Here is a 54,118-nt window from a genome sequence, read left to right as displayed (position 1 = left end):
TTGACTGTCTGTCTGCTGGACTGGTAGAATGTGCTTCAGGTGTCCCATGTGCAGCAGGTGTCCCATGTACAGCACTGGACTGGACTGTCTGCTGGACTGACGGACTGTCTGCTGGACTGACTGACTGTCTGCTGGACTGACTGACTGACTGCCTGCTGGACTGGTAGAATGTGCTTCAGGTGTCCCATGTACAGCACTGGACTGACTCACTGTCTGTCTGCTTGACTGACTGTCTGTCTGCTTGATTGACTGACTGTCTGCTGGACTGACTGACTGTCTGCTGGACTGACTGACTGACTGTCTGCTGGACTGACTGACTGACTGTCTGCTGGACTGACTGACTGAATGTCTGCTGGACTGACTGACTGAATGTCTGCTGGACTGACTGACTGACTGACTGTCTGCTGGACTGACTGACTGACTGACTGTCTGCTGGACTGACTGACTGACTGTCTGCTGGACTGACTGACTGACTGACTGTCTGTCTGCTGGACTGACTGTCTGTCTGCTGGACTGGACTGACTGTCTGTCTGTCTGCTGGACTGGACTGACTGTCTGTCTGTCTGCTGGACTGGACTGACTGTCTGTCTGTCTGTCTGCTGGACTGACTGTCTGTCTGTCTGCTGGACTGGACTGTCTGTCTGTCTGCTGGACTGGACTGTCTGTCTGTCTGCTGGACTGGACTGTCTGTCTGTCTGCTGGACTGACTGGACTGACTGTCTGTCTGCTGGACTGACGGACTGACTGACTGTCTGCTGGACTGACGGACTGTCTGTCTGTCTGCTGGACTGACTCTGTCTGCTGGACTGGACTGACTCTGTCTGCTGGACTGGGCTGACTGACTAACTGTCTGCTGCACTGGATTGACTGTCTGTCTGCTCGACTGGTAGAATGTGCTTCAGGTGTCCCATGTGCAGCAGGTGTCCCATGTACAGCAATGGACTGGACTGACTGTCTGTCTGCTGGACTGACTGTCTGTCTGCTGGACTGACTGTCTGTCTGCTGGACTGACTGACTGACTGTCTGCTGGACTGGACTGACTGTCTGTCTGCTGGACTGGACTGACTGTCTGTCTGCTGGACTGGACTGACTGTCTGTCTGCTGGACTGTCTCTGTCTGCTGGACTGGACTGTCTGCTGGACTGGACTGACTGACTGTCTGCTGGACTGGACTGACTCTGTCTGCTGGACTGACAGACGGTCCAGCCCAGTAGCAGACAGTCCAGCCCAGTAGCAGACAGTCCAGCCCAGTAGCAGACAGGTAGAATGTGCATCAGTCAGACAGTCCAGTCCAGCAGCAGACAGTCCAGTCCAGCAGCAGACAGTCCAGTCCAGTAGCAGACAGTCCAGCAGCAGTAGCAGACAGTCCAGCAGACAGACTTTCGCAAGGCACTGTATATATTGTTTATACATCCATCCATCCAGACATGATGTAAACTAGCTGTCTCTCAGTCTCTCTCTCCCCATGGCCTGTGCTCTCTCTACTCCCTCACCAAACAGCCATATTGTTTCCATATATAAATCCATCCATCCAGATACAGACATGATGTAAGCTAGCTGAGCTGAACTGCGTGTTGCCCTGGCCTCTGAGCTTATTATTTTTTAGTCAAGTAAGCTCCGATTTTTGCTTTTTAAGGTTTGTAGATTAAATTGTGTCTCACAGGATCTGAATGAATGCGACAGGAGATCATCCCTTTTTTCATTGACATTGTGGTGTAATCCTCGCTCTCACCATTCACAATCTTCCAGACTGTTTCAAACCCCTCCGACCCTGACTCCAATGCTGGCACACCGTCCAACCAGAACCTCTGTAAGACAAGAAGACCCAATCAGACTCCAGAACATTGGGATACTAACCCAATGAGAGGACAGATCCAGCTAATTATACTCCAGAATTCTGAGATACCAACCAACCAGAACCTCTGTAGGACATCATCAGCCAATCTCTAAAGTACTCTGGACAATGGAATATCCAACCTGAGGCTGCACAATTCAGCTTTGGCCCTGATGGACTCAAAGCAAGCTGAGGACAGCCATACCATAAGAAAAGCCATTGGCTGGAAAGCCATGATGACTTCTTCACATCAATGTCGGGGATTGATCATAGACTGCTGATATAGCTGGACGGAGTGATACTGTACTGTCACAACGTGGCCCTTTTGGGTGTATATCGTGGCTACCCCCCTCTCTCACTCTCTCTCCCACAGCAGGTTTTACAACGGTCATAAATTCTTGGGAGAAACTCTCTTCGCTGCCATGGAGTATTGAGGGATAGAGCCTATGGAGAACAAATACATTCTTCTTGCCAAAACTCCTAATCCCCCAAATTTGAGAATTAAACAATATTTATAGTTTTGAGAATGTGGGAATGGTCCATGGACACTTAAGGGACAGTCATGTCAAGTTTGTTTCATTTGGTGATCTCATGAGGGACAGGAAACACACGTTACTGTGTCTTTGGTTGCATAAACTTCTCAATTATGGGGTTTGCATCTGATGGTTGTATAAAATATATGAGTGAATATGAAACAATTTGTGAGAAGATGTAATGTGATGTTGGCCTTCTAAATGAGATACTTGTTTAGATTTAAAGTTTTAACTAGTCAGTGGCCCCGCCCCCTTGAGCTCAGACATCACATCATGCGTCATGGCCCCTTCATGAGTATAAAATCACTCATGACAAAACGTACATTTTATGCCAAAGAGACCCAAAGTAAGCCGGACGTCTCGAATGGACGTCTACAAACTAGAGTAAAAAACGCAGGAATGGGAAATGGCTATTACTACTCCAAACCAAAACATGACAGATGACGCTGGTGTGTAGAGTAGTTTGAACCAGAGACCAGAAAACATGGAAGCTGTCGCTACATGTTGAAATGGTTGGCAACTCTACCAAAGGACAAGACCAGAGAACGTGGAGATCATTCCCACGTTGAAATGGCAAAGAAATCTACAAACTAAAGAACAATTATTCAGGCTGCAGCTGATTAAATACTTTAGTCTGGTAAACACATCCGATCTAAGAACACTTCCGAAACAACCTACAACTCCGACAGAATTTGATCTCTGGTGGACAAACTGACTCTCCAGCAGACGGCCTGGCAATCGCAGAGAGGGACAACCAAGACATATACTTGTAAATATGTCAATTGCAATTTATTTTTGAATGTTCATGTTCAAAGTATTAGCACTTTCTAAGAGTGTAGTTATCAGCTCTGAGTCTCCCACTCTTGAGCTGTCCCCGCCCCTTTCCTTTGTCTACCAAGCCATCATTGGCTTAGCCCACTAGGGGCTTTTCTATCATGTATGACTTATTGTGTTTGTGTTTATGTAATTCTGTGATTGATTACGTTAGTTAGTCAATCATGAATCAGCGATATACAAATTGGCTTAATTATTGATCTATGTTAGGGTTCGTGCAGATATCCAAGGGTTTGCTACGTTCCGTAATGAGACTGATGAGGTAATAATACATTAATAAGTGACTGTATTCAATAAGATATGACAATATTGGAAGAGTTAATTTGGGAAATAAATACTCAAAAAAAAAATCCCCGTGGTGCCCCTACTTCCTAGTTAATTAAAGTTAATCGCGCAATTCAATTACAGAGAATTTATTTGATAACATTATTCACATTTAATGATAGTCAACGCTATGACAGTACTATAAAGGTATCAGTTGAGCGTGACTGAACGTCAACATGAGCATGACTTTGGAGAAACACTTAAGAGGAACGGGCAGGCAGAGTTGCAAAGAAAAAGCCATATCTCAGACTGGCCAATAAAAAGAAAACATTAAGATGGGCAAAAGAACGCAGACACTGGACAGAGGAACTCTGCCTAGAAGGCCAGCATCCCGGAGTCGCCTCTTCACTGTTGACGTTGAGAGACTGGTGTTTTGCAGATACTATTTAATGAAGCTGCCAGTTGAGGACTTGTGAGGCGTCTGTTTCTCAAACTAGACACTCAAATGTATTTGTCCTCTTGCTCAGTTGTGCACCGGGGCCTCCCACTCCTCTTTCTATTCTGGTTAGAGCCAGTTTTCTCTGTTCTGTGAAGGGAGTAGTGCACAGCGTTGTGCGAGATCTTCAGTTTCTTGACAATTTCTTGCATGGAAGTAGTCCAATCATCTTTAAGCTTTAATTTCTCAGAAGAAGAATAGACTGAAAAGTTTCAGAAGATAGGTCTTTGTTTCTGGCCATTTTGAGCCAAGTTTTAAGTTCCTCGGCGTACACATCACAGACAAACTGAATTGGTCCACTCACACAGACAGCATTGTGAAGAAGGCGCAGCAGCGCCTCTTCAACCTCAGGAGGCTGAAGAAATTCGGCTTGTCACCAAAAGCACTCACAAACTTCTACAGATGCACAATCGAGAGCATCCTGTCGGGCTGTATCACCGCCTGGTACGGCAACTGCACCGCCCTCAACCGTAAGGCTCTCCAGAGGGTAGTGAGGTCTGCACAACGCATCACCGGGGGCAAACTACCTGCCCTCCAGGACACCTACACCACACCACCCGATGTCACAGGAAGGCCATAAAGATCATCAAGGACATCAACCACCCGAGCCACTGCCTGTTCACCCCGCTATCATCCAGAAGGCGAGGTCAGTACAGGTGCATCAAAGCTGGGACCGAGAGACTGAAAAACAGCTTCTATCTCAAGGCCATCAGACTGTTAAACAGCCACCACTAACATTGAGTGGCTGCTGCCAACACACTGACACTGACTCAACTGCAGCCACTTTAATAATGGGAAATGATGTAAATATATCACTAGCCACTTTAAACAATGCTACCTTATATAATGTTACTTACCCTACATTATTCATCTCATATGCATACGTATATACTGTACTCTATATCATCGACTGTATCCTTATGTAATACATGTATCACTAGCCACTTTAACTATGCCACTTTGTTTACATACTCATCTCATATGTATATACTGTACTCGATACCATCTACTGTATCTTGCCTATGCTGCTCTGTACCATCACTCATTCATATATCCTTATGTACATATTCTTTATCCCCTTACACTGTGTACAAGACAGTAGTTTGGAATTGTTAGTTAGATTACTTGTTATTACTGCATTGTCGGAATTAGAAGCACAAGCATTTTGCTACACTCGCATTAACATCTGCTAACCATGTGTATGTGACAAATAAAATTTGATTTGATTTGATTTGAACCCACAAATGCTGATGCTCCAGATACTCAACTAGTCTAAAGAAATCCAGTTTTATTATTTCTTTAATCAGAACCACAGTTTTCAGCTGTGCTAACATAATTGCAAAAGGGTTTTCTAATGATCAATTATCCTTTTAAAATGATAAACTTGGATTAGCTAACACAACGTGCCATTGGAACACAGGAGTGTTGATGGTTGCTGATAATGGGCCTCTGTACGCCTATGTAGATATTCCATTAAAAATCAGCCTTTTCCAGCTACAATAATCATTTACAACATTAACAATGTCTACACTGTATTTCTGATCAACTTGATGTTATTTTAATGGACAAAAAACATGCTTTTCTTTCAAAAACAAGGACATTTCTAGGTGACCCCAAACTTTTGAACAGTAGTGTATGTAGCTTGTGATACAGTGAATTATAAATGAAATAATCTGTCTGTAAACAATTGTTGGAAAAATGTCTTGTGTCATGCACAAAATAGATGTCCTTAACCGACTTGCCAAAACTATAGTTTGTTAACAAGAAATTTGTGGAGTGGTTGAAAAACAAGTTTTAATGACGCCAACCTAAGTGTATGTACATATAATTCCAGTGGGTCAGAAGTTTACATACACTTAGTTGACTGTGCCTTTGAACAGCTTGGAAAATTCCAGAAAATTATCATGACTTTAAAAGCTTCTGTCACACCCTGACCTTAGATCCTTTTTATGTCTCTTTTTTTGGTTTGGTCAGGGCGTGAGTTGGGGTGGGCATTCTAGGTTTTCTATTTCTGTGTGTTTGGCTGGGTGTGGTTCTCAATCAGGGACAACGATAGACAGCTGTCTCTGATTGAGAATCATACTTAGGCAGCATTTTTCCCACCTGTGTTTTTGTGGGTAGTTGTTTTCTGTTTTTGTGTTTCTGCACCAGACAGAACTGTTTCGGTTTCGTTCCTTCTCTTTGTTCTTAGTTATTTCAGTGTTCAGTTTAATAAAAATCATGAACACGTACCACGCTGCGCTTTGGTCCACTTCTTCAAACAGTCGTTACAGAACTACCCACCACCAAAGGACCAAGCAGCGGTGGCCAAGAGGAGCAGGGATCCTGGGCCCGGGAGAAGAGGGAATGGATGACATCGTGGACATGGGAGGAGGTGATGGCAGGGGACAAGACACTGCCATGGAAACAGGCTGAAGTAGCTGAGGGAGGAACAACTTCGCTACCAGGGGTCACGGCAACGAAGCAGACACGAGAGGCAGCCCCAAAAATGTTTTGGGGGGGGGGGGGCACACGGGGAGTGTGGCAGAGTCAGGATTCAGACCTGAGCCAACTCCCCGTGCTTACCGTAAGGAGCCGAGGATGGAACCAGGGCCAGTCGGGGTGAAATTGGAGGTGAGCGAAGGGAGTGAAGCAGAGACAGTGAAGGAGTTAATGGGAAGATTGGAGGAGAGAGTAATGAGAGAGTTGCTGTGTTGGTGCATGAGGCACGACATCCGCCCAACGGAGCGTGTCCTCGATTTGATGTCACCTGAGTCAGCTCTCCATACTCGTCCTGAGGTGCGTGCTAGCCGTCTGGTGAAGACTGTGCCAGCCCCACGCACCAGGCCTCCTGTGCGCCTCCCCAGCCCTGCACGTCTTGTGCCAGCTTGGCGCTCCAGACCTCCAGTGCGCCTCCACAGCCCGGTGAGTCCTGCGCCGGCTCTAGGCACGGTTTCCCCAGTTCACCAGGAGGACCCAGTGCGGCCTGCTCCAGCTCTCCGCACGTGCCGGGCTACAGTGGGCATTCAGCCTGGAAGAGTGGTGCCAAGGCTACGCACCAGATCTCCAGGATAGACCCCACAGCCCGGTCTATCCTGTGCCTCCTCCACAGACCAGGCCTCCAGTAGGTCTCCCCAGCCTGGGTCATCCCGTGCCTCCTCCACGGACGAGGCCGCCTGGTGAGTCCTGTGCCTGCTCCCAGAGACAGGTCTCCTGTGTGTCTCCCCAGCCCGGTGAGTCATGTGTCTCCCTCCTGTCCGGAGCTGCCGGAGTCTCCCTCCTGTCCGGAACTGCCGGAGTTTCTATCCTGTCCGGTGTCTCCCTCCGGTCCACTTCTTCAAACAGTCGTTACAGCTTCTGATAGGCTAATTGACATCATTTGAGACAATTGGAGGTGTACCTGTGGATGTATTTCAAGGCCTACTTTCAAGCTCAGTGCCTCTTTGCTTGACATCATGGGAAAATAAAAAGAAATCAGCCAAGACCTCAGAAAAAATGGTAGACCTCCACAAGTCTGGTTCATCCTCAGAAGCAATTTCCCAACACCTGAAGGTACCACGTTCATCTGTACAAACAATAGTACGCAAGAATAAACACCATGGGACCACACAGCCATCATATTGCTCAGGAAGGAGACGCGTTCTGTCTCCTAGAGATGAACGTACTTTGGTGCGAAAAGTGAAGATCAATCCCAGAACAACCGCAAAGGACCTTGTGAAGATGCTGGAGGGAACAGGTACAAAAGTATCTATATCCACAGTAAAACAAGTCCTATATCGACATAACCTGAAAGGCAGCTGAGCAAGGAAGAAGCCACTGCTCCAAAACCGCCATTAAAAAAGTCAGACTACGCTATGCAACTGCACATGGGGACAAAGATTGTACTTTTTGGAGAAATGTCCTCTGGTCTGATGAAACAAAAATAGAACTGTTTGGCCATAATGACCACTGTCATGTTTGGAGGGAAAGGGGAGGCTTGCAAGCCGAAGAACACCATCGCAACCGTGAAGCACAGGGGTGGCAGCATCATGTTGTGGGGGTGCTTTGCTGCAGGAGGGACTGGTGCACTTCACAAAATAGATTGCATCATGAGGGAGGAAAATTATGTGGATATATTGAAGCAACATCTCAAGACATCAGTCAGGAAGTTAAAGCTTGATCGCAAATGGGTCTTCCAAATGGACAATGACCCCAAGCATACTTCCAAAGTTGTGGAAAAAATGGCTAAGGACAACAAAGTCAAGGTATTGGAGTGGCCATCACAAAGCCCTGGCCTCAATCCTATAGAAAATGTGTTGGCAGAACTGAAAAACCGTGTGCGAGCAAGTAGGCCTACAAACCTGACTCAGTTACACCAGCTCTGTCAGGAGGAATGGGCCAAGATTCTCCCAACCTATTGTGGGAAGCTTGTGGAAGGATACCTGAAACGTTTGACCCAAGTTAAACAATTTAAAGGCAATGCTACCAAATAATAATTGAGTGCATGTAAACTTCTGACCCACTGGGAATGTGATAAAAGAATTAAAAGCTGAAATAAATAATTCTCTCTACTATTATTGACATTTCACATTCTTAAAATAAAGTGGTGATCCTAACTGACCTAAAACAGAGAATTTTTACTCTGATTAAATGTCAGGAATTGTGAAAAACAGAGTTTAAATGTATTTGACTAAGGTGTATCTAAACTTCCGACTTCAACTGTAGCTATGTACTGGAGATGTATGCACTGTATGTAATGATGTTTGTGTGTAATATCTATATACACAGTGGGGCAAAAAAGTATTTAGGCAGCCACCAATTGTGCAAGTTCTCCCACTTAAAAAGATGAGAGAGGCCTGTAATTTTCATCATAGGTACACTTCAACTATGACAGACAAAATGAGAAAAAAAATCCAGAAAATCACATTGTAGGATGTTTTATGAATTTATTTGCAAATTATGGTGGAAAATAAGTATTTGGTCAATAACAAAAGTTTATCTCAATATTTTGTTATATACCCTTTGTTGGCAATGACAGAGGTCAAATGTTTTCTGTAAGTCTTCACAAGGTTTTCACACACTGTTGCTGGTATTTTGGCCCATTCCTCCATGCAGATCTCCTCTAGAGCAGTGATATTTTGGGGCTGTTGCTGGGCAACACAGACTTTCAACTCCCTCCAAAGATTTTCTATGGGGTTGAGATCTGGAGACTGGCTAGGCCACTCCAGGACCTTGAAATGCTTCTTACAAAGCCACTCCTTCGTTGCCCTTGTGGTGTGTTTGGGATCATTGTCATGCTGAAAGACCCAGCCACGTTTCATCTTCAATGCCCTTGCTGATGGTAGGCTTTGTTACTTTGGTCCCAGCTCTCTGCAGGTCATTCACTAGGTCCCCCCGTGTGGTTCTGTGATTTTTGCTCACCGTTCTTGTGATCATTTTGAGTCCACGTGGTGAGATCTAGCGTGGAGCCCCAGATCGAGGGAGATTATCAGTGGTCTTGTATGTCTTCCATTTCCTAATGATTGCTCCCACAGTTGATTTCTTCAAACCAAGCTGCTTACCTATAGCAGATTCAGTCTTCCCAGCCTGGTGCAGGTCTACAATTTTGTTTCTGGTGTCCTTTGATAGCTCTTTGGTCTTGGCCATAGTGGAGTTTGGAGTGCAAGTGTTTGAGGTTGTGGACAGGTGTCTTTTATACTGATAACAAGTTCAAACAGGTGCCAATAATACAGGTAACGAGTGGAGGACAGAGGAGCCTCTTAAAGAAGTTATAGGTCTGTGAGAGCCAGAAATCTTGCTTGTTTGTAGGTGACCAAATACTTATTTTCCACCATAATTTGCAAATAAATTAATTGAAAATCCTACAAATGTGATTTTCTGGATTTTTTTTCTCTCATTTTGTCTGTCATAGTCTAAGTGTACCTATGATGAAAATTACAGGCCTCTCTCATCTTTTTAAGTGGAAGAACTTGCACAATTGGTGGCTGACTAAATACTTTTTTGCCCCACTGTGTGTGTATATATATATATATCCCCATATATACAGTGGGGAGAACAAGTATTTGACAACACTGCCGATTTTGCAGGTTTTCCTACTTACAAAGCATGTAGAGGTCTGTCATTTTTATCATAGGTACACGTGCTTTGTAAGTAGGAAACACTACCGATTTTGCAGGTTATCAAATACTTGTTCTCCCGACTGAATAAGGCCTCATATCATACGAGTGGATTACACTTGCATACAATTATTTTTGTAGCTTTGTGAGTTGTACATTATCTGAAATAAAAAGTGTTGTTCAACTCAAGACTAATGAGATCTTACATTTGTCCTTATTCAGGGAGTTGGATGACAGATCGTTCTCATTCTAAATCAATTGCAAACAATCATGTGAGTTAACGCAATCATTTTTTTAATTACAACAAAATTGGCAAATCACAAACCTCCAGAATGTTTGTGTTGTATGTGGTAACATTGTAGTTTTAATGTATTAGCCACCTTACTACTATTACACAGCCCTATATGTGGATCATTAGCTTATATAGCGTAGGCGTATTACAGAAAATCATCCTCTGTTGTCGTCATCTCACTATTATCAATGGAACACATTTCACTTCCTGTTTCATTGTTAAATCATCAACAAAAGCACCACATTTATAACCACTAATCAGTAGATTGACGTTAACACTGGTTTGTACAACCTTTTTAGGATTTGTATCATTGCATGACTATAGTAAGACTTCACACGAAGATGGATCCATTAGCTTCAATGTTTGCAGATCTGTAGGATAGTGGAAGCAATATGGTGGAAGCAATATGGTGGAAGCTCTACAACAATACTGCTTCTACGTATATAGATGCTTCAGATCTGACAACCTTGAAGTGGTTAAGGGCCAAGGGGAAGGGGTAGGGAGCAAATTAGGACCAGGTATGCATCAGCCACAGCCTCCATCTTCCTCTTCCTCCCCCTCCAATTCAGGGCTGCCGATCTGCACCTGCCTAGCCAGGAACACTCCATCTTCCCAGCGGGGTGGTGGTGATGATGATGATGATGATCCCCTCTGCATGTCTCTCTCCAATAGAAGAGGCTCCTCGCTCTCTGACGTGGTCTTCTCTGAAGAGTTAGACGCTGTGGCGCCCAACCCTTGGATCTGTGGCTGAAACCTTAGCTTGGCTGGGTCAGGAAAACAGGGAAATCAAACCCAACTAAAAGTGTTGAGTAATTTAAAAAATCCCAAGTTCTAAACACCCAAATGGATTTTTTAGATGTAATGGGCATTGATCACTTTAAAAACATTTAGGCCTAAAGCCTTCATAAGGGGTTTTACTGTGACCTAGCTTGGTTAGGTCAAGTCAATATAACAGCACACATGGAATCAGATTAATTCAACACAATTTAAATACTTTTTTCAGTTTAGTAGATGACTGTTTGTTGATGTAATGTTGTCAAACACGATCATTTCCGAAGCCATTTCAGATCAGAAAGAGCGGCGGAGATCCAGAACAGAGGCTTTACCCATAACCACTCTGAGGGGAGGGGAGGGTCAAGTGATGTCATAATGCTTCTTTCAACCTGGAAGCATTCCATCGGAAAAATAAGTGCTGTAATGTTTTTCCTGAGTAGTCTCAAAATGTGGTTCTGGGTGCTGAGATTGTTTAATTAATTGTGTTGCCCTCTCTGGGTTCTGAGTTCTCTTCACCCAAACACTTTAACATGTCTGGAATAACAAACCAACTCAGATCTAGAAGGAAGCCTGAGCAGTTTTTGATTTGCATTATCTCAGTTTGATTATCAAATGCTAAGCTGACAATTATACTGTACTAGTCCAGTTTTGGGTACCGGTATGCCCCTGTTCTGGAGGACATAAGCACATGGATTTTAAGCACACACATTAATCCCAAGCAGTGGATATTCAGTCAGCAGATCCAATGGTTAAGGTCAAGCAGAGTGATCGGAATTGGTTAAGGAAGGGTTAATGTTAAGGTAAGGTTAATGTTAAGGTATGGTTAGGGTTAGGCATAGCCAGGGTCAGAAAACTGCCACCTGAAACCATTCCAAATCTGCCAGCTGTATATACAGTACCAGTCAAAAGTTTGGACACACCTCATTACAGGGTTTTTCTTAATTAAAAAAAAAACTATTTTCTTAATTGTAGAATAATAGGGAAGACATCGAAACGATGAAATAAGACATATGGAATCATGTAGTAACCAAAGAAAGTGTTAAACAAATCAAAAATGCATTCCAGGTGACTACCTCATGAAGCTGGTTGAGAGAATGCCAAGAGTGTGCAAAGCTGTCATCAAAGCAAAGGGTGACTAGGTTGAAGAATCTCAAATTTAAAATATATTTTGATTTGTTTTACACTTTTTTGGTTACTACACGATTCCATATGTGTTATTTCATAGTTTTGATATCTTCACTATTATTCTACAATGTAGAAAATAGTAAAACAAAAAATAAAGAAAAACCCTTGAATGAGTCAGTGTGTCCAAACCTTTGACTGGTATTGTACACTGCCACTACCCACTGATATCTAAGACTTCCACACACAGATCAGAAGCCTAGATAGATTTCTAATGGGACTGATTCATTCACATCTTTCACCTTTCTGGAGGTTTTCATTTCTCTCTTTCAGATTGCTGATTTCCACACTCATCGCTGACATCTGGTATGGAGGGAAATGGTTGATTTTTAAGCTGAACTGAAGGTTGAATCTACAGATCTACTCCTTTCATTTGACCAGACTTTCTACACTCAGAAAAAAAGGTTTCAAAATGGTTCTCCCAAATAGGAGAACCCTATTTGATTCCGTGTAGAACCATTTTCGGAACCAAAAGGGGTTCTTCAAAGGGTTCTCCTATGGGTATACCCGAATAACCTTTTTAAATTATAGATAGCACCTCCTAAGAGTGTACGGCAAAGGAACGACGCCGTGCGCTTAGTTACATTTTTGTTGGGGGGGGGGGGGGTGTCTGACGAGAAATGTGTCCCAATTTGAGGCATGTTTTGTAAGACTACAAACATTACTCTGTAGCGCCACCCCTTGGAAGCAAGTCAACTCCTTGTCCAGGCCTCTTCTACTCTGAGGGGGGAGTTAGTTAGTCCGTCAGATGTGGTCGGAGTCCCAAATGACACCCTATTCCCTATATGGTGCAACTATGGGGCTCTGGTCAAAAGTAGTGCACTATAGAGGGAAAAGGGGGCCATTGTGGAAGCACATGTGGTCAGTATCTGTGCCTCTGGCCAGGTCAGCCAGTCTCTTCAGCCACAAATGGGATTATTCCCCCCAGTATAACAAGTAACGTCAGATTACTATTGTGCTGCATTTCACAGAGGAGTGATTATGGAGTTCTTTCTCTCTCTCTCTCTCTTTCTCTCTCTCTCTCTCTTTCTCTCTCCACCTCTCTCTCTCTCTCCATCTCTCTCTCTCTCTCTCTCTTTCTCTCTCCACCTCTCTCTCTCTCTTTCTCTCTCCACCTCTCTCTCTCTTTCTCTCTCCACCTCTCTCTCTCTCTCCATCTCTCTCTCTCTCTTTCTCTCTCCACCTCTCTCTCTCTCTCTTTCTCTCTCCACCTCTCTCTCTCTCCACCTCTCTCTCTCTTTCTCTCTCCACCTCTCTCTCTCTCTCCATCTCTCCATCTCTCTCTCTCTCTCCACCTCTCTCTCTCTCTCTTTCTCTCTCCACCTCTCTCTCTCTCCACCTCTCTCTCTCTCTCCACCTCTCTCTCTCTCTCTTCCCCTCTCTCTCTCTCTCCTCACACCCTCCCTCTCTTCCCTCATTCTCCCCTCCCCACCTCTCCTCCCCTCCTCTTTTTCCCTCCTCCCCCTTTCCCTCCTCCCCCCTCCCATCCTCTTTTTTCCTCCTCCCCCCCTCCCCTCCTCTTTTCCCTCCTCCCCCCTCCCCTCTTTTTCCCTCCTCCCCCCCTCCCCCCTCCCCTCCTCTTTTCCCCCCTCCCCTCCTCTTTTTCCCTCCTCCCCCTCCCCCCTCCCCTCCTCTTTTCCCCCCTCCCCTCCTCTTCTTCCCTCCTCCCCCCTCCCCCCTCCCCTCCTCTTTTCCCCCCTCCCCTCCTCTTTTTACCTCCTCCCCCCCTCCCCCCTCCCCTCCTCTTTTCCCCCCTCCCCTCCTCTTTTTCCCTCCTCTCCCCATCCCCTCTTTTTCCCTCCTCTCCCCTGCATTTCTGTTTGATTAAAGACAGAAGCCAGGGTTAAATAAGTCTGCGTGTGTGTGTGTGTGTGTGTGTTTATGCGTTGAGAAGAAATCTGCTGGATGAGTTGCAAGCTAGGGACACATCACAGGATGTCATTTCATTTCAGTGTGTAAGCGGCTACATGCAATATCATGCTGCCATTTTAATGATATTAGTTTCTGCATGTTGGGTCCAGATGCTAATTTATCACTCAGTTAGTATAGTAAACACCCGGGGGTGGCATTATTAAGGCTTTATAGGGTCATTCATTAAGTTTTCATAAACACTACATAAATGCCGTCATACTACATCTTTGAAGGATTTCTTACCGCGTGGGTCTTGCTGTGGAGTTCCTCCCTAAGGCGAGTCACCTCCTCCTCCACCTCCCTCTCTGGGTCGTCCTCCTCTTCTTGCTCCTCAGACACAGGCCCCAGTCCTGCAAACTGCTGCTGCTCCCTCATCAGCTCCTTCTCTCTCTTCCTCTGGCTGTGTAGTGTGTCAAGGCAGTTCTGATTGAGAGAAAGAGGAGTAGATTGAAGCAAGACACTCGTATACCTGCTAGACACACCTGCTACATATACCTGCTAGACACACCTGCTACATATCCCTGCTAGACACACCTGCTACATATACTTGTTACATATACCTGCTAGACACACCTGCTACATATACCTGCTAGATATACCTGCTACATATACCTGCTAGACACACCTGCTACATATACTTGTTACATATACCTGCTAGACACACCTGCTACATATACCTGCTAGACACACCTGCTACATATACCTGCTAGATATACCTGCTACATATACCTGCTAGATATACCTGCTACATATACTTGTTACATATACCTGATACCTGCTACATATACCTGCTAGACACACCTGCTACATATACCTGCTAGATATACCTGCTACATATACCTGCTAGACACACCTGCTACATATACCTGCTAGACACACCTGCTACATATACCTGCTAGATATACCTGCTACATATACCTGCTAGATATACCTGCTACATATACCAATTACATATACTTGCTACATATACTTGTTACATATACCTGATAATATTACATATACCTGCTAGATATACCTACTACATACAGTTGAAGTCGGAAGTTTACATACACCGTAGCCAAATGCATTTAAACTCAATTTTTCACAATTCCTGACATTTTATCCAAGTAAAAATGCCATGTCTTAGGTCAGTTAGGATCACCACTTTATTTGAAGAATGTGAAATGTCAGAATAATAGTAGAGAATTATTTATTTCAGCTTGTATTTCTTTCATCACATTCCCAGTAGGTCAGAAGTTTACATACTAATTGAGTGTATTTGGTAGAAACACTTTAAATTATTTAACTTGGGTCAAACGTTTTAGGTATCCTTCCACAAGCTTCCCAAAATAAGTTGGGTGAATTTTGGCCCATTCCTCCTGACAGAGCTGGTGTAACTGAGTCAGGTTTGTAGGCCTCCTTGCTCGCACACGCTTTTTCAGTTCTGCTCACAAATGTTCTATAAGATTGAGGTCAGGGCTTTGTGATGGCCACTCCAATACCTTGTGAAATTTCTCAGAACAAGAATAGACTGACGAGTTTCAGAAGAAAATTATTTGTTTCTGTTTTGTTTCTGTCCATTAAAAATCATCTGTTTCCTGCTGCAATAGTCATTTACAACATTAATAATGTCTACACTGTATTTCTGATCAATTTTATGTTATTTTAATGGACACCAGGATTAACTAAGTTTGTTGGTAGCTTGGGCCAAGAAACATGAGGAATGGACATTAGCCTGTGGAAATCTGTCCTTTGGTCTGGAGTCCAAATTGGAGATTTTTGGTTTCAACCGCCGTGTCTTTGTGAGACGTGGTGTGGGTGAACTGATGATCTCCGCATGTGTATTTCCCACCATGAAGCATGGAGGAGGAGGTGTTATGATATGGGGGTGCTTTGCTGGTGACATTGTCTGTGATTAATTTAGAATTCAAGGCACACTTTAACCAGCATGGCTACCATAGGATTCTGTAGCGATATGCCATCCCATCTGGTTTGGGCTTAGTGGGACTATCATTTGTTTTTCAACAGAACAATGGCCCAATAAGCCTCCAGGGTGGTGCAGTGGTCTAAGTCACTGCATCGCAGTGCCAACAGAGATTCTGGCTCAGGCTCTGTCGCAGCCGGCCACGACCGGGAGGTCCATGGGGCGACGCACAATTGGCCCAGCGTCGTCCGGGTTAGGGAGGGTTTGGCCGGCAGGGATATCCTTGTCTCGTTGCGCACAAGCGACTCCTGTGGCCGGCCGGGCGCAGTGCGCGCTGACCAGGTCGCCAGGTGTACTGTGTTTCCTCCGACATGTTGGTGCGGCTGGCTTCCGGGTTGGATGTGCGTTGTGTCAAGAAGCAGTGCGGCTAGGTTGGGTTGTGTTTCGGAGGACGCATGGCTCTCAATCTTCGCCTCTCCAGATGCACTGCGCCATTTAGTGTTTAACACTTTTTTGGTTACTACATGATTCCATATGTGTTATTTCATAGTTTTGATGTCTTCACTATTATTCTACAATGTAGAAAATAGTAAAAATAAAGAAATAGGTAGGTATTCTAAAACTTTTGACTGGTAGTGTACAGTCGTGGCCAAAAGTTTTGAGAATGACACAAATATTAATTTTCACTAAGTCTGCTGCCTCAGTTTGTATGATGGCAATTTGCATATACTCCAGAATGGTATGAAGAGTGATCAGATGAATTGCAAAGTCCCTATTTGCCATGCAAATGAACTGAATCCCCCAAAAACATTTCCACTGCATTTCAGCCCTGCCACAAAAGGACCAGCTGACATCATGTCAGTGATTCTCTCGTTAACACAGGTGTGAGTGTTGACAAGAACAAGCCTGGAGATCACTCTGTCATGCTGATTTGAGTTCGAATAACAGACTGGAAGCTTCAAAAGAGGGTGGTGCTTGGAATCATTGTTCTTCCTCTGTCATCCAAGGTTACCTGCAAGGAAACACGTGCCGTCATCATTGCTTTGCACAAGACAGGCTTCACAGGCAAGGAGATTGCTGCCAGTAAGATTGCACCTAAATCAATAATTTATCGGCTCATCAAGAACTTCAAGGAGAGCGGTTCAATTGTTGTGAAGAAGGCTTCAGGGCGCCCAAGAAAGTCCAGCAAGCGCCAGGACTGTCTCCTAAAGTTGATTCAGCTGCGGGATCGGGGCACCACCAGTACAGAGCTTGCTCAGGAATGGCAGCAGGCAGGTGTGAGTGCATCTGTACGCACAGTGAGGTGAAGACTTTTGGAGGATGGCCTGGTGTCAAGAAGGGCAGCAAAGAAGCCACTTCTGTCCAGGAAAAACATCAGGGACAGACTGATATTCTGCAAAAGGTACAGGGATTGGACTGTTGAGGACTGGGGTCAAGTCATTTTCTCTGATGAATCCCCTTTCCGATTGTTTGTGGCATCCGTAAAGCTTGTCTGGAGAAGACAAGGTGAGAGCTACCATCAGTCCTGAGTCATGCCAACAGTAAAGCATCCTGAGACCATTCATGTGTGGGGTTGCTTCTCAGCCAAGGGAGTGGGCTCACTCACAATTTTTGCCTAAGAACACAGCCATGAATAAAGAATGGTACCAACACATCCTCCGAGAGCAACTTCTCCCAACCACCCAGGAACAGTTTGGTGACGAACAATGCCTTTCCCAGCATGATGGAGCACCTTGCCATAAGGCAAAAATGATAACTAAGTGGCTCGGGGAACAATTATTTTGTACATCTGAGCTTACCTTGATGACCTTCGACTTCGGTGCCCAGTCTTGCAGAACTCCTCCTCCTCCTCCTCCTCCATAGACCTGACCCAACTGCTCACGCTCCTTAAATAGACTCTTCAGCTGATCATCCAAACAATGATGTAAATATCACATAATACACCAAAGAGAGGAGCTTCTATAAGTCTGTTCTGTTCTAACAGTCTACTGTACCTGTTCTAACAGTCTACTGTACCTGTCTAACAGTCTACTGTACCTGTTCTGTTCTAACAGTCTACTGTACCTGTTCTAACATTCTACTATACCTGTTCTGTTCTAACAGTCTACTGTACCTGTTCTAACAGTCTACTGTACCTGTCTAACAGTCTACTGTACCTGTTCTAACAGTCTACTATACCTGTTCTAACAGTCTACTATACCTGTTCTGTTCTAACAGTCTACTGTACCTGTTCTAACAGTCTACTGTACCTGTTCTAACAGTCTACTATACCTGTTCTAACAGTCTACTATACCTGTTCTAACGGTCTACTGTACCTGTTCTAACAGTCTACTGTACCTGTTCTAACAGTCTACTGTACCTGTTCTAACAGTCTACTGTACCTGTTCTGTTCTAACAGTCTACTGTACCTGTTCTAACAGTCTACTGTACCTGTTCTAACAGTCTACTATACCTGTCTAACAGTCTACTGTACCTGTTCTAACAGTCTACTGTACCTGTTCTAACAGTCTACTGTACCTGTTCTAACAGTCTACTGCACCTGTTCTGTTCTAACAGTCTACTGTACCTGTTCTAACAGTCTACTATACCTGTTCTGTTCTAACAGTCTACTGTACCTGTTCTAACAGTCTACTATACCTGTCTAACAGTCTACTGTACCTGTTCTAACAGTCTACTGTACCTGTTCTAACAGTCTACTGTACCTGTTCTAACAGTCTACTGTACCTGTTCTAACAGTCTACTATACCTGTCTAACAGTCTACTGTACCTGTTCTAACAGTCTACTATACCTGTCTAACAGTCTACTGTACCTGTTCTAACAGTCTACTATACCTGTTCTAACAGTCTACTGTACCTGTTCTAACAGTCTACTATACCTGTCTAACAGTCTACTGTACCTGTTCTAACAGTCTACTGTACCTGTTCTAACAGTCTACTGTACCTGTTCTAACAGTCTACTGTACCTGTTCTGTTCTAACAGTCTACTGTACCTGTTCTGACAGTCTACTATACCTGTTCTAACAGTCTACTGTACCTGTTCTAACAGTCTACTGCACCTGTTCTAACAGTCTACTGTACCTGTTCTAACAGTCTACTGTACCTGTTCTAACAGTCTACTGTACCTGTTCTGTTCTAACAGTCTACTGTACCTGTTCTAACAGTCTACTGTACCTGTTCTGTTCTAACAGTCTACTATACCTGTTCTAACAGTCTACTGTACCTGTTCTGTTCTAACAGTCTACTGTACCTGTTCTAACAGTCTACTGTACCTGTTCTGTTCTAACAGTCTACTGTACCTGTTCGAACAGTCTACTGTACCTGTTCTAACAGTCTACTGTACCTGTTCTAACAGTCTACTATACCTGTCTAACAGTCTACTGTACCTGTTCTAACAGTCTACTATACCTGTCTAACAGTCTACTGTACCTGTTCTAACAGTCTACTGTACCTGTCTAACAGTCTACAGTACCTGTTCTAACAGTCTACTGTACCTGTTCTGTTCTAACAGTCTACTGTACCTGTTCTAACAGTCTACTGTACCTGTTCTGTTCTAACAGTCTACTGTACCTGTTCTAACAGTCTACTGTACCTGTTCTAACAGTCTACTGTACCTGTTCTAACAGTCTACTGCACCTGTTCTAACAGTCTACTGTACCTGTTCTGTTCTAACAGTCTACTGTACCTGTTCTAACAGTCTACTGTACCTGTTCTAACAGTCTACTGTACCTGTTCTGTTCTAACAGTCTACTGTACCTGTTCTGTTCTAACAGTCTACTGTACCTGTTCTGTTCTAACAGTCTACTGTACCTGTTCTGTTCTAACAGTCTACTGTACCTGTTCTAACAGTCTACTGTACCTGTTCTGTTCTAACAGTCTACTGTACATGTTCTAACAGTCTAATGTACCTGTTCTGTTCTAACAGTCTACTGTACCTGTTCTAACAGTCTACTGTACCTGTTCTAACGGTCTACTGTACCTGTTCTGTTCTAACAGTCTACTGTACCTGTTCTAACAGTCTACTGTACCTGTTCTAACAGTCTACTGTACCTGTTCTGTTCTAACAGTCTACTGTACCTGTTCTAACAGTCTACTATACCTGTTCTAACAGTCTACTATACCTGTTCTAACAGTCTACTGTACCTGTTATAACAGTCTACTGTACCTGTTCTAACAGTCTACTGCACCTGTTCTGTTCTAACAGTCTACTGTACCTGTTCTAACAGTCTACTGTACCTGTTCTAACAGTCTACTGTATCTGTTCTAACAGTCTACTTACTATACCTGTCTAACAGTCTACTGTACCTGTTCTAACAGTCTACTATACCTGTCTAACAGTCTACTGTACCTGTTCTAACAGTCTACTGTACCTGTTCTAACAGTCTACTATACCTGTCTAACAGTCTACTGTACCTGTTCTAACAGTCTACTGTACCTGTTCTAACAGTCTACTATACCTGTTCTAACAGTCTACTGTACCTGTCTAACAGTCTACTGTACCTGTTCTAACAGTCTACTGTACCTGTTCTAACAGTCTACTGCACCTGTTCTGTTCTAACAGTCTACTGTACCTGTTCTAACAGTCTACTATACCTGTTCTGTTCTAACAGTCTACTGTACCTGTTCTAACAGTCTACTATACCTGTCTAACAGTCTACTGTACCTGTTCTAACAGTCTACTGTACCTGTTCTGTTCTAACAGTCTACTGTACCTGTTCTGTTCTAACAGTCTACTGTACCTGTTCTAACAGTCTACTGTACCTGTTCTAACAGTCTACTGTACCTGTTCTAACAGTCTACTGTACCTGTTCTAACAGTCTACTATACCTGTCTAACAGTCTACTGTACCTGTTCGAACAGTCTACTGTACCTGTTCTAACAGTCTACTATACCTGTCTAACAGTCTACTGTACCTGTTCTAACAGTCTACTATACCTGTTCTAACAGTCTACTGTACCTGTTCTAACAGTCTACTGTACCTGTTCTAACAGTCTACTATACCTGTCTAACAGTCTACTGTACCTGTTCGAACAGTCTACTGTACCTGTTCTAACAGTCTACTATACCTGTCTAACAGTCTACTGTACCTGTTCTAACAGTCTACTATACCTGTTCTAACAGTCTACTGTACCTGTTCTAACAGTCTACTATACCTGTCTAACAGTCTACTGTACCTGTTCTAACAGTCTACTGTACCTGTTCTAACAGTCTACTGTACCTGTTCTAACAGTCTACTATACCTGTCTAACAGTCTACTGTACCTGTTCGAACAGTCTACTGTACCTGTTCTAACAGTCTACTATACCTGTCTAACAGTCTACTGTACCTGTTCTAACAGTCTACTATACCTGTTCTAACAGTCTACTGTACCTGTTCTAACAGTCTACTATACCTGTCTAACAGTCTACTGTACCTGTTCTAACATTCTACTATACCTGTTCTGTTCTAACAGTCTACTGTACCTGTTCTAACAGTCTACTGTACCTGTTCTAACAGTCTACTGTACCTGTTCTAACAGTCTACTATACCTGTTCTGTTCTAACAGTCTACTGTACCTGTTCTAACAGTCTACTATACCTGTCTAACAGTCTACTGTACCTGTTCTAACATTCTACTATACCTGTTCTGTTCTAACAGTCTACTGTACCTGTTCTAACAGTCTACTGTACCTGTTCTAACAGTCTACTGTACCTGTTCTGTTCTAACAGTCTACTGTACCTGTTCTAACATTCTACTATACCTGTTCTGTTCTAACAGTCTACTGTACCTGTTCTAACAGTCTACTGTACCTGTTCTAACAGTCTACTATACCTGTTCTAACAGTCTACTATACCTGTTCTAACAGTCTACTGTACCTGTCTAACAGTCTACTGTACCTGTTCTAACAGTCTACTGTACCTGTCTAACAGTCTACTGTACCTGTTCTGTTCTAACAGTCTACTGTACCTGTTCTAACAGTCTACTATACCTGTTCTAACAGTCTACTATACCTGTTCTAACAGTCTACTGTACCTGTCTAACAGTCTACTGTACCTGTTCTAACAGTCTACTGCACCTGTTCTAACAGTCTACTGTACCTGTTCTAACAGTCTACTGTACCTGTTCTGTTCTAACAGTCTACTGTACCTGTTCTAACAGTCTACTGTACCTGTTCTAACAGTCTACTGTACCTGTTCTGTTCTAACAGTCTACTATACCTGTCTAACAGTCTACTGTACCTGTTCTAACAGTCTACTATACCTGTCTAACAGTCTACTGTACCTGTTCTAACAGTCTACTGTACCTGTTCTAACAGTCTACTGCACCTGTTCTAACAGTCTACTGTACCTGTTCTGTTCTAACAGTCTACTGTACCTGTTCTAACAGTCTACTGTACCTGTTCTGTTCTAACAGTCTACTGTACCTGTTCGAACAGTCTACTGTACCTGTTCTAACAGTCTACTATACCTGTCTAACAGTCTACTGTACCTGTTCTAACAGTCTACTATACCTGTCTAACAGTCTACTGTACCTGTTCTAACAGTCTACTATACCTGTCTAACAGTCTACTGTACCTGTTCTAACAGTCTACTGTACCTGTTCTAACAGTCTACTGTACCTGTCTAACAGTCTACAGTACCTGTTCTAACAGTCTACTGTACCTGTTCTGTTCTAACAGTCTACTGTACCTGTTCTAACAGTCTACTGTACCTGTTCTAACAGTCTACTGTACCTGTTCTAACAGTCTACTATACCTGTCTAACAGTCTACTGTACCTGTTCTAACAGTCTACTATACCTGTCTAACAGTCTACTGTACCTGTTCTAACAGTCTACTATACCTGTCTAACAGTCTACTGTACCTGTTCTAACAGTCTACTGTACCTGTTCTAACAGTCTACTGTACCTGTCTAACAGTCTACTATACCTGTTCTGTTCTAACAGTCTACTATACCTGTTCTAACAGTCTACTGTACCTGTTCTAACAGTCTACTGTACCTGTTCTGTTCTAACAGTCTACTGTACCTGTTCTGTTCTAACAGTCTACTGTACCTGTTCTGTTCTAACAGTCTACTGTACCTGTTCTAACAGTCTACTATACCTGTTCTAACAGTCTACTGTACCTGTTCTAACAGTCTACTGTACCTGTTCTGTTCTAACAGTCTACTATACCTGTTCTAACAGTCTACTGTACCTGTTCTAACAGTCTACTGTACCTGTTCTGTTCTAACAGTCTACTGTACCTGTTCTAACAGTCTACTGTACCTGTTCTGTTCTAACAGTCTACTGTACCTGTTCTGTTCTAACAGTCTACTGTACCTGTTCTGTTCTAACAGTCTACTGTACCTGTTCTAACAGTCTACTGTACCTGTTCTGTTCTAACAGTCTACTGTACCTGTTCTAACAGTCTACTGTACCTGTTCTAACGGTCTACTGTACCTGTTCTGTTCTAACAGTCTACTGTACCTGTTCTAACAGTCTACTGTACCTGTTCTAACAGTCTACTGTACCTGTTCTGTTCTAACAGTCTACTGTACCTGTTCTGTTCTAACAGTCTACTGTACCTGTTCTAACAGTCTACTGTACCTGTTCTAACAGTCTACTGTACCTGTTCTAACAGTCTACTATACCTGTTCTAACAGTCTACTATACCTGTTCTAACAGTCTACTATACCTGTTCTAACAGTCTACTGTACCTGTTCTAACAGTCTACTGTACCTGTTCTAACAGTCTACTGTACCTGTTCTAACAGTCTACTGTACCTGTTCTAACAGTCTACTGTACCTGTTCTGTTCTAACAGTCTACTGTACCTGTTCTGTTCTAACAGTCTACTGTACCTGTTCGAACAGTCTACTGTACCTGTTCTAACAGTCTACTGTACCTGTTCTAACAGTCTACTGTACCTGTCTAACAGTCTACTGTACCTGTCTAACAGTCTACTGTACCTGTCTAACAGTCTACTGTACCTGTTCTAACAGTCTACTGTACCTGTTCTAACAGTCTACTGTACCTGTCTAACAGTCTACTGTACCTGTCTAACAGTCTACTGTACCTGTTCTAACAGTCTACTATACCTGTCTAACAGTCTACTGTACCTGTTCTAACAGTCTACTGTACCTGTTCTAACAGTCTACTGTACCTGTTCTAACAGTCTACTGTACCTGTTCTAACAGTCTACTGTACCTGTTCTGCTCTAACAGTCTACTGTACCTGTTCTGTTACCAGTCTTCTCTGTTTATCCTGGTTCACTATGTTATCCACACAAACCGTTTTCTCTTTCTTGCTGCCAGCAGCTGCTTTCTGTTCCGTAGCCTGTAGATAAGGAAAGGCATGACTCATATTGTCTGGATAAACTGACTCTTTCCTCAGTAGCTGTAATGAGACATGGTAGTGTTTAACCCTTGCCTGGTCACAGATATTTGGCATTTGGTATGCCGCAAAAAACTATCTGGGACCAAGCTAAAGGTTTCTCGAACTAGATTGTGGAACACTGTCTATATGTATAGTCAACCTGATGGCACACTGTCTATATGTATAGTCTACCTGATGGCACACTGTCTATATGTATAGTCTACCTGTTGGAACACTGTCTATGTGTATAGTCTACCTGATGGCACACTGTCTATATGTATAGTCTACCTGTTGGAACACTGTCTATGTGTATAGTCTACCTGATGGAACACTGTCTGTGTATAGTCTACCTGATGGAACACTGTCTGTGTGTATAGTCTACCTGATGGAACACTGTCTGTGTATAGTCTACCTGATGGAACACTGTCTGTGTGTAGTCTACCTGATGGAACACTGTCTGTGTGTATAGTCTACCTGATGGAACACTGTCTGTGTATAGTCTACCTGATGGAACACTGTCTGTGTATAGTCTACCTGATGGAACACTGTCTGTGTATAGTCTACCTGATGGAACACTGTCTGTGTATAGTCTACCTGATGGAACACTGTCTGTGTGTAGTCTACCTGATGGAACACTGTCTGTGTGTATAGTCTACCAGATGGAACACGGTCTATGTGTATAGTCTACCTGATGGAACACGGTCTATGTGTATAGTCTACCTGTTGGAACACTGTCTGTGTATAGTCTACCTGTTGGAACACTGTCTGTGTATAGTCTACCTGATGGAACACTGTCTGTGTATAGTCTACCTGTTGGAACACTGTCTATGTGTATAGTCTACCTGATGGAACACTGTCTGTGTATAGTCTACCTGATGGAACACTGTCTGTGTATAGTCTACCTGATGGAACACTGTCTATGTGTATAGTCTACCTGATGGCACACTGTCTATATGTATAGTCTACCTGATGGAACACTGTCTGTGTATAGTCTACCTGTTGGAACACTGTCTATGTGTATAGTCTACCTGATGGAACACTGTCTGTGTATAGTCTACCTGATGGAACACTGTCTGTGTGTATAGTCTACCTGATGGAACACTGTCTGTGTATAGTCTACCTGATGGAACACTGTCTGTGTATAGTCTACCTGATGGAACACTGTCTGTGTATAGTCTACCTGATGGAACACTGTCTGTGTATAGTCTACCTGATGGAACACTGTCTGTGTATAGTCTACCTGATGGAACACTGTCTATGTGTATAGTCTACCTGATGGAACACTGTCTATGTGTATAGTCTACCTGATGGAACACGGTCTGTGTATAGTCTACCTGATATAGCCGGCGGAGAGTCTGTAGCCTCTGAACTGCCTGGTCTCTCTCCTGTTGCAGCTGATTGGCTCTCCTCCTGCTCTCTGTGAGCAAGACAAAGTGTGTTGGAGAAAGTGCGTGTTTAGAAGTTCAACGCAGTAGTGCAATGATTCCAGTGGCTTCTCCTGCTCTTCCCATAGAAACCCCTTACCCTCTAGCTGAGACCTCAGTGAGTCAGTGTGCTGAGCTTGTTCTTGGCCTCCATGACATAGGCCTTCTCCACCGGCCTGCTCCTTTAGGTTAATCAACTGTGGCAATGAGAGAGAGCGGGGGGAGGAGAAAGAGTGATAGAAAAAGCAAAAGAGAGAGAGAGAGAGAGAGAAAGTGGGAGGTATCTTTCATGATGGACAAAACGTCACAGATATACAGTAATTCCCTTGAAAAGTGATCAGAGCCCTTCAATACCTTCAACTCCAGTGTAGAAACCTTGATTTGCGTCTCTGTCCTCTCGGCATCTCTCAGTCTCTCCAGACTCCTCAGAGCATGTTCCCTGCAAACGGGACAATGACACGTCAGACTACATTCTCTCATCGTGGGTCATTTTTGGATTAGCTGTGAGAGATTTAATTTAGCTGTTCATTTTCAAAATGTACATGTTACAGATAAGGCTGACATACTTCTCCCTCAGGTGCTCTTCTCTCTCTGCCACTTCCAGCTCCAGCCTCTGAAGTTCACTATTTAGCTGTGACACCTCATGACAGTCAGGATGTGCAGAAGAGGGAAACACATGAACAAATTGTCTGATTGTTTAATTGATTGATTAACTGTCTACCCCACCTGTCCCCTGGCTGACTGTAGCTCATGTTGCTGCTCCTCCAGTTTAGTGTCTCTGTCCCTCAACATGTCCCACGCCTTTATGTAGCTCTGCGCCTCACCTGGGCCCCATCCACTTGCTCCAGTAGCTCTGCCCTCACCTGGGCCCCATCCACCTCCTCCATGGAGACCATCTGTAGGTCTACCCTCACCTGGGCCCCATCCACCTCCTTCATGGAGACCATCTGTAGGTCTACCCTCACCTGGGCCCCATCCACCTCCTCCATGGAGACCATCTGTAGGTCTACCCTCACCTGGGCCCCATCCACCTCTTCCATGGAGACCATCTGTAGGTCTACCCTCACCTGGGCCCCATCCACCTCCTCCATGGAGACCATCTGTAGGTCTACCCTCACCTGGGCCCCATCCACCTCCTCCATGGAGACCATCTGTAGGTCTACCCTCACCTGGGCCCCATCCACCTCCTCCATGGAGACCATCTGTAGGTCTACCCTCACCTGGGCCCCATCCACCTCCTCCATGGAGACCATCTGTAGGTCTACCCTCACCTGGGCCCCATCCACCTGCTCCAGTAGCTCTGCCCTCACCTGGGCCCCATCCACCTCCTCCATGGAGACCATCTGTAGCGCTGCCCCTCACCTGGGCCCCATCCACCTCCTCCATGGAGACCATCTGTAGGTCTACCCTTACCTGTGCCCCATCCACCTGCTCCAGTAGCTCTGCCCTCACTTGGGCCCCATCCACCTCCTCCAGTAGCTCTGCCCTCACCTGGCCCCCATCCACCTCCTCCAGTAGCTCTGCCCTCACCTGGCCCCCATCCACCTCCTCCAGTAGCTCTGCCCTCACCTGGCCCCCATCCACTTCCTCCAGGGAGACCATCTGTAGCTCTGCCTTCACCTGGGCCCCATCCACCTCCAGTAACTCTACCCTCACCTTGCCCCCATCCACACCTCCTCCAGGGAGACCATCTGTAGCTCTGCCCTCACCTGGCCCCCATCCACCTCCTCCAGTAGCTCTGCCCTCACCTGGGCCCCATCCACCTCCTCCAGGGAGACCATCTGTAGCTCTGCCCTCACCTGGCCCCCATCCACCTCCTCCAGGGAGACCATCTGTAGCTCTGCCCTCACCTGGCCCCCATCCACCTCCTCCAGGGAGACTATCTGTAGCTCTGCCCTCACCTGGCCCAGCTCCTCCAGGGAGACCATCAGTAGCTCTGCCCTCACCTGGGCCCCATCCACCTCCTCCAGTAGCTCTGCCCTCACCTGGCCCCCACCCACCTCCTCCAGGGAGACCATCCGTAGCTCTGCCCTCACCTGGGCCCCATCCACCTCCTCCAGTAGCTCTGCCCTCACCTGGCCCCCATCCACCTCCTCCAGGGAGACCATCAGTAGCTCTGCCCTCACCTGGGCCCCATCCACCTCCTCCAGTAGCTCTACCCTCACCTGGCCCCCATCCACCTCCTCCAGGGAGACCATCAGTAGCTCTTCCCTCACCTGGCCCAGCTCCTCCAGCGAGACCTGTTCATCCCGTGTCTGTGGTAGTATACTAGGAAAGACAAAATGAAAATATTCCTGTGTCTCTATGTCTCCATGTAATGTGTCTCTGTGTCTGTGTCTCTCTGCATCTCTGTGCGTAAATCAAGATGCATTTAAGTGCATTCAGAATCTAGAGACATACGATATTTAGATTCTTCATAATTGAAACCTTACTATGCTTGTGCAAGTAGTCCTGGTTCTACGTTCGTAGAAAATACTTCATTATGATATATTTAATAGAAGAATGGGATCATACTCACTCTGTCTCTGTCCCTTTATCAAACGTTTCTACCATTCCCCTACCTGCAGAGGACAACAGTGTCAACTCCTTGTGTTTTGTAGTGCACCACTGGCACCACAGACAGAAAGATCCTCACTCTATTCCAGGGGTTTGGTAACCCTGTTCCTGGAGTGCCATTGGTACTGCAGGATTTTGAGACAACTAGGCAGCACACTGAGAAACTTAGTTAATTGATCATTATCAGTGATTGTCTACATTTTTTCACACCTGCTCTTCCAGGTCGGTTAAATCCAAAACACAACGTACCTGCGGTCCTCCAGGGCCACGGTTTCCTATCACTGCTCTATTCCCTTTGAATGTATTTATGAATAAATGAATTGCTGAACAAATTAATTAATAAATTAAACTTTTTACCCAAGATATGAGGGTTGTCTTTAACTTTGAGTCTGTTGTGTAGAGCCCGAGTCCGGCTCCTCTCCAGCTCCAACTGTTGTTTACAAGCGTTCAGCTCTACCTTCAGCAGAGAACCGGCATCTTTAATGACTCTGCTCAGCTCCGCCTCTTTACTGGCCCAGTGCTGATGAAGAGTCTGAATCTCTTCCCTGAACGAAGAACACATTCATGTAATGGTTAAAATTACAGACATTTGAAATGTCTGGGATTCATAAATCGGTCTAATCGAAATGTCCGTCCGGATTGTCCACGCTCACTTGTCTCTCTGTCCCTGTGTCTGAAGTCTCTCAACCTCCACCTTCAGCCGTACCACCTCCTCTTGAAGCTGAAAGCCACAAATCACACAACTACACGGATCTCAACAATACAGAACAGCTAGGGTACGCAAAATAAGGTGATTGCTTGATCAATTGATTGACCAATTTTTATTTAATTTACTGTTTTTATTTATTCTGCAGCCACGGTACGTTAGAGACAATCTCATCTTACTGTATCTCCAGGGTTCTTCTCTCTGAGTTCCTCTAGTTCTGCCTGGGTGGATTGTAATGCCATAGCCACATCCTGCCACTTCTCGCTCCAGTGTGAGGCCACACCCCTCAGCTCCTCCATGTTCTGAGCCGACTCAGCCTCCAACCGCTGCAGCTCCTCCCCCTTCTGACACAGCCCCTCCTCCTTTTCCAGGAGCTCCGCCTCCAAGGTCAGGCAGCATTCGTGCAGCCTCTGGTTCTCTGACTCCAAGGCATCCTGGGATTCACTGGTGATGTGATGTGATGTTATTGACGTTAACGATGACAATCCTATCATTAATGCATGTCCATAGTTGTTGTGTTAAAGACATTGCGAAACACAAATCAACCCCATAGCCTCTACCCACAATGCACTTGTGTAGATCTGAGAGGATTGGATAGGTGTAAATAGGCCTGTGGCAGTCATGAAATTGTGTCAGCCGGTCATTGTCATAAAAAAGTCAAAAAACGTGTCTCTCGGTAATGGACTGTTAATTAACATAAACACGTTTAACAACTCCAGGCCTTCACACAAACAAGCCTTTGGACCCTCTACATTAAAAAATGTCTTTTTTTAAGTCTAATAAATCAATTTAATATTACACCATCACAATAAATCCATGATTTATTTTTATTCAGGTCTAAAGAAACATTATGATATGAAGAAAATGTATTTCAGAAGAACAGATTATGAGTTGGTCTACTGTATGTTATCTGGCTATGCTCTATGATATAGACTGTAGGCCTGTTCATTTATCAGACTAGATACTGTATGTTATCTGGCTATGCTCTATGATATAGACTGTAGGCCTGTTCATTTATCAGACTAGATACTGTATGTTATCTGGCTATAGACTGTAGGTTTGTTCATTTATCAGACTAGATACTGTATGTTATCTGGTTATAGGGCTGTAGACTTGTTCATTTATCAGACTAGATACTGTATGTTATCTGACTATGATATAGACTGTAGGCTTGTTCATTTATCACACTAGATTCTGTATGTTATCTGGCTATAGGCTGTAGTCTTGTTCATTTATCAGACTAGATACTGTATGTTATCTGGCTATAGACTGTAGGGTTGTTCATTTATCAGACTAGATACTGTATGTTATCTGGCTATAGACTGTAGGCCTGTTCATTTATCAGACTAGATACTGTATGTTATCTGGCTATAGACTGTAGGCTGGTTCATTTATCAGACTAGATACTGTATGTTATCTGGCTATAGACTGTAGGCCTGTTCATTTATCAGACTAGATACTGTATGTTATCTGGCTATAGACTGTAGGTTTGTTCATTTATCAGACTAGATACTGTATGTTATCTGACTATGATATAGACTGTAGGCTTGTTCATTTATCAGACTAGATACTGTATGTTATCTGGCTATAGACTGTAGGCTGGTTCATTTATCAGACTAGATACTCTATGTTATCTGGCTATAGACTGTAGGCTGGTTCATTTATCAGACTAGATACTGTTTGTTATCTGGCTATAGACTTGTTCATTTATCAGACTAGATACTGTATGTTATCTGGCTATGCTCCATACCATAGGGCTGTAGGCCTGTTCATTTAGCTGATAAGATATATTTACAAGTCCCATGCCATTATTTTAAATCATAGGATTTTTATAGTAAGAAGAATATAATTTAATGTTTTTCCCCAGTCCGGAGCGTGTGGGCATATGAAGTGGATATGTTGAGTGTAAAAGTGATCATCTGAAACAGGCCCTAGAGGCTAGATTTCTAGAGTTCTAGTTCTCTCATCAAGTGATCATCTGAAACAGGCCCTAGAGGCTAGATTTCTAGAGTTCTAGTTCTCTCATCAAGTGATCATTTGAAACAGGCCCTAGAGGCTAGATTTCTAGAGTTCTAGTTCTCTCATCAAGTGATCATCTTCCTCTTGACAGGTGATATTCCGCTTGACAGGTGATATTCCGCTTGACAGGTGATATTCCTCTTGACAGGTGATATTCCGCTTGACAGGTGATATTCCGCTTGACAGGTGATATTCCTCTTGATAGGTGATATTCCTCTTGACAGGTGATATTCCGCTTGACAGGTGATATTCTGCTTGACAGGTGATATTTCCGCTTGACAGGTGATATTCCGCTTGACAGGTGATATTCCGCTTGACAGGTGATATTCCTCTGATAGGTGATATTCCGCTTGACAGGTGATATTCCTCTTGACAGGTGATATTCCGCTTGACAGGTGATATTCTGCTTGACAGGTGATATTTCCGCTTGACAGGTGATATTCCGCTTGACAGGTGATATTCCGCTTGACAGGTGATATTCCTCTGATAGGTGATATTCCGCTTGACAGGTGATATTCCTCTTGACAGGTGATATTCCGCTTGACAGGTGATATTCCGCTTGACAGGCGATATTCCTCTTGACAGGCGATATTCCTCTTGATATGTGATATTCCGCTTGACAGGTGATATTCCTCTTGATATGTGATATTCCGCTTGACAGGTGATATTCCGCTTGACAGGCGATATTCCTCTTGACAGGTGATATTCCGCTTGACAGGTGATATTCCGCTTGACAGGTGATATTCCTCTGATAGGTGATATTCCGCTTGACAGGTGATATTCCTCTTGACAGGTGATATTCCGCTTGACAGGTGATATTCCGCTTGACAGGCGATATTCCTCTTGACAGGCGATATTCCTCTTGATATGTGATATTCCACTTGACAGGTGATATTCCTCTTGATATGTGATATTCCTCTTGACAGGCGATATTCCTCTTGATAGGTGATATTCCTCTTGACAGGTGATATTCCGCTTGACAGGTGATATTCTGCTTGACAGGTGATATTTCCGCTTGACAGGTGATATTCCGCTTGACAGGTGATATTCCGCTTGACAGGTGATATTCCTCTGATAGGTGATATTCCGCTTGACAGGTGATATTCCTCTTGACAGGTGATATTCCGCTTGACAGGTGATATTCCGCTTGACAGGCGATATTCCTCTTGACAGGCGATATTCCTCTTGATATGTGATATTCCGCTTGACAGGTGATATTCCTCTTGATATGTGATATTCCTCTTGACAGGCGATATTCCGCTTGACAGGTGATATTCCGCTTGACAGGTGATATTCCGCTTGACAGGTGATATTCCGCTTGACAGGTGATATTCCGCTTGATAGGTGATATTCCGCTTGACAGGTGATATTCCTCTTGACAGGTGATATTCCGCTTGACAGGTGATATTCCGCTTGACAGGTGATATTCCGCTTGACAGGTGATATTCCTCTTGACAGGTGATATTCCGCTTGACAGGTGATATTCCGCTTGATAGGGGATATTCCGCTTGACAGGTGATATTCCTCTTGATATGTGATATTCCGCTTGACAGGTGATATTCCTCTTGATAGGTGATATTCCACTTGACAGGCGATATTCCGCTTGACAGGTGATATTCTACTAGCCTATTCTCCAAAATTAAACAAATTCTAGTAATCCCCTTTGATTGTGGACTGTATTATTTGGCATACTGGATGGACTGGTTACCTTGTGCTACACTGCAAACTTACTATCCATGAGTCTGGGAGAGAACGTATGCCTTGGCGATGCAATTGGTTCATTGATTTTGCAGGGCGGCTTACAGTTAGCCTATAATTACAGTGAATTTGTATTGGATTTAGAATAGCCTAGTAGTATGTCATTTAGAATTAATAGCCTGACACACACTTACCTTTTTAGTTACAGAATATCTCAACACTGTGCGTTTCCATCTCCTCGAGCGGGCAGAGGGAGGGAGGCTGTCTAATGAAAGTTTTTGTTGTGAAAACATGTTACTATTGATGTTCCTGAACAGATTGAAGTGTTGTGTAGCTGCAGGGACAGAGTTGGAAAACCCATGGTGTACGGAGTCTAGGCGGAATATAACCTGTCAAGTGGAATATCACCTGCGGAATATCGCCTGTCAAGCGGAATATCACCTGTCAAGCGGAATATATCAGACTAATCACTAATGCCCTAAGTACCAGACCATTAGGACCTGATGGAGGAACAATAGAGCCCGGTGTACCAGGCCATTAGTGACCTGATGGAGGAACAATAGAGCCCTAAGTACCAGGCCATTAGGACCTGATGGAGGAACAATAGAGCCCTAAGTACCAGGCCATTAGGACCTGATGGAGGAACAATAGAGACCTGAGTACCAGGCCATTAGGACCTGATGGAGGAACAATAGAGACCTGAGTACCAGGCCATTAGTGACCTGATGGAGGGACAATAGAGCCCTGAGTACCAGGCCATTAGTGACCTGATGGAGGGACTATAGAGCCCTGAGTACCAGGCCATTAGGACCTGATGGAGGAACAATAGAGCCCTAAGTACCAGGCCATTAGGACCTGATGGAGGAACAATAGAGACCTGAGTACCAGGCCATTAGGACCTGATGGAGGAACAATAGAGACCTGAGTACCAGGCCATTAGTGACCTGATGGAGGAACAATAGAGACCTGAGTACCAGGCCATTAGGACCTGATGGAGGAACAATAGAGACCTGAGTACCAGGCCATTAGTGACCTGATGGAGGAACAATAGAGACCTGAGTACCAGGCCATTAGTGACCTGATGGAGGAACAATAGAGACCTGAGTACCAGGCCATTAATGACCTGATGGAGGAACAATAGAGACCTGAGTACCAGGCCATTAGGACCTGATGGAGGAACAATAGAGACCTGAGTACCAGGCCATTAGTGACCTGATGGAGGAACAATAGAGCCCTGAGTACCAGGCCATTAGTGACCTGATGGTCATTAGCGAGTTGGGTACTACCAACGCATGTACAAAGCGAACAAGAGGAGATTACTGCGACTCAACAGTCACATGGAATTTTACTGCGGTCATTACTCATGACTGCCAGTGTGGCGGCAATACAGTCACCGCAACAACGGGTAGTATCTCTATCTCGCACTCTGGTGAAATTGTCATCTAGGATCTTGGCCTAGGGGTCGGGGTCACAGTTAGGGGTTGATTTGAGCTTAAGGCTATGGTACCAAGTGGTGATCTCCAAATGTACATCTGCAGTCTGTTATTCCTCTCACCTGAGCTGACAACAACTCTCCCTCAACTCTGTCACTTCCTCCTCCTGTCTTCCATCCCGTCCAATAGAACTCGTCAACTCCTGCTTCTCTCCAATCAGCTGCGAGCGCTCCGTCTCCAGAGCTGCGATCTGATTGGTGTGGATGACTCTCTCCGCCCCCAGCTCATGCAGCTGAGCCAATGAGGACTCCAGCCTCTGTCTGACCATCTCCAGCTCTGATGTCATCTTTTCATTCATCTGTCCAATATCAAAGAGATAGATGGTGGTTAAACATTCAGACGGGATACGGAACACTTAAGCAAGGAAGAAAATTCAGTCACAGAGTACAGAACCATTCAGCTCAACAAGTGGAACCAACAGGTACAGCACTGGGACCAGAAATAGGGTTTAATATAATTAAAAATAATTTATATTTAAATAATTTATATAATTAATATAAAGTTTCACCTTTTAGGGTCCATTGTTCTGGTAAATATATACGGAACGTTTCAGATATGTTTTAATAGAAAGTTTCCCCTTTTAGGGTCCATTGTTCTGGTAAATATATACGGAACGTTTCAGAAATGTTTTAATAGAAAGTTTCCCCTTTTTTATTTTTTATTCCCAGAATTTTTTTAACCTGCTACGTCACAGTCCATAACCAAACCAAGTTCTTTCAAACTTCACACCTCTGTCACAGTCAGAAGTTCCTGTTTCATCTGCACAGTGTCCTGCCCCTGCCTGTTGGTGTGAGCCTTGGCCTCAGCCAGCTGGTTGCTGAGCTCACACACCTGGTCCGTGTAGCCTTCCCTGCCTCTCTGGGCCCTCTCCAACTGCAGCTCCAGATCCTGAGCATGCTGGTGCAGGTCTGCCTTCTCCTGTACATGACAGAACATACGCAGGTGTTCATCAAGACAAAGCATCTATGCACAAATACTTTTGGATCTGTGCATCGTTATACTCGAGATGCCCTTATCTCGATGATCACGATCACACTTTGGATGTTAATGGAAGATTTGCACGATAACTCATCATGCATGGATGTGAAGTTAGGATTGGGGCCACAGTGATTAGCTAGTAGACAGAGGATGGACGGAGACCTGCAGTAAGCGGTCCTTGTCAGACATGGCCGTGGTCAGCTTGATCTTCAGGTCCTCCACACTGTCCTCCAGCCGCAACACCTTGGAGGTCAGAAGGTCCCCCTCCTGCTCGACAGAGAGGGTGGTTAGGACCCGTCGGTGAAGTGAAAGAGGACTTTGGGTTGGTTTCCCAAACACTGATTAAGCTCAGTCCTCTGGATTAAAAAGAACGTCCATTGACTATGTTTTTTCTAGTCCAGGACTAGAGTTCATGCTGTCTGTCCCTTTGAGTGATGAACAAAGGTTTCCTGAAATGAAATGGAATTGATCCCAACCCTGCCACTCACCAGAGTGGCCTGGCCCAGCTTACTGTGTGCCTCACTCAGCTGGTCCTGCAGCTCACTGTGGGTCTGCAAGGCCCGACCCAGTCTCTGGTTCACTTCCTCTGTCTGGTTCAACACGGTCCTCTGAGCCTGGACAAAACAGAGCGGGAGGTAGGGAGAGAAAGGTCGGTGAAAAGTGCTTCAGCGTGTGTTTTGTAGCCTTGGAGACAGAGTGGGAGGTAGGGAGAGAACAGGGCTGGAGACACAGAGTGGGAGGTAGGGAGAGAACAGGGCTGGAGACACAGAGTGGGAGGTAGGGAGAGAACAGGGCTGGAGACACAGAGTGGGAGGTAGGGAGAGAACAGGGCTGGAGACACAGAGTGGGAGGTAGGGAGAGAACGGGGCTGGGGAGGCAGAGTGGGAGGTAGGGAGAGAACAGGGCTGGAGACACAGAGTGGGAGGTAGGGAGAGAACAGGGCTGGGGAGACAGAGTGGGAGGTAGGGAGATAACAGGGCTGGGGAGACAGAGTGGGAGGTAGGGAGAGAACAGGGCTGGAGACAGAGTGGGAGGTAGGGAGAGAACAGGGCTGGGGAGACAGAGTGGGAGGTAGGGAGAGAACAGGGCTGGAGACAGAATGGGAGGTAGGGAGAGAACAGGGCTGGAGACAGAGTGGGAGGTAGGGAGAGAACAGGACTGGGGAGACAGAGTGGGAGGTAAGTTGAGAACGGAGCTGGAGACACCGAGTGGGAGGTAGGGAGAGAACAGGGCTGGGGAGACAGAGTGGGAGGTAGGGAGAGAACAGGGCTGGAGACACAGAGTGGGAGGTAGGGAGAGAACAGGGCTGGAGAGACAGAGTGGGAGGTAGGGAGAGAACAGGGCTGGGGAGACAGAGTGGGAGGTAGGGAGATAACAGGGCTGGGGAGACAGAGTGGGAGGTAGGGAGAGAACAGGGCTGGAGACAGAGTGGGAGGTAGGGAGAGAACAGGGCTGGGGAGACAGAGTGGGAGGTAGGGAGAGAACAGGGCTGGAGACAGAATGGGAGGTAGGGAGAGAACAGGGCTGGAGACAGAGTGGGAGGTAGGGAGAGAACAGGACTGGGGAGACAGAGTGGGAGGTAAGTTGAGAACGGAGCTGGAGACACCGAGTGGGAGGTAGGGAGAGAACAGGGCTGGGGAGACAGAGTGGGAGGTAGGGAGAGAACAGGGCTGGAGACACAGAGTGGGAGGTAGGGAGAGAACAGGGCTGGAGAGACAGAGTGGGAGGTAGGGAGAGAACAGGGATGGGGAGACAGAGTGGGAGGTGGGAGAGAACGGGGCTGGAGACAGAATGGGAAAGATACTAAGATGAATAGGTATAGAAGAGTCTGTTTAAACTGTGGAGTACCACAAGGAAGTGTTCTCTGACCCCTTTTTCTCCTGTTGTACATCAATGATTTAAAAGCTGCCTGTTCATTAGAGCGTTGGGGACAGTAACCTAAAGGTTGCTGGATCGAATCGACCAAGCTGATAAGGTAAAAATATGTCGTTCTACCCACTGAACAGTTATCCCACTGTTCCCCGGTAGGTCGTCATTGTAAATGAGAATTTGTTCATAACTGACTTGCCTAGTTAAAGAAAGGTTACATTTAAAATAAAATAAAATGTTAACAATGAACACAGGAGTTGGCAAAACTACACAGACAGACTAGGGCCTTTAATCCTTGGTCAAAGGTTGTGGACACGACAGGGAACAGGGTGTCCTTTGGGACAGAAACAACATTAAACGAGGCTAGTTGTTGGACTAACCTCTTTAGAGATGTGTAGTTGCTGAAGGTCTCTCTCTGTCTCCAGGGCCTCTGCTCTCTCCTCGGCCTCTCTGAGGGCCTTTCTCAGTCTGGACAGCTCTCTCTCTGCTTTGTGCTTTTCCTGCATGGACACACGGACACACAGACACAAGGACACACAGATACATAGACACACAGACACACGGACACACAGACACACGGACACATGGACACACAGACACATGGACACACAGACACACAGACACATGGACACACAGACACACGGACACACGGACACATGGACACACAGACACACGGACACACAGACACATGGACACACAGACACATGGACACACAGACAGACGGATACAAGGACACACGGACACACAGACACACAGACACACGGACACACGGACACATGGACACACAGACAGACGGACACACAGACACAAGGACACACAGACACATGGACACAAGGACACACAGACACATGGACACAAGGACACACAGACACATGGACACACGGACACAAGGACACACAGACACATGGACACACGGACACATGGACACACAGACACATGGACACACAGACACATGGACACACAGACACATGGACACAAGGACACACAGACACATGGACACACAGACACATGGACACACGGACACATGGACACACAGACACACGGACACATGGACACACAGACACACTGTAAAATCCTCCATATGGATTTAGTGCTGCTTAAAGTGGGGTTTTACTCTAAACAGGATTATCCACAAGTCACCTGGTCCCAGATCTGTTTGTGCTGCATCAACTCTTATGGTCGTTATGACAACAATCAGAGGAGTTGCACAAACAGACCTGGGACCAAAGAGTTTTGTCCAATGAGGTTTAAACAGTGTACCTCTCTGAACAAGTCTTGTTGTGTAACAGGTGAGGTCCTGCTGAGTGGGTTGTTGTTAGTTCTTGGGGCCGCAGGTTTGATAACACTCAGGTTTGATCTCATCTTCAACATGTCCATCTCCAGTCGGAGAACCCTTCAGATGTACATATAAATGGAATTTACTGACGTCTCTTTTGGGAGTTCTTTATATCAGGTTTGAAAACTGAGGTGAATACCAGGGTTGGGGTCAATTTAATTTCAATTCAGTCCATTCAGGAAGTTAAATTATATATATGTTTCTGAAATGACTGAATTGAAATGGAAATGGCCCCTGCATGGTGAATAGCTGTCCTGTTCATCTCCACTGGGATTTGGGAATGGCATGAACTCATTCAATGTCATGAATGCCATTCTTAGTGGCTTAGTCATTGTACTCACTTGTCTTGCAGTTCTCCTCGACGTCGACTTTCCTCAAACCGGCTCAACTCAGCTGCCTCCTTCTCCTGCTCAAGAGCACTCACTGCATCTGCCAGCTGCTGTAGGACAAACGGGTTGAGGGGTGAGCCTGAACCCCAAAGACCAGACAAAACCTGGCCTGAACCCCAAAGACCAGACAAAACCTGTCCTAGACCCCAAAGACCAGTCAAAACCTGGTTTACACTCCAAAGACCAGACAAGGACTGACCTAGACCCCAAAGACCAGACAAAACCTGGCCTGAACCCCAAAGACCAGACAAAGCCTGACCTGAACCCCAAAGACCAGACAAAGCCTGACCTGAACCCCAAAGACCAGACAAAGCCTGACCTGAACCCCAAAGACCAGACACAGCCTGACCTGAACCCCAAAGACCAGACACAGCCTGACCTGAACCCCAAAGACCAGACACAGCCTGACCTGAACCCCAAAGACCAGACAAAGCCTGACCTGAACCCCAAAGACCAGACAAAGCCTGACCTGAACCCCAAAGACCAGACAAAGCCTGACCTGAACCCCAAAGACCAGACACAGCCTGACCTGAACCCCAAAGACCAGACACAGCCTGACCTGAACCCCAAAGACCAGACACAGCCTGACCTGAACCCCAAAGACCAGACAAAGCCTGACCTGAACCCCAAAGACCAGACAAGGCCTGACCTGAACCCCAAAGACCAGACAAGGCCTGACCTGAACCCCAAAGACCAGACAAGGCCTGGCCTGAACCCCAAAGACCAGACACAGCCTGACCTGAACCCCAAAGACCAGACACAGCCTGACCTGAACCCCAAAGACCAAACCTGGCCCGAACCCCAAAGACCAGACAGAGTCTGGCCCGAACCCCAAAGACCAGACACAGCCTGACCTGAACCCCAAAGACCAGACAAGGCCTGGCCTGAACCCCAAAGACCAGACACAGCCTGACCTGAACCCCAAAGACCAGACACAGCCTGACCTGAACCCCAAAGACCAGACACAGCCTGACCTGAACGCGAAAGACCAGACACAGCCTGACCTGAACCCCAAAGACCAGACACAGCCTGACCCGAACCCGAAAGACCAGACAGAGTCTGACCTGAACCCCAAAGACCAAACCTGGCCCGAACCCGAAAGACCAGACAGAGTCTGGTCTAGACCCCAAAGACCAGACAAGGCCTGGCCTGAACCCCAAAGACCAGACAAGGCCTGACCTGAACCCCAAAGACCAGACACAGCCTGACCTGAACCCCAAAGACCAGACAGAGTCTGGTCTAGACCCCCTAAAAACAAGTGCAGGTACAATGGTGTTGAAAAACTTCCAAGAAGGAAGAAACCTTGAGAGGGGACTCTGGCTTCTCCTGGGTCGAAGTTAAGACTACATTATGACCATTAAAGACCAGTTCAGGGTGTACACAGAGATCGTAGACTTTCTGATTCATTAAAGCCAGATAGTTTCTAAGTTCAGAGTGTACACAGAAATAGTAGACTTTCTGAATCATTAAAGCCAGATAGTTTCTAAGTTCAGAGTGTACACAGAAATAGTAGACTTTCTGAATCATTAAAGCCAGATAGTTTCTAAGTTCACAGTGTACACAGAGATCGTAGACCTTCTGATTCATTAAACGGGCAGAATATCTCTTTTTTTAAAGTCCAGAGATCTTTCTCACTTACCTTGTGCTTCATCTCCAGCAGCTGTGCAGTACTACTGCTCTGCTGCGGCTGTGTGTCTCTGTTCTTCAGCAGGTCTGTCTGGCTGTCCAGACGTCCATGGGCCTCCCGCAGCCTCTGCACCAGCTCTGCTCGCCTGCAGATACAATGATTTATTACAGGTTTATACGTGTCTACAAGACTTTATAATACCTTATTATAAGGCTTTGTAACATTCTATGTCACCCTAAGTAGTACCTTATTATAAGGCTTTGTAACATTCTATGTCACCCTAAGTAGTACCTTATTATAAGGCTTTGTAACATTCTATGTCACCCTAAGTAGTACCTTATTATAAGGCTTTGTAACATTCTATGTCACCCTAAGTAGTACCTTATTATAAGGCTTTGTAACATTCTATGTCACCCTAAGTAGTACCTTATTATAAGGCTTTGTAACATTCTATGTCACCCTAAGTAGTACCTTATTATAAGGCTTTGTAACATTCTATGTCACCCTAAGTAGTACCTTATTATAAGGCTTTGTAACATTCTATGTCACCCTAAGTAGTACCTTATTATAAGGCTTTGTAACATTCTATGTCACCCTAAGTAGTACCTTATAATAAGATAACATAAATACCTTATATTTATCCATGATATTTATAATGCCTTGTTATAAGGCTTATAATACAGCAGCAGCAGGTTATGTCTATCTAATAAGGTATTATAAAGGGTTATAATATATTATGTCTCTCTAAGTACCTTGCTATAAGGCATTATAAAGGCTCATACCTAAAGCCACTCTCTTCCAGGGCTGCTCTCAGCTCAACCCCTGGGGAGACAGGGGAGAGGGACCGGGGGGCGCCCTCGGGGGCCAGGCGAGACATCGACTGCCATCTTCTTTTACCCAGCCCTGGGTCACTCTGTCTGCTGAAGCCACTGTCTCTGCCATTAGCGGAGGTGCTAGGACACATGAAACGGATGTCATCAATATAAAATTATACAAGCGGCTTGAGTAAACCTACCTTTGTAAAGGTGAAAGGCAGTGCTCAAACCAACCTAGAGTCAAGGTGCAGCCTTGAATAGAAGTACATAAAAAAAATTAAAAAAACATTATGTCTTTAAGGTTACAAAAAAAACTTCTGCTCTCACCCGGTGCTCATTTTGGAGAGGAACCCTCCAGTCCTACATGCCATACTCCATGCTAAGGACTAACAGAACAAAACATCACTCAAAAAAATCGCCTCACCATGATCCAAATAATTAATTCATAACACAAATCATAAGTCACCTACATAAATCACAAATCGTTCCTTACCTGAGATTTAAAGTGAGACCTGCTGTCCCACATGTCCAGATCGGTGAGGACGAGTGGACTAGAGTCTCTGAGAGGGATGAAGGAATGACTGAAGGGTATAACACCCAGTCCTCCTAACTCATCACCCCAGTCGTCGCTGCCTTCCACGTGGGAGAGGCCGCGGTCATCACCCCCCCATAGCTGGGCCAAGTCCATCCGGGCACACACTGTATCCACAGGCCCTGGTCAGAGGGTTGGAAAAAGGGGACAAGGATTGATCGAGTCTCATGTTAGTGGCAGTTCGTAGTCTGCTATTATTACCACTATTCATGGAAAATGTGTTTGACTTTTCCAGTGTTTGTTTGTTCTGCTCTGAGTTCACACCCAATCTTTAACAATGCAGTGTGGCTAATTATAACACCGTTGTGACTGGACTCCAAATGCCTTGTGTTTGTGTTGCAGTCAAATAGAATTTGAAGAAAAAATATATATATCTTTACAAGGAAAATCAAATGTTTTCTGTGTGAATTAACCTTCTGTACACTGAGTAAATGTATTCCATCTGCATACAGTTCACATGTGGCCTACTGTTAAGCACCCAAAGAAGTAACTCATATTTTAGAATGGTTAAATAAACGTTTTTAAAATATACTGCCCATAACCAAAAAAACATAATCTTTAGTGACTAAGTATACCATATGAAAAGCTGTCTCTTACCTTGCTGTTCAAGCCCTCTCTTGTTCAATAGCTCTGTCCCTGCTGTTGTCTTTCAGCCGCCCCTGATTGCGGGAGCCAGGGAGCTGTTGAGAGTGCAGCCTTTGGCAGGCGGTAGTCATGGTTACCTACATACAGAGGGACTCGCGGGTGAGCTGAAGTCCAATCCTGGCGCTTGGCTACATTGTCTCCGCGTGACATCACTGCTTCGGCAGCCCGTGTACTGTTTGTTGACATGATGAGATGACAGGAGTTCCACTCTGTGGAGCCTATCAAGACCGATTTAAAAAAAATATATAAAAAAAAAAAACAGTACATTTACTATTTGATTCACCCACACATTGCAACCGAGCATCGTGAAATACATATTTGTGTTTCATGTTTATGGTAAAGTAATCATTGTCAAAACATTACAGTAAGATTGACGTATTCGGGTATGTAGCATTAGTCTCGATCTTTAACGTCATTGGAATAAGTAGGCCTATTGTATAGATGTGAATAAAGACGATGGTATGCACACGATTTAATAAGGGAAGTTGTGTTTGTGTGTTGGTATGGGACATGACGGGTGTGAGATTAATGACTTGACAAAGAGCTGTATATTATAACACACTGTTATTTGCGCTGTCTCAACAGGACAGTGAGAAATACTGCAGGCCACTGAGATCATAACATACAGGTACCTGCCAAAATAAAGGAAACACCAGCATAAAGTGTCTTAATGAACGACGAGCCTCCAGAACAACGAGCCGCCAGAACAGCTTCAATGCTCATTGACATAGACTCTACAAGTGTCTGGATGTCACGTTCGTTGAATGGAGGAGACCAAGGCGCAGCGTGATGTGAATACATTCTATTAATTAACGAAGAACATTTAAACAAACGTGACGCTATATATATAAACAAGTGCAGACACAGGCAACTAACCATAGACAATAACCCACGAAATACCCAAGGAAAAATGGCTGCCTAAATATGGTTCCCAATCAGAGACAACGATAAACAGCTGCCTCTAATTGAGAACCAATCTAGGCAACCATAGACATACATAACACCTAGACTACTAAACACCAATAGACATACAAAACACCTAGACAGGGTAAAAAACACATACATCACCCATGTCACACCCTGACCTAACCAAAATAATAAAGAAAACAAAGAATACTAAGGTCAGGGCGTGGCACTGGAACTCAATCAGAAGGGTATGACACCATTCTATGAAAAAAAATCCATAATTTGGTGTTTTGTTGATGGTGGGAAAACGCTGGCACCTCTCCAGTATCTCCCAAAAGTGTTCAATTGGGTGAAGATCTGGTCTCACACACACACACACACAGTAGTAAAGGCCAAATTCAATATTTATCTAATCATTTATTTATAAAGTATCAGTCAAAAGTTTTGGACAAACTATTTCTACATTTCTACATTGTAGAATAAAAGTGAAGACATCAAAACTATGAAATAACACATATGGAATAATGTAGTAACCAAAAAAAGTGTTAAACAAATCTAAACATGTTTTTTTGTTGAGATTCTTCAAAGTAGCCACCTGTGCCTTGATGACAGCTTTGTACACACTTGGTATTCTCTCAACCTGCTTTACCTGGAATGCTCTTCCAACAGTCTTCTTGAAGGAGTTCCCACATATGCTGAGCACTTGTTGGCTGCTTTTCCTTCACTCTGCGGTCCAACTCATCCCAAACCATCTCAATTGGGTTGAGGTCAGGTGATTGTGGAGGCCAGGTCATCTGATGCAGCACTCCATCACACTTATTGGTCAAATAGCCCTTACACAGCCTGGAGGTGTGTGGGTCATTGTCCTGTTGAAAACAAATGATAGTCCCACTAAGTGCAAACCATATGGGAAGGCGTATCGCTGCAGAATGCTGTGGTAGCCATGCTGGTTAAGTGTGCCTTAAATACCAAATAAATCACAGACAGTGTCACCAGCAAAGCACCATCACACCTCCTCCTCCATGCTTCACGGTGGGAACCACACATGTGGAGCTCATCCGTTCACCTACTCTGCGTCTCACAAAGACACGGCGGTTGGAACCAAAAATCTCAAATTTGGACTCATCGACGATAGATTTCCACCGGTCTAATGTCCATTGCTCGTGTTTCTTGGCCCAAGCAAGTCTCTTCTTCTTAATGGTGTCCATTAGTAGTGGTTTCTTTGCGTCAATTCGACCATGAAGGCCTGATTCATGCAGTCTCCTCTGAACAGTTGATGTTGAGATGTGTCTGTTTCTTATGTCTGAAGCATTTATTTTGGTTCTTGAAATTTTCCGGACTGACTGACCTTCATGTCTTAAAGTAACGATGGACTGTTGTTTCTCTTTGCTTATTTGAGCTGTTCCTAAAGCTTAAAGCTGGTTGAGAGAATGCCAATAGTGTGCAAAGCTGTCATCAAGGCAAAAGGGTGGATACTTTTTCAGGACCCTGTCTTTCAAAGATCATTAGTAAAAATCCAAATAACTTCACAGATCTTCATTGTAAAGGGTTTCCCATGCTTGTTCTATGAACCATAAACAATTAATGAACATGCACCTGAGGAACGGTTGTTAAGACACTAACAGCTGACAGACGGTAGGCAATTAAGGTTACAGTTATGAAAACTTAGGACACTAAAGAGGCCTTTCTACTGACTGAAAAAACACTGCTCATCTGCGTGAATGTGGCTTAAGCATGCTGCAAGGAGGCATGAGGACTGCAGATGTGGCCAGGGCAATGTCCGTACTGTGAGACGCCTAAGACAGCGCTACAGGGAGACAGGATGGACAGCTGATCATCCTCACAGTGGCAGGCTGCATGTAACAACACTGGCAAAGGATCCGAACATCACACCTGCGGGACAGGTAGGATGGCAACAAGAACAGCCCAAGTTACACCAGGAACGCACAATCCCTCAATCAGTGCTCAGACTGTCCACAATAGGCTGAGAGAGGCTGGACTGAGGGCTTGTAGGCCTGTTGTAAGGCAGGTCCTCACCAGACATCACTGGCAACAACGTCGCCTATGGGCACAAACCCACCGTCGCTGGACCAGACAGGACTGGCAAAAAGTGCTCTTCACTGACGAGTCGCGGTTTTGTCTCTCACCAGGGGTGATGGTCAGATTCGCATTTATCGTGGAAGGAATGAGCGTTACACTGAGGCCTGTACTCTGGAGTGGGATCGATTTGGAGGTGGAGGGTCCGTCATGGTCTGGGGCGGTGTGTCACAGCATCATCGGACTGAGCTTGTTGTCATTGCAGGCAATCTCAACACTGTGCGTTACAGGGAAGACATCTTCCTCCCTCATGTGGTACCCTTCCTGCAGGCTCATCCTGACATGACCCTCCAGCACGGCAATGCCACCAGCCATACTGCTCGTTCTGTGCGTGATTTCCTGCAAGACAGGAATGTCAGTGTTCTGCCATGGCCAGCGAAGAGCCCGGATCTCAATCCCATTGAGCACGTCTGAGACCTGTTGGATCAGAGGGTGAGGGCTAGGGCCATTCCCACCAGAAATGTCTGGGACCTGTTGGATCGGAGGGTGAGGGCTAGGGCCATTCCCACCAGAAATGTCCGGGAACTTGCAGGTACCTTGGTGGAAGAGTGGGGTAATATCTCACAGCAAGAACTGGAAAATCTGGTGCAGTCCATGAGGAGGAGATGCACTGCAGTACTCAATGCAGCTGGTGGCCACAGCAGATACTGACTGTTACTTTTGATTTTGACCCCCCGTTTGTTCAGGGACACATTATTCCATTTCTGTTAGTCACATATCTGTGGAACTTGTTCAGTTTATGTCTCAGATATTGAATCTTGTTATGTTCATACAAATATTTACACATGTTAAGTTTGCTGAAAATAAACGCAGCTGACAGTGAGAGGACGTTTTCTTTTTTTTGCTGAGTTTACATGATTTCATATGTGTTATTTCATAGTTTTGATGTCTTCACTATTATTCAAGAATGTAGAAAATAAAGACAAACCCTGGAATTGGTAGGTGTGTCTTTTGACTGGTACTGTATAATTTGTTTTATACCTAAACTAAAGGGGTCCTACAATTCCAAATGAAATATCAAAATTGCCTATGGTATGACCATTTTATAACAATTCCACATGTCAGCTTAGAACCCCCCCCCGCCCCCCACTACGGTTTAGACTCTTGGTTTTTAAAAAAAACATTTTTTCTCCCTTTCCAGTCTTGTTCCATCGCTGCAACTCCCATATGGGGGAGAGGCAAAGGTCGAGAGCCATGCGTCCTCCGAAACACAACCCAGCCAAGCCACACTGCTTCTTGACACACTGCTCGCTTAACCCGGAAGCCAGCCGAACAAATCTGTACGTGCGCGATGGGACAAGAACATCCCTGCTGGCCAAACCCTGACGCTGGGCCAATTCTACTCCGCCCTATGGGTCTCCCGGTCGAGGCCGGCTGCCACAGAGCCTGGACTCGAACCAGGATCTCAAGTGGCACAGCTAACACAGTGATGCAGTGCCTTATGCTTCGAACACACCGACAGCATCATTGTATTTTGGTACACCAGAAATACATTAATTCCCAATGAATCGCTGCGTTTGCCTTGCAGTTCGTTCGGTGGGGTGCATAAATTGGATTTATCGAAAGTATGTGTCTACCTGTATGAGTAGACGGCTTGACAGAAATGGTAGCAGAGGGTGAATGTTGATCTTTTGCATACATATCCCGGTGATGCAAAAACATTTTGCGCAATGACGCTATCGGTGGGTTCGAAGTGTTAGATCACTGTGGCATTCGGGAGGCCACGGCTTAGACTATAAATAATAACTAAATAATATATATATAAATATATGTATATATATATTAACTCCATGAAATTAAATGTGATAACAAAAACATAAATGTCATTTTGGATTTTGTATTTCCTGTTTGGTCAAATAGATGCGCCCTGCAACCCTGATGACTTTTATTTTGAAATGTGTTTGGCTACGCGCGCCGGAAGTTGTGCGACTCTAGCTCATGCTTCTGAAACAAAGCTAAGGACGCTTGCTTTGATCATTTGAATTATAATAGCCCATTTGGGCAACTGTTCAAATATTACATTAAAACCGTCGTTCTACGGAATATCACAAAAGGTAGGCTACATTTCTCCATGAAACGATAAGACATGTATTGCCATTCTGAACGAGAAAATGAGATCTCGTCAAAGGCCATGTTGTTAGCAAGCTGTCAACGTCAGCTAGATGTTAGCTAGATAATATTTCAACTTTAAACTCAAGTGTTCTCATGACGTGTTCATGTTCACCATGTTTGGACTCGTCACCAGACAGCATGGCTGCAGACTGGTTAGGTAGTCTGGTGTCGATAAACTGCGGAGAAACTCTGGGGGTGTACCAAGGCGAGGTGTCGTCTGTGGACCAGTCCAGCCAGACCATCTCCCTCAAACAGCCCTTCCACAATGGAGTCAAGTGCCCTGTGCCCGAGGTCACTTTTAGGTACTACTGTTTATTATTTTTTGTGGAAATGATCTTCTCTTCATAGAGTTTCCTGAAAACGTTTTAATACGATGATTATAGCTATTGTTGTCATTATACCAGTATTTTGACTTCGATACCAGGTTTAGGATCATGATACAGGATTCATCACGATACTTGATACCAGAACGATACCAAAATTATACCAAGGTAAAAAACAAAAAGGTGTATAGACCAAAGTCAAAGAATGGCACTTGATCCAGATGGATCTTTTGAGTTCAATATCATTACATTTGACACATTTTGACATAGAATGAATGAATGCATGAATAAATAAATTCATCACTTTTTTTTTTTTTTTTTTTTTTGCCAACATAACGGCAAAACATGTATTTGAATGGTAAATCTCTCTTGATAAACTAGGTAAATCAAGATGTAGTTTAGGCCTATTCACAATACAGGTGTCATATTCAATAAGTGTGTGCATGCAATGAGTTAATGAGCTTGTTTTAACTGATTTCACGAGGCTACAGGTGAAAAACAACCTGTTTACTTTCTATTTAATGGTGCTGCTCAACAACATTTGCAATAGAAGAAGCAATATCTTCTAAAGGTGTGCACTGTCAGGCAAGTCAGTTAAGAACAAATTCTTATTTTCAATGACGGCCTAGGAACAGTGGGTTAACTGTCTGTTCAGGGGCAGAACGACAGATTTGTACCTTATCAGCTCGGGATTTGAACTTACAACCTTCCGGTTACTAGTCCAACGCTCTATCAACGATGTATATAAATCCTAGATTGCTGATGCTATGTATTGGCCATTGAGAGGCTTTGAAGCCACCGGTCGGCCATATTGGCATTCCCCAGTAGGAGAAGTCCACCACAGGAAATAATGGAATTCTACAGTATTTCAATTACATGTTACAAGGACTAATGACATGTGTTTAGTCTTTTTGTTGTTGTAGTGGGGACAATAACATTAGTAATCAAAAGGCTGTGTCACACTTCTCTCTTGTCAAATGATACAGATGTACACCGCATTAATTAATTCAGGAGAAAATACCTTCAAAGTTGTCAAACCATTTGCCTATAAGGCTATATGATTGTCTACAAGGGTTGAGATCAATTCTATTTTCACAGTCCAGAATTCCCTGTTGTCGACCACAGTGCCGTGGACGTCAGCCATTATGTGACTGTCTATGACTGTCTATTCTCCCACAGTGCCGTGGACGTCAGCCATTATGTGACTGTCTATGACTGTCTATTCTCCCACAGTGCCGTGGACGTCAGCCATTATGTGACTGTCTATGACTGTCTATTCTCCCACAGTGCCGTGGACGTCAGCCATTATGTGACTGTCTATGACTGTCTATTCTCCCACAGTGCCGTGGACGTCAGCCATTATGTGACTGTCTATTCTCCCACAGTGCTGTGGACGTCAGCCATTATGTGACTGTCTATGACTGTCTATTCTCCCACAGAGCCGTGGACGTCAGCCATTATGTGACTGTCTATGACTGTCTATTCTCCCACAGTGCCGTGGACGTCAGCCATTATGTGACTGTCTATTCTCCCACAGTGCTGTGGACGTCAGCCATTATGTGACTGTCTATGACTGTCTATTCTCCCACAGAGCCGTGGACGTCAGCCATTATGTGACTGTCTATGACTGTCTATTCTCCCACAGAGCCGTGGACGTCAGCCATTATGTGACTGTCTATGACTGTCTATTCTCCCACAGAGCCGTGGACGTCAGCCTTTATGTGACTGTCTATTCTCCCACAGTGCCGTGGACGTCAGCCTTTATGTGACTGTCTTTGACTGTCTATTCTCCCACAGTGCCGTGGACATCAGCCATTATGTGACTGTCTATTCTCCCACAGTGCCGTGGACATCAGCCATTATGTGACTGTCTATTCTCCCACAGTGCCGTGGACATCAGCCATTATGTGAATGTCTATTCTCCCACAGTGCCGTGGACATCAGCCATTATGTGACTGTCTATTCTCCCACAGTGCCGTGGACGTCAGCCATTATGTGACTGTCTTTGACTGTCTATTCTCCCACAGTGCCGTGGACGTCAGCCGTTATGTGACTGTCTATTCTCCCACAGTGCCGTGGACATCAAGGAGCTGAAGGTTCTGGATATAGTGAGTGGTAGAGGTGGTGTGGTTCCGAAGAGCAGCGATCCGGTCTCAGTCCCACACCGAGGACACCATAAGACCCAGGACAGGCTGGCTTCACCGCAGCAGCAGTGCTCAAAAAGCTACGGCGATAAACACCTGGAGGTGCCGGGCCAGTCCAAGGGTTTCCGACGAAGACACAACTCCTGTAAGTACCAGAACACTGCAGGGTCATGTTCATTAGGTAGCAATAGAAACCAGAACACTGCAGGGTCAGGTTCATTAGGTAGCAATAGAAACCAGAACACTGCATGTTCATTAGGTACCAATAGAAACCAGAACACTGCAGGGTCATGTTCATTAGGTACCAATAGAAACCAGAACACTGCAGGGTCATGTTCATTAGGTACCAATAGAAACCAGAACACTGCAGGGTCATGTTCATTAGGTAGCAATAGAAACCAGAACACTGCAGGGTCAGGTTCATTAGGTACCAATAGAAACCAGAACACTGCAGGGTCATGTTCATTAGGTACCAATAGAAACCAGAACACTGCATGTTCATTAGGTACCAATAGAAACCAGAACACTGCAGGGTCATGTTCATAAGGTACCAATAGAAACCAGAACACTGCAGGGTCATGTTCATTAGGTACCAATAGAAACCAGAAGACTGCAGGGTCATTAGGTACCAATAGAAACCAGCACACTGCAGGGTCATGTTCATTAGGTACCAATAGAAACCAGAAGACTGCATGTTCATTAGGTACCAATAGAAACCAGAACACTGCAGGGTCATGTTCATTAGGTACCAATATAAACCAGAACACTGCAGGGTCATGTTCATTAGGTACCAATAGAAACCAGAACACTGCAGGGTCAGGTTCATTAGGTACCAATAGAAACCAGAACACTGCAGGGTCAGGTTCATTAGGTACCAATAGAAACCAGAACACTGCAGGGTCATGTTCATTAGGTACCAATAGAAACCAGAACACTGCAGGGTCAGGTTCATTAGGTAACAATAGAAACCAGAACACTGCAGGGTCAGGTTCATTAGGTACCAATAGAAACCAGAAGACTGCAGGGTCAGGTTCATTAGGTAGCAATAGAAACCAGAACACTGCAGGGTCAGGTTCATTAGGTACCAATAGAAACCAGAACACTGCAGGGTCAGGTTCATTAGGTACCAATAGAAACCAGAACACTGCAGGGTCATGTTCATTAGGTACCAATAGAAACCAGAAGACTGCAGGGTCATTAGGTACCAATAGAAACCAGCACACTGCAGGGTCATGTTCATTAGGTACAAATAGAAACCAGAAGACTGCAGGGTCAGGTTCATTAGGTACCAATAGAAACCAGAACACTGCAGGGTCATGTTCATTAGGTACCAATAGAAACCAGAACACTGCAGGGTCAGGTTCATTAGGTACCAATAGAAACCAGAACACTGCAGGGTCATGTTCATTAGGTACCAATAGAAACCAGAAGACTGCAGGGTCATTAGGTACCAATAGAAACCAGCACACTGCAGGGTCATGTTCATTAGGTACCAATAGAAACCAGAACACTGCAGGGTCATGTTCATTAGGTACCAATAGAAACCAGAACACTGCAGGGTCATGTTCATTAGGTACCAATAGAAACCAGAACACTGCAGGGTCATGTTCATTAGGTACCAATAGAAACCAGAACACTGCAGGGTCAGGTTCATTAGGTACCAATAGAAACCAGAACACTGCAGGGTCAGGTTCATTAGGTACCAATAGAAACCAGAACACTGCAGGGTCATGTTCATTAGGTACCAATAGAAACCAGAACACTGCAGGGTCATGTTCATTAGGTACCAATAGAAACCAGAAGACTGCAGGGTCAGGTTCATTAGGTAGCAATAGAAACCAGAACACTGCAGGGTCATGTTCATTAGGTACCAATAGAAACCAGAACACTGCAGGGTCATGTTCATTAGGTACCAATAGAAACCAGAACACTGCAGGGTCATGTTCATTAGGTACCAATAGAAACCAGAACACTGCAGGGTCATGTTCATTAGGTACCAATAGAAACCAGAACACTGCAGGGTCATGTTCATTAGGTACCAATAGAAACCAGAACACTGCAGGGTCATGTTCATTAGGTACCAATAGAAACCAGAACACTGCAGGGTCATGTTCATTAGGTACCAATAGAAACCAGAACACTGCAGGGTCATTAGGTACCAATAGAAACCAGCACACTGCAGGGTCATGTTCATTAGGTACCAATAGAAACCAGAACACTGCAGGGTCAGGTTCATTAGGTACCAATAGAAACCAGAACACTGCAGGGTCATTAGGTACCAATAGAAACCAGCACACTGCAGGGTCATGTTCATTAGGTAGCAATAGAAACCAGAACACTGCAGGGTCATGTTCATTAGGTAGCAATAGAAACCAGAACACTGCAGGGTCATGTTCATTAGGTAGCAATAGAAACCAGAACACTGCAGGGTCATTAGGTACCAATAGAAACCAGCACACTGCAGGGTCATGTTCATTAGGTACCAATAGAAACCAGAACACTGCAGGGTCATGTTCATTAGGCAGCAATAGAAACCAGAACACTGCAGGGTCATAAGGGATCTGTACTACTGACCTGTACTACTGACCTGTACTACCACTACTGACCTGTACTACTGACCTGTACTACTACTACTGACCTGTACTACTACTACTGACCTGTACTACCACTACTGACCTGTACTACTGACCTGTATTACTGACCTGTACTACTACTACTGACCTGTACTACTGACCTGTACTACTGACCTGTATTACTGACCTGTACTACTACTACTGACCTGTACTACTGACCTGTACTACTGACCTGTATTACCACTACTGACCTGCACTACTGACCTGTACTACTGACCTGTACTACCACTACTGACCTGTACTACTGACCTGTACTACCACTACTGACCTGTACTACTGACCTGTACTACTGACCTGTACTACCACTACTGACCTGTACTACTGACCTGTACTACTGACCTGTACTACCACTACTGACCTGTATTACTGACCTGTACTACTACTACTGACCTGTACTACTGACCTGTACTACTGACCTGTATTACCACTACTGACCTGCACTACTGACCTGTACTACTGACCTGTACTACCACTACTGACCTGTACTGCTGACCTGTACTACTGACCTGTACTACTGACCTGTACTACTGACCTGTACTACCACTACTGACCTGTACTACTGACCTGTACTGCTGACCTGTACTACTGACCTGTACTACCACTACTGACCTGTACTGCTGACCTGAACTACTGACCTGTACTACTGACCTGTACTACCATTACTGACTGACCTGTACTGCTGACCTGTACTACTGACCTGTACTACCACTACTGACCTGTACTGCTGACCTGTACTGCTGACCTGTACTGCTGACCTGTACTACTGACCTGTACTACTGACCTGTACTACCACTACTGACCTGTACTGCTGACCTGTACTGCTGACCTTGTACTACTGACCTGTACTACCACTACTGACCTGTACTACCACTACTGACCTGTACTGCTGACCTGTACTGCTGACCTGTACTGCTGACCTGTACTGCTGACCTGTACTACTGACCTGTACTACTGACCTGTACTACCACCTGTACTACTGACCTGTACTGCTGACCTGTACTGCTGACCTGTACTACTGACCTGTACTACTGACCTGTACTGCTGACCTGTACTACTGACCTGTACTGCTGACCTGTACTGCTGACCTGTACTGCTGACCTGTACTACCACTGCTGACCTGTACTACTGACCTGTACTACTGACCTGTACCGCTGACCTGTACCACTGACCTGTACCACTGACCTGTACCACTGACCTGTACTACTGACCTGTACTGCTGACCTGTACTACCACTACTGACCTGTACTACTGACCTGTACTGCTGACCTGTACCACTGACCTGTACCACTGACCTGTACCACTGACCTGTACCACTGACCTGTACTGCTGACC

At 44.9% G+C, this 54,118-nt stretch overlaps 2 protein-coding genes across 7 annotated transcripts in view; one reads left to right on the top strand and one right to left on the bottom strand.

Moving 5' to 3' along the window:
- Positions 1–10,307: 10,307 nt before the first annotated feature.
- LOC110500731 (centrosome-associated protein CEP250) lies at positions 10,308–42,660 on the bottom strand. Of its 6 annotated transcripts, none has more exons than XM_036960394.1 (26): positions 42,524–42,660; positions 41,828–42,048; positions 41,662–41,720; positions 41,302–41,472; positions 40,532–40,664; positions 38,845–38,942; positions 38,428–38,560; positions 37,548–37,667; positions 35,787–35,912; positions 35,461–35,565; positions 35,050–35,238; positions 34,383–34,618; positions 29,290–29,554; positions 29,058–29,125; positions 28,762–28,949; positions 28,367–28,409; positions 28,014–28,116; positions 26,415–26,488; positions 26,203–26,287; positions 25,949–26,045; positions 25,759–25,841; positions 24,284–24,385; positions 17,896–18,000; positions 14,437–14,616; positions 12,525–12,585; positions 10,308–11,090 (listed from the first exon to the last, which is right to left on the bottom strand). In XM_036960394.1, the coding sequence occupies exons 2-26, from the start codon at positions 42,020–42,022 to the stop codon at positions 10,852–10,854; spliced, it is 3,258 nt and encodes a 1,085-aa protein (XP_036816289.1). In that variant the 5' UTR covers positions 42,023–42,048; positions 42,524–42,660; the 3' UTR covers positions 10,308–10,851. The 6 variants fall into 6 exon arrangements, with proteins under 6 accessions (XP_036816289.1, XP_036816303.1, XP_036816306.1 ...); XM_036960408.1 differs by having other exon boundaries at positions 17,896–17,982; XM_036960411.1 differs by having other exon boundaries at positions 28,065–28,116.
- Positions 42,661–47,381: 4,721 nt separating this feature from the next.
- The window catches only part of edc3 (enhancer of mRNA decapping 3 homolog (S. cerevisiae)), a 13,693-nt gene continuing 6,956 nt past the window's right edge, over positions 47,382–54,118 (top strand). Inside the window, exons 1-3 of the mRNA XM_036960421.1 lie at positions 47,382–47,628; positions 47,820–47,988; positions 50,081–50,298. Coding sequence (XP_036816316.1) covers positions 47,825–47,988; positions 50,081–50,298 — 382 coding nt within the window. The 5' untranslated portion in view covers positions 47,382–47,628; positions 47,820–47,824. The remainder of the gene's footprint in view (positions 47,629–47,819; positions 47,989–50,080; positions 50,299–54,118) is intronic.

This window comes from Oncorhynchus mykiss, chromosome 2 (genome assembly GCF_013265735.2).
Source record: "Oncorhynchus mykiss isolate Arlee chromosome 2, USDA_OmykA_1.1, whole genome shotgun sequence".
In the NCBI taxonomy this organism is placed as follows: Eukaryota; Metazoa; Chordata; class Actinopteri; order Salmoniformes; family Salmonidae; genus Oncorhynchus; species Oncorhynchus mykiss.
This window is presented reverse-complemented; position numbering and strand designations above follow the sequence as displayed.

What these genes read in the sequence shown, in the direction of transcription:
- LOC110500731 (XM_036960394.1), bottom strand. Translation starts at nt 42,022, where the DNA reads ATGGACTTGGCCCAGCTATGGGGGGGTGATGACCGCGGCCTCTCCCAC. An exon ending in AACTTCTGACTGTGACAGAG is followed by an intron (nt 34,619 to 35,049) that starts GTGTGAAGTTTG and finishes GATATTGGACAG; the next exon opens with ATGAATGAAAAGATGACATC. An exon ending in AGACAACCCTCATATCTTGG is followed by an intron (nt 28,410 to 28,761) that starts GTAAAAAGTTTA and finishes TGTCCTCTGCAG; the next exon opens with GTAGGGGAATGGTAGAAACG.